Genomic DNA, 72089 nt, shown 5'->3' on the forward strand with positions numbered 1-72089 from the left:
ATTGTTGATCCTAATCATCTAATTAATGCCTAGCGAGAAACGTGGGCGTTACAGGGAGGGTAGTTAAAATGGTAGCAGTAGTGGTGATGACAGTGATCAAGGGAGTAACACTGACGATAATGATTTTTTTTGTGGACAAGGACAGTGTATTACATGATGTGCATGTGAACATGAAAGACTTTTAAATGGATATCAACAAGGATATTGAATGATTTGGAGTCTCGTAGATGAAGATACACATGAAGAATAAATTAATGTCATTAACATTGAGGTTCTATTGTCTGGGTCATCCTCAGATGAAGGGATGGGTGGTCAATCGAAAATGTCAATTAGAGCAGTATAAATGCACATGAGAATGATGAAGCTCTTGTTAGTGGTCCACTCTATGATTTTCAAACATTTAGTTATGCAAAGGAGATTGTGGAAATGTTTAACTTATATGTCATAAACACTAGAAGGGAGTTGGACCTTGAAAAATGACAAGAATACGATGCAATTTATGTGTAAGGGAATAATACCAAATCTAGGAAATCTTGGGCCAGAAGAAGAAAAGTGCCATTGGGTCGTATATTATAGTTAATGGAAAAAATGCTAATTTGATGGTTAAACTTCACAACAAAGAGCCTCGATATCTTCAAACTAGAATAATCAAAGCACGTACTTATAAATTCCTCTCAAGTTAGATTGTTGATCAGGTTGAAAGTAACCCTCAAATTACAGTTAGGGATTTTCAAGAACAACTACAACAAAGGTATAAGGTTGGAATGTCTAATATGAAAGCATTTAGGGTAAGATCCGAGGATTTAAATCTTGTGTGATGAGATTATGCTACTCAATATAGTTTGCTGATAGATTACATTCTCGAGCTTCAAACTTGTAACTGTAACACCTGTTTTCCAGAATGGGTCAGTAGAAGACTTAAACGGGTTAAAGATAAGGTTTTTGGAGAAAACCTTATGCCACTACTTGGTGCATGGAAGACCACGATGTGGCATAACACGAATAGATCGCGTGTTCTGATGGACACCACGCCGTGGCAAGTAGGATGCCACGACGTGGTGGCTGCTGCAGCCCAAGCCCATGAGTTTTAGGGCTTCTCTCATATTTAAAGCCTTTAAAGCCAAGTTTAGGGCATCCTCTTCAGCCTCCATTCCTCCTTTTCAAAACCCTAGCCTCTTTTAACATCTCGATTTCCAGGTATTCTACATTTTGACCCTTGGTATGAGTATTATTCGTAAATTTGGTCCCGCATTGCATTTTCGTAATTATTGGGAATTTCTTGAGTACGTTGGGCGTACGTGGTCTGGATCCAAAACCCTATTATTTAGGGTTTGTGCACTATTTAAACACCTTTATAGCCTCATTAATCTTTCCTTCATCAGCCTCCAGACCCATTTTGACCCCTTTGCAAACCCTAATCCATTTGAGAGCAATCTTGACCTTGTTTGTGCATTTTGGTGTTCTTGAAGGAGGAAGAAGGAAGAGGAAACCATCTTAGAAGAGTGGAGCACTTTAGGGTTTGCAAATCCTAATCCAAGTATTCTACATTTTGACCCTTGGTATGAGTATTATTCGTAAATTTGGTCCCGCATTGCATTTTCGTAATTATTGGGAATTTCTTGAGTACATTGGGCGTACGTGGTCTGGATCCAAAACCCTATTACTTAGGGTTTGTGCACTATTTAAACACCTTTATAGCCTCATTAATCTTTCCTTCATCAGCCTCCAGACCCATTTTGACCCCTTTGCAAACCCTAATCCATTTGAGAGCAATCTTGACCTTGTTTGTGCATTTTGGTGTTCTTAAAGGAGGAAGAAGGAAGAGGAAACCATCTTAGAAGAGTGGAGCACTTTAGATCCAGAGTCAAATCATCATTTGACACCATTTGAAGGTAAAAAGCTCTAAACTTGGTGAAGCTATGCTTAGATCTTGTTTAGCCATGGATTTGTGTTCATTTTGGTCCCATAAGATTGGTATTATGAGTACGGGTTACTCTAATTCATATAAGTTGTCCTTTCAGACGGTCTGGAGTGTTTAGAAGCATAAAAAATGTAATCTTGGACCTTAGTTTCCTTCCATGCATGAACTAGGATATCTTAATGAGTTAAGAAGTTAGGGTTTTTGGTATTGAGCACTTAATAGCCATGCAAGACCATAAATTTGGAAACTTTATGGTAAAGGACATCATTTGGGGGCTAGATCTGCATTTGGATGAAAGTGATGGGTTTTATACAAAAGAACATCCTATGTGCTCATGCAAACCCTAAAGCTTGGATCTAGGTTTCTCTATTGTACATGCAATTCATCCAAGACTTGGGAACTCTAGATCTAGTATACAACAATCAATATTATCATAATAAAGAGTTTAGATCTTACCTTTGATTGTTATGTAGCAATAACAATCTATTCCTTCTTGTAAATTGACTTCTGAAAGCTTAGAGTCACAAATGTCACTCCTCTAATGGCTCACAAACACCAAGAGCAAGAGGATGAAGAAGGAGAAGAGGAGAGGCACCCAAAAACGTCTAGAAACCCTAAGGAAACTCTTAGCCACGTTTTTGGTGCCCTAGGGGTCCTTAAATAGTGAGGCTATTAGGGTTATCTAACAAGGAAACCCTAATTTGACTGCTTAGGCCCTAAGCAGCCCATGGGCTCCCTCCTTAGAAGCCTTGGACGATTTCTAATGGGTTTCCCCATAGAATTCGTCTACTCCTCTAATATGGAGTCCATTAGCCCAATATTCAACTATCACACAATTGATAGTTCTAGTCCCCCAAGTTTAATTAATCTCTTTTAGCCACAAAATTAATTTTTAATTAATTATTGACTAATATTAATTAAACAATATGATTTCTCCTTTAATATATTATTCTCATAATATATTAACAAATCATAATTAATCCTCTCTCCATAATTCATCCTATCAAGTTGTTTTGGTGAAGGCAACCCAAAAGGATCATGCACCATCGGGTCAAGTACATACCAAAATAGTTATGGACTTAGACACTAATCCAACAGTCTCCCACTTTGATAAGTCTAATAACTATTCTGCATATGACTTCATATCCTGATCCGCAATCGTAGCTTTCAAAAGTCGCTGTCAACTCTAATCTTATCAAATAGCGTGTCCTTTAGATAAGGGATCATATATTCCTCCATTCTTGATATCGTATAGACTGAGACATGGATTTAAATCATTCTCTCTGTCTATATATTGTTTCCCGACTTCCGATTTATGACGACTGTCAACAGACTACAGTTGAACACATCAACTTAGTCCCGACTTGGCCAAGCGCTTAGGGTGTCATCACTAAATCATCGAGGGGCCCACATATATCGCTTTTATCCTACTTTGGGTAAAAGGAGCGGATAAACTTCGACTCAATGCTCGCTTGTACTCACTCACCGAATTACACACAACAATACGTTTTATAACACCAAGTTATTGGTGCGTTTACGTATTATCAATGTGCAACCGACTCGCAAGATACAACTCACGCATCTCGGTTTCAAGAATACAAGATATTATCGTCTCACCAATCACTCGTGATAAAATCCATGAAGCAATCCAAGTGAGCGTGGGTTTATTCCAATACTCTAATCTTATAGCAGCACTCATGAACCATGCAGCAAACTTTTGCTATGTCTAAAACACTTTAGACAATCTATAGTCAGATTCATGACAGTCTTCTTTCATTCCTACTTCCAAAGAATGAGCGACTGTGGAGGGTTTGAATAATCTTATTATTCGGGAAGTCAAAACATGCAAAGTGAAACACAAGAATAATACTAATCCTATATGGCCTCAAACCTTTGAGTATAAATAAAACATTTTATTTAATCACCATATTGATTACTCATCATTTGTTGTTTCAGTTAATCAACTTCTAACTTGAATTATAACTACAATTGTCCCATGCTCTTAGCATGCACACTATGTTTACCTATGGTCCTTACCTTGTGAAATAGTATAATTGAATAACATTTTCAATCACACTCATTTCACAATTCCTAATCCATTAGTGTAAGAATACAAAATTCTCGCCACTACTAGAATATGTTTGATTCTAACATTTTATGCAACAGTCCTTTCGTAATGTCACGTCACAAAAGTCACCAAGACTCGGCCAATGAAATTACAAAATACTCTATTGGAGATTTTTACAAGACAATTCCATAGTCATGAAGTCTCATATTCAAAGTACATTCCTTTGAACATCATTCTTGCATAAAAGTTTCTAATCTAGACATTTAATCTCGATATCCAACTCCCAATATGGAAACATTTCCATATTTGTCATATGACAACTCATTCTAAATAAAATCTTATCTATAATAATGTCAATATGGTCCATCCATGACTATACTTTCAACTGTCCACAAGCGACCAATCATTGGCGAACCTTAGATTGTCCTTGGCAGTTGTTTAATTATTTTAGTCAAAACCGATTCTATTTTCTTTTTCCCTCTAAATGCCCTAGGCATTTGGAAAATTTTAGAACGGTCGAATATTACAGCATATGCAATCAATCCTATACCCGAAGCGTATGGGATACAATTCATAGCGAAAACATGATACTTTACCAGTTTCTTACTATAATATTGTCATAATATTTCTATTTGCCATGTTCTCAAAATTCGAACTATAAAGAGGGATGTCGTAATCATAATCGAACTTTGAGAATGCAAATAATAAATATACCCTTGACTAAATTCAATTAAAATTTCTCGATCTAAGCTTTTAGATTGGAAACTAAGTATAACATTCTCTCCTTTAATTATAGCAAAAACAACTTTTTTACCCCTGCAACTTTGCAAAGTGAAACTTTTGTTTTTCTATAATTAATATTGCCAACTTGCAATACTTAAATAATAATCATGCTCCCACTAACATGATGATTATATCCATTCCAACATAACATTTATGTTCCCACTAGCTTTGACACGTATTCAGAAACCAGCTAAACTTCTAGAAAACAATACTTATAGACTTCCAAAGTTCATTGTTTCTAATACGATATGCTTCTAAGCTTCTCAAAATCACACACCTTTCCTTAGACAGCTCACATGTATGTCTAAACTAATTCATAACTTATTTTACTAAGTCCCAAATGTTCAGACTAATTGCCAAATCTCACAATTCGAACTATGAAAAGGGATGTCGTAATCATAATCGAATTTGAGAATGCAATTTACATAATAGCTATCTCCTTAAAATCTCTCTTAGTGAAAGCGTTTCCTCACAATCATTTTCATGAAGGAGAGAAACCTTATGACACTTAGATTTTATGGTGTATGCGTTCCTATCCATGTAAATTTGCCATAACCATAATCGAAAGATAATGTTTGCGACAAATTCAAACTCTTATGGACAGAACTTGTTCATTCTTATTTTCTTGCCATCAAGGGTCCCACCATTGCTTCCAAGTTATCTAGCAGCTCACCTATGCCAGTCAATGTACTTTCATTGAATAAGGTGCTTGCCTTATGCAGTCTATTGAGAACTCGTAGAACTCATATGCATAATCACTCAACAGGATTGGCACAGAAATAGAATTTTTTCAACACGATAGGTTACAAACCTCAAGTCGTGTGCTAGTGTTTAATAGGTTTATTCTTGATTTGTTCTTGAATCTTTTCAAGATCTTCAGACTCCCACTGACCTCTTGACAAATTAGATTCTCTTGTCAAGAAACATTCCTTGACAAAACAAAATATTCAAGAGTTAGTGCGAAATTCTATCAAGACTAACACTTAATTTAATTTGTTCTAGTTGGTCTTTGTCTTCTTCAAGACATCACAACTTACAAATTCCAAATGTGTATGAATAAGAAAACTTTCTCTATTCCACAATTGATAAGTGTTACAAACCTACTTAAGATGTGTCACTCAAGTCACAATCTTGGAGTATGACTCTAAGACTTGATTTTGGAACGAAGTACGATACATCTTTTTGACTTAACCATTTCAACAATTCTCCATCCCTATTCTTAGCCAAACTAGTGCACTAAGGTGTCCTTAGAGGATCAATTGTGATATGGTTCTTAATTATTAAGACGATCATAAAATCTGATACAAAAGTACTCTCCCTTCTTCTTAGATTGAAGAAACTTTTATTTTTCTGCCTTCATTGATTCTTGTTATTCGTTTTGCCATTCATTGAAACTTTTCAATGATTCAGAATTACACTTAATCTTGTAAGTATAACCACATTTACCAGACTTTTGGTAAATTATGACGAATAGTCTCATTGTTATTTGTGGTGGACTTGACTAGTGCACAACATTGTGTTCTAGTCCTGTAGTCCTTTCACTTGACTCATATACTTGTGTGATCAAGGAATTAGTCTTATTTGCTAAGTACCAAGATTTCCATACATCACATGATTCAATTCATATGATTCCAAGCTTCTGTCCAACTGAAACTTGGGCGATGAGAATCTTTCCTTACTTAGAGAAATTTGACACTTCCATAAATATCATAACTAAGAATCACATCCATTTATTATAGAAATACGCAAACATCAATTTTCCACAATGATTTCATTGCAAGGATATAAATAAATAAATAAGTCAAATCAAAATTTATTTTATTCATAAAATCCGCGGGAAATATGTCCTTTCAATGCAAAATCAAATGAAAAACTATGTAATCAAATATTCCTAACAAATCTATCATAACTTTCCAAGCTCAAAATTTGATCTTCGAATCCATGCGATCGTAATCCATTTCTTTGTGATCAGACTCATCTTGCTCTTCCATCAAGCTTCCTCTCTTTTCTCTGATCCTGCAAAACATTCAAATGTAATCTTATCACATTATGTATTAAGAATCAATGAATAGGAACTTAATGGAGTTAGATAGTGGATTTTACCTGAAGTAGAGCCATACTTCTTGACCCTCCCATCTCTTAGATTCTTCAGATTCTCTGGGCAGCTTCGTATCCAACGCCCCTTCTCTTGGCAGCAGAAACTGGTAGCTTCTCCTGGAGCGACCACGGAAGCATGGTTGGTTGAGTTACCAGACAAATATGCTCCATTACTTTGCCAAATCATTTCTGATTCAGCAGCAATAAGCATGTAAGTTAGGTCAATGAGGGTCGCGTCAAGATCCATCATATAATACTCTCTTTTGAACTTATTATATGATTCAGGGAGTGACTTAAGAACCCAGTCTACAGCCAACTCCTTTGGGAAAGTCGCACCCAACATTATCAACCTATCGATGTGTGATTTCATCCCTAGGACGTGAGCACACACGGATTTTCCATCTTCATGTTTCATCGCCAACAGGGCTTGAGTGATTTTGAACCTTTCAATTCTTCGGTCTTGTGGGTTTGGGAGAACAACAGGAGGAGGTGGAGGAAGTGAAACCAAGCTAGTCCACAATGCAAGGATCAATCTTTCACCTTCATTGTGAAACAAACTTTCACTTTGAGCAGGAAAACCTTTTCCTTGGGATTCGGGAAGACCACGGTTAGATTCAGACATCTACAAAATGGGAGAAAAATCAAGTTAGTTGATTGATTGAGTCCTTAATAAATCACCCAAAAAAGATATTAAGGCTAGGACCCAACACAATACTCTACAACTTGGGAGAGGGATGCCGTAACCCAAATTGCAGAACATTTGAAGGTAAGTGAATGACGATTCACTAATTTTCCACCATAAAAAACGAAAAAGAGATTAGGTTTTAAATGTATTGAAAAACTCCTAGATCCTTTGAGATTCATTGAACTCTTCAATGGCATGTTTAAATCTCGATATGCCCCTCGATTTGTGACTGGGATGCCGAGGATCACAAAACAGGGTGTGAATAACCATGCAAATATACATGGTGCCCCCAATGTTACAGTCACCTATTCGATGTGCCAGTTAACCACACACGCTCCACCGAACTATGACAAACATTGAGTCACCCTTTGCTACCTTTGCTTAGAACCATTTAGTGTGCCGGTTAACCACACACGCTCCACTAACGTCTTCACAAGGGTACAAAGTGTAATTTCATGGAATTGCATCAAATTCACTTTTGCCTAAAGTAACTAAGATTAGGAATTTTGTAAAAACATTTAGTTACTTTATACTTCATTATACTTTTAATGGAAAAGGGTTTGCCCTATCCTACACGTTCGGCTAACGACCCTCCACCAATCAAGGAAGCGGTGGGTGAGAGTGGACACCCATTAAACGACCATTTTATAGGCCATAACCTTATACCCCCCTTATAGATCGGCTTCGTGAATGAGGCCTACTAACGGTAAGACTAGCAGTTTAAGTCATACATATATAATATTAGACCTTTAATGTCATATATAGTATAAGGGTGTATTTTACACTTTTAAAATACTAGGTGGTCTAACTTAATAAATTACACTTTTAATTTAATTAAATGTAAACCATATCACTATGGATTTATTAACTCTCTTTTAATTATACACTTAATTAATTTAATAAAACCATAAGGGTGTAATTTGAACTTTTTCAAAAATTAGGGTTTTAGAATTTAAAATTTCAAAAATTAAACTTTTAATCAAACAATTTTAAATTCCAAAACTTGAGGGCAAGTTTTGAAACCTTTCAAAATTATTAGGGTTTAGAATTCAAAATTTTTTAAAATTAAACTTTTAATCATAAAAATTTTAAATTCCAAAACTTGAGGGCAAGTTTTGAAACCTTTCAAAACTATTAGATCAAAATACAAATAAAGCAATTAAACAATTAATTGGTGATTATCTAATTATGACCTAATTCAATTTCATGCAAGATAATGATCAAATAATCCAAAAAAAATTAACATTTATCATATAAGGAAGTAAATATTCAATTAATTTGAAATTATCTTTTATTTTGGCAAGGATAATCATCCAATATCAATAAAATTCGTAATTTATCAATAAAAAACGATTTGGCAATTATCCCACAACAAAATAGACATGAAATCCCGAGAATCCCTCTTTCTGACAGCATGACTCGCCGAGTTCCCATAGGGACTCGCCGAGTTCATCCTACTCGACGAGTTCACTTTGGGACTCGACGAGTTTTTCAGTCAGAGGAGCAAAAAAATCGATTTTCTAAGCATGAATGAAACACAAAGCATCAATACAATAGAAACCAATCAAGGCTCTGATACCACTGATGGGTATCATACAAAAGAACATCCTATGTGCTCATGCAAACCCTAAAGCTTGGATCTAGGTTTCTCTATTGTACATGCAATTCATCCAAGACTTGGGAACTCTAGATCTAGTATACAACAATCAATATTATCATAATAAAGAGTTTAGATCTTACCTTTGATTGTTATGTAGCAATAACAATCTATTCTTTCTTGTAAATTGACTTCTGAAAGCTTAGAGTCACAAATGCCACTCCTCTAATGGCTCACAAACTCCAAGAGCAAGAGGATGAAGAAGGAGAAGAGGAGAGGCATCCAAAAAGGTCTAGAAACCCTAAGGAAACTCTTAGCCACGTTTTGGTGCCCTAGGGGTCCTTAAATACTGAGGCTATTATGGTTATCTAACAAGGAAACCCTAATTTGACTGCTTAGGCCCTAAGCAGCCCATGGGCTCCCTCCTTAGAAGCCTTGGACGATTTCTAATGGGTTTCCCCATAGAATTCGTCTACTCCTCTAATATAGAGTCCATTAGCCCAATATTCAACTATCACACAATTGATAGTTCTAGTCCCCTAAGTTTAATTAATCTCTTTTAGCCACAAAATTAATTCTTAATTAATTATTGACTAATATTAATTAAACAATATGATTTCTCCTTTAATATATTATTCTCATAATATATTAGAAAATCATAATTAATTCTCTCTCTCCATAATTCATCCTATCAAGTTGCTTTGGTGAAGGCAACCCAAAAGGACCATGCACCATCGGGTCAAGTACATACCAAAATAATTATGGACTTAGACACTAATCCAACAGAAAGGACGTAATGAATTAAGAACTTGAAAAGGGAAATGGCTTTTGGCCGAGTATGCTGAGCATACTCCCTTGTAAGCTCGATCTAGTCCTTGAGTACGCTAAGCGTACATGCTGAGTATGCTGGTCGTACTCAGCTGAGTCAACTCGGTTGAGTTTTTGATTTTCGACTTTGACCAGGTTTTGATCAAGTTTGACCTAGGGGTATTTTGGTTTATAGTTAAGTTTGGTCATTTTCCAATGAATGGGTGACCAGTAGAGCTGATATTTGGAGCAATGTCATGTTCAACTATCTTTTCAGACTGAGAGGTGAGTTTTCCTCACTATACTTGTGAGTCGAAGAAACCAATGCCAAACCACTGGATTATATATCCTGGTATATAGAATGTTTCTATGCAATAGTGATATGTAGATATCCATGTGAGTCTGTGGAGTAGTCATATGATTATCAGTTTATTTGATATATGATATCAATTACGTATATGTCCACATTGTATGGTTGGGTTGAGGAGATGTTGCTTTGTGTGGAAGCCAACAAACCTGGGAGTAAGCCATACATAAGTTGTGGGCCTTTAGGGCAAGCCAAACTTATGTTGTGGCCTCGGGAGTAAGCCAGACATGAGTTGTGGGTCGAAAGGAAAGCCAAACTTATGTTGTGAACTCGGGGGTAATCCATTCTGTTAGTTGTGGACCCAATATGCATGATATTAATTGTTTGTGTGGTGGTACTTTGGGGGACTCACTAAGCTTTGTCTTACAGTTTCAGTTTTATATTTCAGGTACTTTAGATGACAGTGGGAAAGCAAAGGTATGATCGTGCACATCCTCTTGGTTTTGATGATACTAATTTGGGACACTCTGATATATGATTCTACTTTTTTAGAATATTTTTTGTAAACATTTGGTTTTGATTTGAGTTTTTATCTGAAATAATGTTTTCTTTTGATTTAAAAATGAAAATTTTTTCTTTGATTTTTGGAATGTTACACCTCTCCTTTTATCCTTTGAGATCTTGATGGTGTTTTGGTCACTTGAAGGTTGAAGAAAGGCTTTGTTGAGCTAAGGAGCAGCTAGCAAGCTCATCTCCATCTCTTGGTGCATCTTCTAGACTCTTGTAAGCCTCTAAGTTCTCACCTTTTTGGTTCACTTTTTGTAGATCTAGGTTTTGAGCGCATTGCCTTCATGTTATGTTGTTATGAATGGTTGATTTTGATAAAGTTGGCTACTTTATCACTCCTTGGGGTCCCTTGGTCATAATATGATTCAGATCTAGTCTTTAATGATGATTGGTGCCATACATGGAGCTTTGACTCCATTTCTTACCCATTTTTTTTACCTAGTCTTGAGAGAGACATGCATTGGACATGCATGTTCATAAAGTAAGGGTTTTTATGGTTTATTTGAGGGCAAGGAAGCCTTCTGTAAGGTGGGAGCAAATGACTTAACTGATTAAGTCATTAATGAGAAAAATGGCTTCTAGTAGTAACCACGACGTGACCAAAAGGTCACCACGTCATGGTGGGGTTCAGCCTCACGATTGTTTTGTCTAGACATGCCCACGACGTGGCCAAGAGGTCACCACGTCGTGGTGAAGGTTGATTGGGTTGACCGTTTACTTTTGTTGGTTGTTGACTTTTAACCAGTTTGACATTAGGTCAAACTTGAAGGATTTGGGTTGTTGTCTGAGGGTTTGTTCTATGTTTGGTGTTAGTCGGTTTGCGAATCTGATCAGTACAAGGAGCGACAGAGTGTTATTGTGCTTCTTCGGTTCTTTGGTTCAGGTGAGTCTTCTCAATATACCACATGTGACATTGTATATCCTTTGTATGTTAGGATAGTGGTACTGTTAGAGTACGGTATGCTAGTTGACTAGGATAACTCCTTGTTATCATTTGTAAAGTAGGACACTTGGTGTCATGGTATGCTAGACTGATAGAGTCTTGCATGAGGATTATGTGATACTGCTAGGTGTCATGATTGGTTAGGGTAATGATAGTATTGATTGTTTGTTGAATGATTATCTTGGAGGTTGTATGTAGTTAAGTTGGATAGCCTGAGAACTTTTGGTCTAATGCATATTGCATGGTTCTTGTTTGATTTATTGCTTTTGGGTGGATCACTTGTTCGACTGTCTATCTAATCCCTGACTACATATGACTTTATGTATTGTGTGAAAGACCAGTATTTGGCCCCTGTTAATTGTACGGAAGACTAGGATGTAGCCCCTGAAAATGGAGTTTGGGTTGGGTCTGTAATGTATGGTTGGGTGGTGCCCGTTATGTGAGTTTGGTTTGGCCCGTTGACTATGATATATATATGTGGATAGGAGATCTGGTTGCTTGGCGTTAGAGTTGATGATTTTATGTAGATGCATTATATCTATGGTGGAATATGTTGTATACTGAGGAACTCACTAAGCTTTATGCTTACATTTGTGTACTAAATATATTTGTAGGTTGTTCGTGAAAAGAGCTCGGCGGGACTGTACACACACATCGAAGATATCTGTTTCCACGGTTTTGTAAATTCAACTCTGATAATGTATGGTTTCAATCAAACAAATGTTACTTCGTGGTTTTCTAGATAAGGGTTTTAATTGGTTAATCTATTTTATAAATGAAAAATCTCTCTGTAATTTTTGGGACGTTACAGTAACCCAGGGTGTGAAACTAGAACATTCAGATGCATTTTATTCATTATTGCTTTAAAGTTAGGTTCGCAACTAGAAAAAGGACTTTCTTGGTCTTGATGGTGCTTTCATGAAGGGCCATACTCAACATAAATTCTAACAGTGGTGGTAAGTAGATTTGGTCTTTCACTTTCTTATTGTTATGCTTTAGTTTATTGGACTTTCATGTGTAATTTCCTTACATGGGAATTGGAAGGTAATAATGGCACATATCCCTTGGCGTGTGTTGTTGAAGCAAAAAAATATTTGGTCTTTGACTTGGTTTTTAGGGGTGTTCATTTGGATGAATTGGTTCGATTTGATCCAATCAAATGAATCCAAATTGATTTTGGTTTTCAAAACATTGATCCAAATAGTCCAAAATAAATTCAAATCTAATTTGATCAAATTTAATTACAATTTGGTTGGATCGGTTTTTATAATTCAATTTTCAAAAATCAGAACATTTTAAAATGACATAATTATAATATTATCAAATTTTACAGAAGAAAGAAAAACAAATTATGTAGTTGTAATTTAAAATTTATAAACAACTACTAAGAAGGTATATTATAGTTTAATATTTTTTGGATAAAAACTTTTGAGAATATATATATATATATATATATATATATATATATATATATATATATATATATATATATATATATTGTATGAGGTGAAACTTTTTGAACCTATTTGAAAAAATATATTTCAAAATTAATAAGTAATTATAGATATATTAAAAATAAATAAATAATAAATTGATATTCGGTTTTTGTGGACTATTCGGTTTTTATTTTATATTCAAACCAATCTGATATCCAAAATAATAATTTGGTTTTGTTGAAAACCAATCCAAATATTCAAATATCCGAACCAAATACTTCAATCCAAAATGTCCAATTTAACAATTCGGTTTTAACCAAATAGTAAACAACCATATTAGTTTTTAACTTGTCTTGGTGACGATTTAGGTTTACACAGTAATTCGAATTTCACTGTTATAACAGATAGACAAAAGGTAACAAACATCTATATGCAATTTACATATATAAATTCATATTTACTTTATTGATAGAATTAGTGACAAACGTCTATATGTTAATGGTAGTGGTAGAGTGTTCTATCTAAAAATACAAGCTTGTTTCCCTGTGCAAAAAAATCGATATTATCTTCGTCGCATTCGTGAGAACATGAAGTTGTGTTGGAAGGGTAAACCATTGAAAGATGAAAATACCCCCGGTGTGCAAGGCAGTGGGGATTTAACTCTGAAATCAAGAAACCCCAAACAAAAAGTTAAATCAGGGACTAAACAAGCAAGCAATCCCAAACAACAGGGACCATTCGTGTAATTTGTCCTAAAATCTATTTGGTCAACCCCACCCCCTTTTTCCGTTCTATTGCGATGATAGTCCCCTACCCTCCCCTTTCTTCTTCCTGTTTTGCAATTTTTGCTTGTTGGAATTGATTGAAGTGAAAAACGTACAACCAAACAAATACATCAATTTGAAAAAGAAAGAAAAAACGCAGCACCAATGCTGGGTCTTTGTACAAACAGGAGATGAATTCAATGCCTCATGTTCTGCATGTCCGAATTATCGTTTCTTAAATTGAATGCAGTATACTACTTTCTTACATTAAGTCTTAAGTTTCTTGTTCTTCATAACCATAATCTCAAACTGAATGTTGTTGGAAAGTGTTTCGATTGAGTTTTTATATAATTTTTGCTGATTCTTGTTAGAAACTGCGATCCATTCTGATTCTACTCAACTAGATATTCATTTGAATAGTATGATATGTTGTAGTGGTTGATTGTAATAATGTTGGTTCGCTTCAACTGTTCAACATTGGATCTTAGGGACATGAGCAGCCTTTAAGAGGTTGTGGGTCCCATGCGAATCGTACTACTAAATAATGAGAAAGACATTATGTCTTTTACCTCTTTTATTTTATGCTGTAGTTTACAAAGTCGTAAGATACTTGCTGCAACTATACGACATGTTCGTTGATACCTTTTTTATTTTAGGTTACATTTATTATGCTTGTATAGTGTTGTATTCATTTGTGGGTTAATGAATTATACAGTACTTTATAAATGGTAGATATTAGAGTGTTTTTTGGGCTTTATTTGACCCTTTATTGTTGTTACTGCTTTTTAGGGGAAAAAAATGTAGCCTTGTGCCTTGAAAATTACCCATTTATGTGAAAATGTATTCTTTACTGATAACAAATCAAACACGTGAAATTAAATAATTACCCAAAAAGATACACTGGCTCATTGGTTTAAAAGTTCCAAATAAACATGCTCGTTTATTTACCACTTCCAAGATTGCATTATTTAAAAAAAAAAAAACAATTATTTTTTTGTTATAGTTTTGTCATCATAATCAATATTGTTGATTACTTATGAATTCAAACAAAATGTTTGTAAGTCAAACCAACCCGACCGAAGTCATTTGACATGTTCTTAGTTACCACCTAAATTCCATAATATAAAGAATTAAATCAATTGTTTTAAGAATAATTTTGTAATCATAATCACTATAATTATTTATTTATGAAACCTCATTGTCGATAATCCTTTTTGTTTTGCGCTGTCTTCAAGCAGTAACAAGTTCGTCTTTGTATTTACTTGGTTTCAAGGGGTGAGCATGTTAACCAATTTAACCGAACCATTACTAAAAGATATGGTGCGGTTTTTAATTTTGATTAACCGAATACATATGATTCGGTTATGGTTTTCATCTAAAACCGAACCACTATTAACCGAACCAAACCAATAATATTAATAAATATTTTTGATATAATATAATATAAAATACTCATCCATTCTATATTTATTGTCCACTTGTGACTTTTGAAATTTTTAATCTTCAACTTTGACAGTAAATATTTTTGCTATTGATATATAATACTTTACGCAAAATATATGAATGTATTATGTTTTAAATGTTTTTTCATTGTTATAATTTAATCAAGTAATTTATAACACAAATAAAAATATTTAAGGTCAAAGTTGAAGAATAAAGACTTCAAAAGTCAAAAATAGACAATAAATATGGGACGTAGTGAGTATATTATATGTAATTATATTAAGAATTGAAAATTTAAATGGAAATTATCTAGAATTAGATATGATAAGTAATCTTTTATCAATACAATTATATATACGCTATCATTCACTTTTTATAACAATGGACTTTATGTTTTTCATTTTTTATAAAAAACTATTTTTATTTTTATGTCATCTTGGACCATTATGGTTAACGGATATTAACCATTAACCAACTAAAACCGTTAACCAAAACTAATATTAACCGCTACCCAATGGTTATCGAAATACATTAACCAATTGTAATGGTTATGGTTCAGTTTTGACCAATAACCGAACCAAACCGCCCCATACACACCCCTATTGGTTTCTGAGAAACTGGTGATGCATCTAATCCATTTTCTATAAACTTTACATTCCTTTCCATTCGGACGTGATGACTTGTCATGAAAATGAGCAACTTTTAGTGGCCTAATTGCTAGAGAAAATATATTTTTTTAACAAATTAGTAAAAAATGAGATAGTTGATTGTTATACTAGTTAATCAACTCTTAACAGAATTGATGCAAATCTCCCATAATGTTGTAATTGCTACATAACATTTACCCATACTCTAATGTGCGATGCAGTACTATTGCGTTACTTTTAACATTAAATAATATAACACACAAAAAAATTGCAATACAGATATATCATAATACATATTACATAATGCTATGTCGCTATCCATAAACTCATCTTACTCAAATTTCATGTAAAACTACATAAACAAATAAATAAAAACGAACCTTGAGTTATTTGAGAAAGCTTTCCTTCTGAACCTCGGGTTTCCAACCTACATCATGCAAAAGTCAAAATACCACTTCTCTTTCTCTTAATAAATTTATTAAAATTAAAATAAGAGTTCATACCTCACATTTTACAAACTAAGCTGTCCATTAATCTATACATCAATACCAAAACTAGCCTCACCATCATATTGTAAAAGATATGTTTGGGATTAAAGCATGTAGTTTTCTTCAGTTGGTAGTTGCTTAGCAAGTGAAACAAGAAAACGTGTTAGGTGTCTTTTAGCTTTCAATAATCCTACATCTTTTTCTCCTTCATTATTATCCTCTGATGATGATGTAGAATTAACACGATCTTGCATAGAGCAGAAACTTCTAACAAGTTTACGTAACTCCTGAAACGCAAGACTATTCCAAATGAGAACAAAGTTTTATTTTAGATTAAGTTACAAATTTGGTCCCTATGCTTTACACAAAATTGCAAGTTCAATCCAAATTCTGAATCCTCCTTAATTATTGTTCCGGATACAGTCCATGTACGCAACCAAATTCCAACCAATTCCAACCTAGGGGCAATCTGAAAACGGGGACTGAAGTTTGATTTTTCGGAAAACCATAGGGACCAAATTTGTAATTTAGTCTTGAATTTATGGAATCGACTAACTTACTTGACGATCAAAGTCAACACTATTCAGAGAGTAAATCTCATTAGTGATATCCACGTCTTTGTTAACCAATCCATCAAACCACCTGGATGCTATATCATGGTAATCACAAGACTCCTGATATGAAATGTAAACAGATCAATAATTATATTTAAACTTCAAATCTCTTTTTAGTTTTTAACTAATTAATTTATCTTATTGTATATTCTATAATAATATTTAATATACCTCCTCTTCTTCCTCACCGGTGATTTCTTCTTCCTCTTCATTGGCGTCTCCAATACCTAATTTATCTGAACCAGATAACTCCTGAAACTTTTGAACATCACTGTCTTTCATTGCTTTGATCAATCCTTCCATTAATTCAGGCTCCACATCACGCAATAATCTTCCTATAAATAAATAATAACTAGTTAAAACTTAAAACAGAACTGAAGTCAAAAAAATGAATACTACATATTCAGACCTATCGTGTGTATGTTTCCCTAAATTAGGAAAAGAAAAAAAAAATAGGAAAAAAGTGTCATGCAATTCATACCAATATAACTGAACTGCCTTCTCTTCCCCTCCCGAACATCACGACCTAATCTCTGTAGTAAATTAGAACATGTCTTTAATTCTTTGTCATCATATAAACCATATGATCAAACTTATAGTAATAGATCTATTAATACGTCTCACCTTCACCAACATGAGAGCATCAAACACTTCTTTTTCAAGTGAAACCACTCTACACAGTAGACAAAAAAACAAGCTTTACAAAGTTCATGTATAAGGCTAATTAAACAAGCATTCTTTATCAGAAATCTCATTTGCAAAGTGCATGTTTAAGGCTAATTTAAAAACTAAATCGATCTCAATATAAGAATTCAATGAGAAACTCAATTAGGACTTTTAATGAGGCAGTAGTATATGAGTGAAGTTGGTAGACTTTTAGTATTCTTGTGCATTTGCATTCGGCTACACACAGACTGCTTCACTATTTTACTTGAAACTGAGAATTGTTTGGTTTTTACCTGAGGATGCGTTTAATTTGAGAATCGTTTAAGTCGGCAAGCTCCATACCCCAGCGAAAAGAGCGACGAGCCTGTCGTTTCTTCTCGTTCCGGCTCTTCCGTTCTGCATCTGAAGAATTCGATTCGTTGTCGCTCTGACTAAGTTCGGGCGGTAACGGGGCGTCTGCCGGACGTAGACCGCGGGATCGAGACAAATGAAGATTTTTCCGGTGGATAAGAATTGAAGGACTTGTTCCCGTAAAGAACCGACGGTGTGTGAATCCCCCGGTGGAAGAAGTCAACACTTTTGAGTCGAAAAGAGAGTTTATGCAGCGCCGGAAAGGCAACTTGGACGCCGGCGAGACGATTAGCGGCCTGACAAACTGAGCCATTGGTCAGCTCGTTGTGAGTTGGTTCTAACTCCTAAACCCCGTAACCTAATCAACTACTATTGAGGCCCAATAATAATTATACTATAAGGTCCATAAGGATATAAGCAATAGGTTGAGGGCCCTATTATTTTGTGGCAAAAGTAAACCGCTAATATTGATCTAAAATAATAATAACCAGGGGTGAACCCATGCTCCCCGTGGGCCGAAAAAATAATAATTATTGTTCATATAAATTTTCAATATAATACATGTATATTAAAAAGAAACATTTATTTACAACCTTTGCTAGATATAAGGAAAGTATGGTCATCTACTCAAATTTTAGAGGATATGCTATATGGATATTTGCTTCATTCAAACGAAGTACAACACAACATGTGATATGACCCTAAAAACCAACAGAAGACATCATCATCATCATTACGGCCAAGAAGACATCATTACGGCCAGGTAAATGCAAGAAATAGAAACCTAGTTGCATCAATTTTTTTATTATAGCATCATACATTCCTTTCTCCGACTACAACATTGTGCTTCGAAAAATCTAACCAAATATAGTAATGACATCGAACTACAAAGCAATTTACAATGATGTTATTGAGTATATTTTTCAATGTATATTGTCATGATAAGGAAAAAATGAAAGTACAATGCTACAATTAGGAAGATTCCACAAATATTTCAAACTTCTTAACAATTTGTTGGGTATTGAGGTACGGCATGTATGACATTGTTGCTATACTCAAGAACCCGTCAACCATCGAACCTCCCATAATCAAAAACTTTTCTTAAAAAAGCAGAAAATTTCAATGTCAACCTACTATTATTGACCAATTAAATATCACATGTGTATTGTATAATACTTTTATTCAACATTCTACCTTTTGAACAATTGTATTGACATTACACTTTTGTTTCAAACCCACAAGAATCGTATTGGCCTGCAAACAAAAAGATAAAGCAATAAAGAATAATAAAATTAGTTATTCTAACGTCTCAAAAATACCGAGTAAAATTTTTTATCTTAATTAAGTTAAAGTCATTCATTTATTGTTCTAAACTACGATCAAAGTCAAAATATTCTCAAAACATCAGAGTAATTTGTAAACATTCAGTGCGGAATAAAACTTCAGGAGATGCAGAGCGATCAAGTCGGGTAATTCTTTTTGAAAATGGAAGTACCTGAAACCATAAACATAAACTGTAAGCACAAAGATTAGTGAGTTCTCAAAAGTACCACAGACAACACAAATATATATATATATATATATATATATATATATATATATATATATATATATATATATATATATATATATATACGTAACACCCGTGTTCCAGTATGGTTTCGCTTTTATTCTCTAGGGCTAAAGATGGAGTTTTTGGGAAAAACTCTATGCCACGACGTGTCATTGAATAATTGGCACAAACATTTTACTGAGCCACCACGGTGTGGCCAAGAGTTGCCACAGTATGGCAGCTGTTCTAGCACAAGTCCATCATTCTTTTAGGGTTCCCTTCGTATTTAAACCTCTCTAAACCAATTTTAGGGTTCATTATCAGCCTCTAAGCCCTCTTTCACCTTAGAAAACCCTAGCCTCTAGCCCTTGTTTGATTCTTTAGCTTTATGGAGCTTTCTTAGCTTGGAGAATAAGAGAAGAAAGATAAGAAGGTGCTCTATCATTGGATCTTGCAAGGAAGCAACACCACCAACATCTCTCTTTGTTTCTAGACCTTTGTAAGCATCAAAGGCTCAAACTTTATGGTTTAAAGTGGCTAGATCTAAGATATTATCCCATGTTCCTCATGTTTGAGCAAGTTTGGAGGGAAGGAACTCATAAAGTTGGCAAGTTTATAACTCTCCTGAGTCCCAAGAGTAGTATATGTTATGGATCTAGTCTTTGATGAAAGATCTTATCATTTGCCTAAGTTTTGGCCTTGCGGGTTCATATTTTGACCCAAGATGGATCTTATACATGTATTGGACTTGCATGTCTATAAAGCTTCCACTGTAACACCGGGTTCATGGTATGATTTTATTTAAGTTTTTTATCTTATTTTTGCCACGAACTCGGCGAGTCTGCGTCCCGACTCGCCGAGTAGCAGCAGGGTGGACACGGGATTTGAGCGGTGAACTCGGCGAGTTGATGTATGGACTCGGCGAGTCCACCTGTCTGGATGAAACTCTATTTTCAGACATTTCACCCTATTTTACCCATTCTAAAACACCCATTTCGTCCCATTCTCTTCCAGAAGAACTGTAGAGCGAAACCCTAGCCCATTTTGATCCTTGTGAGTGATTTTGGTTTGGTGAAGGAAGTTTGAAGCTTAAGAGAAGAAGGAGGAAGTTGGAGGGTGCAAGGAAGTGTGGTAGATCCGAAATCTACCCTGGGAGAAGCTCCTAACCAGGTAAGAAAGCTCCTTCTTGATCTTTAGTATAATAGATTTCCTTTTTGTCCCTTATATGGATTGCAAGACCTTAAACCTCCCAAACTCCGTGTGTTTATGCCCTAGGAGCTTAGATTTATGGTTTGGAACCATTGCATGTCTCAGAATTGGCCAGAATGGGTGAAGAGTCGAAGGGTACTCGGCGAGTGCCAAAGTGCACTCGGCGAGTTCCATGAAGATGGCCTTAGACTCGGCGAGTTGGATAAACAACTCGGCGAGTCCTATGAAGATTGTCTGGTACTCGGCGAGTCGTTCTTCAAACTCGGCGAGTCCCTTGAATAAAGCCTTGAACTCGACGAGTTGTTCTTCCAACTCGGCGAGTCATATGATCAGTCATTAGGATAAGAAGGGTTTAAGTGTAGGAGGTCCAACCCTCCGTAGTCGCACGTGGAATTAGCAATTTAACGTGTAGCTATAGTCCCAGAATCTCCAAACCTCCAGGATTGATGTTCGGATGGAAGATTGGAGCGATTTGGGAGATCTGTTCGTCGGACTCGGCGAGCTCCCCCTGGACTCGGCGAGTCCAGTCGCGGGTTTGTTAGTTGTCCCCGTCTAGCAAGTCAGGCTGACTCAGTGAGTGGGAACAGGGGCCCGATGAGTCAGAGTCGGGCTAGACATAGAAGGACTCGGCGAGTCGCCAGATGGACTCGGCGAGTCCAGTCAATTAGAAGGTTGACTTGGACCAAGGAGTTGACTTTGACCTGTCATTTGACCTTAGGGGTATTTATGAGTACCTAATCCATGTTTACGAATTTATAGTCGGAGGGATTACCAGTGCGGCAGCCAGGCGTAGTCTGAGCAGGTTTTCGGCAGCTACTCTCGAGGTGAGTTTCCTTCCAGTAGGGACGGGTCTAAGGCACCAAGGCCGGCCCGTATAGACGATATGTTAGTATCGGAGTGTGGGCGGAGCCCGTATCTCATAGCTGAGTTTGATTGTGATATATGCCAGTATGATAGATTTGCTTATACTTGTTGTCTGTGTGATACTTGTATGTTATGGTTTAGTAGCGGAGTGTGGGCGAGGCCCGTATCTCCATGGATAGCAGAGTGTGGGCGAGGCCCGTATCTCCTAGCTAGTAGAGTGTGGGCGAGGCCCGTATCCCTATGGGTGTGGGCGAGGCCCGTATCTCTTAGCTGTACATTATATGATTGCATGGTATGTGGCATTATGGGGGAACTCACTAAGCTTCGTGCTTACGTTTTATAGTTTTGTTTTCAGGTATCTCTTCAGCTAGGGAAAAGGAGCTGGCGCGGTAGCGGCATATCACACACACTCTCATGTTTTCCGCACTATGGATTTCCTGGGATGTACTCTGAATATTTTACTATGATGTTACCGGTTCTCAGACATAAATTAATATTATGAATGTTTTGTAACGATGTTTTTATGAATTAACCTAATTTAAAAATGAAATTTTTAGCTGGTATTTTTGGGATGTTACAAGTTGGTATCAGAGCCCTGGTTTGAGGGATTCGGACACACCTTCGGGGGTGTCTGGACTCAAATCGAGGGATTAAAAGATTTTTATAAGAAATGATTTTCTAAAGACTAAGTAAAAGGGGTTTCTAAAAAGAAAAAGGTGTGTGATGTGCGCGACCGGCCGAGCTCAAGTAAGTTTTCCCCAAAGTACCCATACAAGTTTACGTTATGATTATCAATTTCAGTTTCAGTAGAACAGCATGCTAGAATAGGACTAAGGATCTAGGAATGATGCCTTATGTGCCTGCTTTATGTGTTTCGGCTTTTTGAGAATTGCATGCTAGTACAGATCAGTCAGTATGATAGCCAGAGTAGTATATACTTGATTATGTGTACTCAATGCCCGAATGCTGCTTGCTTTGTGCTATTAGGAGTTCTAGTCGTCTTTCACTAACTAGTGAACGAATATGCTAAGTTACATATTGCAAGGATTAAATAATTTCAGAAGGTTGGGTCTAGCTCTATTTCGCAGCTCTTGTTTGAGTCCAACCGTTGTAGGGTAGGACCTCTCATTCGAAGAATTATCTAGTCTGAGTAATATATAATAGTATTCGCGAGCTAGTTAGGGAAAGAAAGCAGGGACTTCTTGTGCAGCTGATGGCAGAGAGTGGGATGGCGATTACTTAGGGCAAGCCTAGGGCGAGAGTAGCACGAGAACCGCAGTATTAGTAGAAAGGACTTGGTTGAGTTGAGGCAATTCTTGAGGAAAGTACGGATAGACGTGGAAGGTAGTATGGGCCCGTACTACTGAAAGCGGAGGATCCGTACTCGATTCAAAAAGGGCCGAGACGAGACCGGGGACTTGTGATATGAATGTGAGCCTCGTTAGTGGAATATAGTATGATGGTGGTTATGCTATGTTTTGCAGTATGGTGACCACACGACAGGGAGCGGGAGGCTCAGAATCAGGATCGGGTTCGGGTTCAGGGTTCGAACCAGTTGATGAGGGTCTACGCGAGTTCATTCCGTCAGAGATTACCAGGGGCATCCTTGAGTCGACTCCCATCATCTTCGGGTCGATCAAGGAGGGTATTGTAGAGTTGATGGAGGATCGTCTCAGGGCGTTCAAGAGTGATATGGCGGCTAGCCAGTCAGGACCACGCACACTGTCCTTTAAGGACTTCAGGGGCAGTGGTGCATCAGATTTCCATGGGGCGAAGGACCCCATTGCTGCCAGACGATGGATAGCAGACCTTGAGTCTGCACAGCTGATCAGCTTCTGTCCCGAGGGGTCGAAGGTACGATTTGCAGCAGGGTGTCTACGTGACAGAGCTAGAGATTGGTGGGAGTCGGTTTGTGACTCTTTGGGAGCCGCGGCCATTGAGGCTATGACATGACCAGACTTTGTGACACGATTCAGGGCGGAGTTCGCGCCTGCGGTGGAGCTCCAGCAGTTGGCACGGGAGTTCTTGGATATGAGGCAGACGACAGAGACAGTGGCAGAGATCACTGCCAAGTTCCGGGAGAGGGCGTTACTGGTGCCCCAGTATGCAGGTGATGAGGATATGAGGAGGACCCGCTACCATGACATGCTGCGAGCCGACATTCGGGAGCATGTCAGTTTTTCAGCTTGCCCTACCCTGGATTCTATGATTGCTAGGGAGAGGGAGAGGGAGATAGATCTGGAGCATATCCGGAAGAGGAAGGCAGAGGAGGGACAGACGATAGGGGCTTCGGGAAAGAAGCCCAAGGGATCAGATGGTAGGCCGAAAGGCCATTCAGGACCGGGCCGCTGTAGGAAGTGCGGCAGGTCGCACGAGGGAGCGTGTAGATTAGGATCGACAGGCTGCTACAGGTGCGGCAAGACGGGACACTTCAGCAGGGATTGTACTGCCCCTGCTCCGGTTATTCAGACATCTGAGTTGCTGTGTTTCCACTGCAACCAGAGGGGCCACAAGAGGGCCAACTGCCCCCAGTTGACAGCAGCAGCGCCAGTACAGGCGCCAGCTCCAGCGACCCTGCGGATTACTGATGGCCGGCAGGGCAAGGCAGATGCTCCGGTGGTGAGGAGCCGGGCATTTCAGCTGACAGCCGAGGAGGCACGCGCTGCACCCGATGTGGTGACGGGTATGATTCTTTCCCTCGGACCTATTTATATGAGATTTATGATATTGATATGTGCTCTGTGTATATACGTTTAGGATCGTTCCATGTGAACGGTATTCCAGTCCAGGTGTTGTTTGATTCGGGGGCTACCCGATCCTTTGTTTCTCTTGCACTTAGCAAGAAGTTTCCTAAGTCCTCGGGCATGTTGGATTGCCCTTTAGAGGTCGAGATTGCGGACGACCGGTCGGTGCGAGCATCAGAGGTCTTCCGAGATTGTGTGTTAAGGTTATTCGAAGAGCGGTATTTGGTTGACCTAGTTCCCATTCCATTGCGGGGAAACAAGGTCATTATTGGTATGGATTGGCTGAGTCCCAATGGGGCAGTGATAGATTGCGCGCAACAGTTAGTACGAGTCAGAGCCCCAAGTGGGGGAGAGTTAGTAATTCAGGGTGAGAGATCACAGCGAGGGCCAGCCTTCTGTTCGGCAGCGAGGGCAAGGCGTTACCTTCAACAGGGTTGCGCAGGATATGTCGCATATGTCATGGACACCCGGGAGGCGGGTAAGGCGACGGTGGGCGATGTGCTCGTAGTACGAGAGTTCGCGGATGTATTCCCCGAGGAGCTGCCTGGGATACCTCCAGAGCGACAGGTGGAGTTCAGGATCGACCTAGTCCCTGGTGCGGCTCCGATAGCCAAGGCACCGTATCGGTTGGCTCCTGCTGAGATGCAAGAGTTGTCTACACAGCTTCAGGAGCTGTTAGACAAGGGTTTCATTAGACCGAGCAGTTCACCCTGGGGAGCCCCGATTCTGTTTGTGAAGAAGAAGGACGGGTCGCATCGGATGTGTATCGATTATAGGGAGCTGAATAAAGTAACGGTGAAGAACCGCTACCCACTCCCGAGGATTGACGACCTCTTTGACCAGCTTCAGGGAGCATCTTGGTTCTCCAAGATAGATTTGCGTTCAGGGTATCACCAGGTGAGGGTCAGAGAGGAGGATGTGCAGAAGACGGCATTTCGGACACGTTATGGCCACTATGAGTTCGTGGTGATGCCTTTCGGGCTCACCAATGCTCCTGCCGCGTTCATGGACCTCATGAACCGCGTGTGTAGACCGATGTTAGACCGGTCGGTGATAGTATTTATCGATGATATCTTGGTTTACTCCAAGACGCGAGAGCAGCATGAGGAGCATTTGCGGGAGGTTTTGGAGACCTTGAGAAGGGAGAACTTGTATGCTAAGTTCTCCAAGTGTGAGTTCTGGTTGCGCGAGGTGCAGTTTCTTGGGCACCTTGTCAACCAGAACGGGATTTTGGTGGATCCGGCCAAGGTGGAGGCCGTGATGAGATGGGAGGTTCCGAAATCTCCATCTGAGATTCGGAGTTTCCTGGGATTAGCCGGCTACTATCGGAGATTCATCCAGGATTTCTCCAAGATAGCATTACCCCTGACCAGGTTAACGAGGAAGGTTGTGGTCTTTCGTTGGGGGCCTGAGCAGCAGGCAGCATTCGAGACACTGAGACAAAGATTATGCGAGGCGCCAATCTTAGCCTTGCCAGAGGGCATGGAGGATTTTGTTGTATACTGCGATGCGTCCATCTCAGGTTTGGGCGCGGTATTGATGCAGAGAGGGCATGTCATCGCCTACACGTCAAGGCAGCTGAAGCCTCACGAGGCGAACTACCCGACGCATGATTTGGAGTTGGGGGCTGTTGTGTTCGCCCTCAAGATTTGGTGTCATTACCTCTATGGGGTTCGCTGTATGATTTACACGGACCACAAGAGTTTGAGGTACCTCATGGACCAGCCAAATCTGAATATGAGGCAGCGTCGGTGGCTTGATGTGGTAAAGGATTATGATTGTGAAATCCTTTATCACCCGGGGAAGGCCAACGTGGTGGCCGATGCGCTTAGCCGCAAGGCGGCGCCGATCAGGGATATTTGCATGCGGATGACAGTGGTGACTCCGCTTTTGGAGCGAATCTGGGAGGCTCAGCAGGAGGCTATGAAGGAGGAACATCGGAAGAGTGAGCGGATTGTGGGACAGGTTTCCTCCTTCGACTATGACAGCAGAGGATTATTGACATTACACCGCAGGGTGTGGGTTCCATATCTCGGAGGCGTGCGCCAGGTTCTGATGGAGGAGGCGCACAAATCCCGATTCTCCATTCATCCAGGGGCAACGAAGATGTATAGGGATCTTCGTCTGGACTATTGGTGGCCCTGCATGAAGCGGGATGTAGCATGGTACGTTGAGCGGTGTCTGACCTGCAGGAAGGTCAAGGCCGAACACCAGAGACCGCACGGCAAGATGCAGCCGTTGGATATCCTGCTATGGAAATGGGAAGACATCACGATGGATTTCATCACCAAGCTTCCCAGGACCGCGCGGGGAGTGGATTCGATATGGGTCATCGTCGATCGATTGACCAAGAGCGCCCACTTTATCCCGATTCAGGAGAGCATCTCGGCCGAGAAATTGGCCGATATCTACATCAGAGAGGTGGTGGCACGGCACAGAGTGCCAATTTCAGTGATTTCGGATAGGGATGTGCGGTTCACTTCCAGGTTCTGGAAGAAGTTTCATGACGAGCTGGGTACTCGTCTGCATTTTAGTACAGCCTTTCACCCGCAGACGGATGACCAGAGCGAGCGGACCATCCAGACTCTGGAGGACATGCTGCGGGCGTGTGTTTTAGACTTCGGTGGTAGCTGGGATACCTATCTTCCTTTAGCTGAGTTTTCATATAACAACAGCTATCACGCGAGTATTGACCGCTCTCCCTTCGAGATGTTGTACGGGAGGAAGTGCAGGACCCCGATATGTTGGGGCGAGGTTGGACAGAGAGTCATGGGGAGCACCGAAGTAGTGCTCAAGACGACAGAGAAGATTCAGCAGGTCCGGAGCAGGCTTCAGACTGCTCAGAGTCGGCAGAAGAGTTATGCCGATAGGCGCCGATCAGACCTGGAGTTCCAGGTCGGGGATATGGTTCTCCTGAAAGTGTCACCGTGGAAGGGCGTCATCCGATTCAGGAAACGGGGCAAGTTAGGTCCCAAGTATATTGGACCGTTTAGGGTTGCAGCCCGGGTGGGCAAGGTGGCATATCAGCTGGACCTGCCAGCTGAACTCAGTCAGATCCACAACACTTTCCACGTCTCCCAGCTGCGGAAGTGCCTGGTGGACGATTCAGTAGTGGTACCTTTGGAGGACATCCAGGTTGATGACAGCCTGAATTATATCGAGCTGCCTGTGGCTATCCTAGACCGAAAGTCGAAGGAACTGAGGAACAAAAGGGTGGAGCTGGTGAAGGTGCAATGGCAGCATCGGAAGGGCTCGGAATGGACTTGGGAGCCCGCGGATGAGATGATGGAGCATTATCCGGAGCTGTTCTGAAAGGGAGCGGCAGACTTCGAGGACGAAGTCTAAAATAAGTGGGGGAGATTTGTAACACCGGGTTCATGGTATGATTTTATTTAAGTTTTTATCTTATTTTTGCCACGAACTCGGCGAGTCTGCGTACCGACTCGCCGAGTAGCAGCAGGGTGGACACGGGATTTGAGCGGTGAACTCGGCGAGTCGATGCATGGACTCGACGAGTCCACCTGTCTGGATGAAACTCTATTTTCAGACATTTCACCCTATTTTACCCATTCTAAAACACCCATTTCGTCCCATTCTCTTCCAGAAGAACTGTAGAGCGAAACCCTAGCCCATTTTGATCCTTGTGAGTGATTTTGGTTTGGTGAAGGAAGTTTGAAGCTTAAGAGAAGAAGGAGGAAGTTGGAGGGTGCAAGGAAGTGTGGTAGATCCGAAATCTACCCTGGGAGAAGCTCCTAACCAGGTAAGAAAGCTCCTTCTTGATCTTTAGTATAATAGATTCCCTTTTTGTCCCTTATGTGGATTGCAAGACCTTAAACCTCCCAAACTCCGTGTGTTTATGCCCTAGGAGCTTAGATTTATGGTTTGGAACCATTGCATGTCTCAGAATTGGCCAGAATGGGTGAAGAGTCGAAGGGTACTCGGCGAGTGCCAAAGTGCACTCGGCGAGTTCCATGAAGATGGCCTTAGACTCGGCGAGTTGGATAAACAACTCGGCGAGTCCTATGAAGATTGTCTGGTACTCGGCGAGTCGTTCTTCAAACTCGGCGAGTCCCTTGAATAAAGCCTTGAACTCGACGAGTTGTTCTTCCAACTCGGCGAGTCATATGATCAGTCATTAGGATAAGAAGGGTTTAAGTGTAGGAGGTCCAACCCTCCGTAGTCGCACGTGGAATTAGCAATTTAACGTGTAGCTATAGTCCCAGAATCTCCAAACCTCCAGGATTGATGTTCGGATGGAAGATTGGAGCGATTTGGGAGATCTGTTCGTCGGACTCGGCGAGCTCCCCCTGGACTCGGCGAGTCCAGTCGCGGGTTTGTTAGTTGTCCCCGTCTAGCAAGTCAGGCTGACTCAGTGAGTGGGAACAGGGGCCCGATGAGTCAGAGTCGGGCTAGACATAGAAGGACTCGGCGAGTCGCCAGATGGACTCGGCGAGTCCAGTCAATTAGAAGGTTGACTTGGACCAAGGAGTTGACTTTGACCTGTCATTTGACCTTAGGGGTATTTATGAGTACCTAATCCATGTTTACGAATTTATAGTCGGAGGGATTACCGGTGCGGCAGCCAGGCGTAGTCTGAGCAGGTTTTCGGCAGCTACTCTCGAGGTGAGTTTCCTTCCAGTAGGGACGGGTCTAAGGCACCAAGGCCGGCCCGTATAGACGATATGTTAGTATCGGAGTGTGGGCGGAGCCCGTATCTCATAGCTGAGTTTGATTGTGATATATGCCAGTATGATAGATTTGCTTATACTTGTTGTCTGTGTGATACTTGTATGTTATGGTTTAGTAGCGGAGTGTGGGCGAGGCCCGTATCTCCATGGATAGCAGAGTGTGGGCGAGGCCCGTATCTCCTAGCTAGTAGAGTGTGGGCGAGGCCCGTATCCCTATGGGTGTGGGCGAGGCCCGTATCTCTTAGCTGTACATTATATGATTGCATGGTATGTGGCATTATGGGGGAACTCACTAAGCTTCGTGCTTACGTTTTATAGTTTTGTTTTCAGGTATCTCTTCAGCTAGGGAAAAGGAGCTGGCGCGGTAGCGGCATATCACACACACTCTCATGTTTTCCGCACTATGGATTTCCTGGGATGTACTCTGAATATTTTACTATGATGTTACCGGTTCTCAGACATAAATTAATATTATGAATGTTTTGTAACGATGTTTTTATGAATTAACCTAATTTAAAAATGAAATTTTTAGCTGGTATTTTTGGGATGTTACATCCACCTTTATGATAAATATGGTATTTGAAACCCTTCTGGAGTAGTTGGGTTAAGGATTTTTTCGGATTAAGGGCTTAATGATTAAGACATCATGGGTTTTGGCTTTATTTGGACCTAGGGGTTGAGATCTTGATTTGTTTGGGTGTCTTAATGGATAAAGTTGGAAACTTTATCCATTTAGACAATAGTATGGACTAGATCTGAACTTTGGAGGCCTTATGATCGAGGGAGGCAGCTTAATCCATTAAGCTGCTAAAGACTCGATGCACACGTCGTGACACCAGGTCGTTTCGGCGTGGCGATAAGGAATATCATGATGGACTATTGCTGGAGGGCCACAACGTGGGCATAGGTGGCCATGACGTGGCGGTTGACTAAAGTCAACATTGGTCTTTGACTTTGACCGTTTACTTTTGACCTAGGTTGACTTTTGACCAAGATGGTTGATTTCAGGTTGTAGTCTAAGGTTGGACCTTGTATGTTGTGATAGGAGTGTGGTTGTGGCGGTTGTGTGGCTTTGAGTTGAGTATTAGTCGACTTTGTGATTCAGGTGAGTCTCCTCACTGTACTCGGGGGTCGAAGGCACCAATGCCGACCCATTGGCTTATGTTATATAGGAAGACCAGGGGGTGTCCCTTGGTATTTATATGAAAGACCTGGAGGTGGCTCCCGGCAAATTGTATGCACGACCAGAGACTGGACCCTGACAGATATATGTAGTATGCTCGTTGTCTCTGTGATACTTGCATAGAACATCAGGAGGTGGCTTTTGGCACTTGTCTATAAGACCCATGGTTTTGGCCCCCGGCCTGGCAATGAAAGACCATGATACGGCTCATGGCATAGTGGTAAAACTATGGTTGGCACATAGCAATCTCTATTGTATGTATGGTATGTGGTATTTTGGGGAACTCACTAAGCTTTGTGCTTACAGTTTCATATTTATGGTTTCAGGTACTTCCAGTTCGAAAGGGAAGGACCCGACGTGACTGCACAACATCCCCCACAATTTTCCGCATTGGCAATTAATGGTATTACTCTTATGTTTAAATAATATATTCACTTTGATCAGTTTTGGAACAACTCGTTTGTATGATTTATTGTTTTAAAAATGAAAATTTTACTATGAATTTTTTGGGACATTACAAGTTGACATCAAAGCCTTGGTTTAAGGGATTCAGGTACACTCTCGGGTGTGACTGAATTCAAACTGAGGAATTGGTAATCTTTTGAAAGAAAACAAATTTCTAAAATATCTTTATAAAGAAATAGGGAGTGTGATGTGTGCAATCAACCGAGCTCAAGTAAGTGATTCCCAGAATACCCATATATGTTGATATGTTATATGATATGAATGCTTTCATTCTAGGATAAAGCTAAGGATACTTTCAGGAATTGCATAATAGATTGCCCTGTTACATGATGCCTTGTAGCCTAAGAGGAATGGAATGTTATGGTGGATTTGGAGTATGTATTGGAATAACAGGAAACACGTCGATGTTTTCAAGGGAGTCCATGGAATGGAATAATATTGATTCAAATTGACGCTGGATGTTATGTGTGACGGTGGATGTTGAAGACGATCGATAGATCTTTTTTGAGTTAATATGAAGGCCTTACCTGATGCGCAACACCAAAGCATCTCAAATTGACCTTTTCCACTTCACCCTTATGATTGCAAGTACCTCCTTCCTTGAGATACTACTAACGTTGGTTACCTGTCGCCTTCATCTTCCGACTCAGAAGAAGGTCACCGGGTGACGAAGACGCCGACAATGACATTACTGGAAACCCAGAATTCCAGTTCTAGCAGACACGACGGCTACTCGAGAGGAAACTACCCAAGCCATCAGATCAATAGTAGTTGATGTGAGGTCGGTGAGATCAACGAGATGCAAATGTGAGGTCGGAAAGAAACCATCATCCCTTTCCCCCTATTTGTTTGCGATGATCTCCAAATTCTAGGGTTTTTTAGTTTAGATAATAGAGAACAACGGAAGAGATGATGTATGTAGAAGGTTGAGAGAGAGAAAAAGAGAGGCGGTGGGAGACAGTGATGTGCACATGAATATAATATGTGTTCAAGACATGCACCCCGTTTAGAACAGGAACCAAAACCGCCAATGTAAGAAACTATTATGGCCAAAGTCTTAAGTCCCAAAGTTTACTATTTACTTAACATTCCACAATTAATATGTATATATAATTGTATAGCATATTATATCTACTAATGATTTATGAACAACGATGATTTGGAGTCGGCTTTAATACCAAATGGTTTGGAGCCAATCTCCACCGCTACTATGTACCAATCACTTTAATAAAGATATGTAACACTTGTCGCCATCTCCTGCTTCATTGTATCCTCTACTATTATTTTCTCTCTCTTTCTCTATTCAACATCACATAAACGCTAATCGATCAAGGTTGTGTCTTCTTCCCTATTTGCCTTTGTCGTGTGGAGTTGAAGGATATATGCCTGAAATTTCCTTTGTTAGCCCTCCACCTGCTCCACTGCTTTACTCTCTCGCATGTTGGTTAGTCACTATAATCGCCAAAGACCGGTTGATGGAGTTATCCAAAGTACTAAGGTATTACTAATCTCCCCGCCCCCTTCTAAGTTAGTTTTTTTGTTTAAATCTTAATTTTTTCATTTACTGGTGAAAACTCCATTTGAAGATGATGTTATTGATTGCACGAGGGCTTGGATTGTTGGGAAAAGCTTTGTTCCTCTGGTAAATTTTGCTTTCTTTTGTTTTTTTGTTATTTTTTCTCTATATTATAAGACAAAAACTATAAATTGAATTATGAGATTGTGTCCTGTTTTAGGGATTTTGACTTCTACAAAATTGATGGAATGTAGTTCTTGTGCATTTTACACGTGTTTCAGAGGTAAGGGGTTGTTTGGCAGCATTTCTATTTTTAAGATCTAAATTTTTAGGAGGTCTAAATTTCTAAGAGGATCTAAATATTTAACATGTTGTTTGGTTGAAACATCTGAATTACCATTGTCGACTGTTGAGATGAAGGAATAAAGAGGTAGTCGGACCAGTTGTAACATCCAATTTTTGTCTTACATTATAAACGGTCAGTGACGTAAATAGACATACTTGATATAGGACTATTTAGGATAAACAATCTTGACAAAAGTCATAGTAATCGTAAAAGCGAGAGCGTGCATATAGTGAATGTCCAAATTTGACTTCATATAAGGAAAACATGATTTTTAGAAGTTTCAGCGCAACAGTATGCGACACAGAAACCATAATGGAGATCGGTTGATTGTTAGGACAAACAATCTAAACGAGAATTGAAGATCTCGTCAATACCTATCCGTCAATATAAAGACAATCGAGAACAAATATCGTATGAGAGAGTTATAATTTTTATACGGACTTTAAGAGTCTAAGCCTATATAAATATAACTTTAAAAACAAAAGTGAGAGTTAGCCAATGGAGTCTAAATGAAAGTTGTAGATATCGTCGATAGATACGCGTGGATATAAAGAACGTCGAAAACGGAGCTCATATGAAGAAGTTGCGGAATTTACAAAATCTACGTTTTACGCGGTGCGCGCTTCTAGAAGGTGGCAACGCGGACCACAGAGAGCTTGACACGTGTAAGCATTTCAGAGGAGAGACGTCAACAGAAGTGCGCAAGGCACATCTCAAAATTTGCCTATAAATAGCAGCCTACGCCCTCTTCTTTCTCTCACAATTCTCTAAACTCTCTCTAAATCGATTCTCATCTCGAGTTCTGTTTTTCCCTAAATTATTAGAAATAGTTAGTGGAGCCCTACGTTTTCAAAGGGTCCAACAGTTTTGGGTGCTTGGGTCGGAGTCCTACCCGCGACTTTTCCAGTTTTCGCTAGAAACTCTCTATTGGTTAGGTTACACTTACTACGCTTTAAGTGTAACTTATATTTATATTCATAGTTGTTGTTATGAATGTATAAACAAGATTTATCGGTAATTCCAGTTATAATGCTGATTGATTTACTTAAGAGATAGGTGTTTAGAATGATAATGTTGGCTTGGTTGTTGGATTTTAGAAATGCTATATGCCAAAATGGTCTTGCCTCTCAGTTTTCCTGTCTGGTTGATCCTTATTTGATAGAATTCTCGGTATTTATTGGGATTAATGAAATATCTAGCTTTCATTACCAGATTGTCATAAGATTAATAAGTAATAGTATTATAGGTTAATACACGTTTGGCACGTTGCTCGCCAGTGGGATCGCCCAGAAAGTTGTTAATCTTCTGAGAAACTGTCCATGTGAGTTTTTTCACTATATTATGTGCTCCAATATATATCTTCTGTATGTTAGGATACAGTTGCCATGTAGTATGCCATTAGGATAGTTCTGTTAGTTGTTTGTAGTGTTGGATTGCTGTCTGTTATGTTATATATATTGATATTTTATGTGGGGAGTTAAGGGCGGCCCAACCTCGGGCTGAAGGCCAATAGACTCGGGTGGACCAGCTTTATGCTGAAGGCCAAGTAGCGGACCAACTTTATGTTGAAGGCAAAAAGGGTGGACCAACTTTGTGCTGAAGGCTAAGAGCGGACCAACTTTATGCTGAAAGCCATTATGTGTATGCAGTGTATATGTATTGTGGTATATGGTATTTTGGGGAACTCACTAAGCTTCGTGCTTACCCAGTTGATTATAAATGTTTTTCAGGTACTTCATTGACTCATAAAAAGGGCAAGGTTCGACTGTATACACGCACATTCGCAACATGTTTCCGCATAATGTAACTATACTCTGATATATTTGAATTGAAAATTTTGGGTTGAAAATGGGGACGTTACATGTGGTTACAAGAATAGCTTAGGAAACAACCCCATGGAAAGCAGGAAGGTAGTAATCGAGGCTCAAATAAGCCACCATTCAAGAGTAAAGAAGGTAGGCGGAGATGAAACATGGTTGTTGGATGTTATAGAGACGACATACACGAGACGGTGAATGAGAGGCGAGACAAGCTAGACTTCCCTCAGACCATCATCGTCGCCGCCAAATTCGGTTTTGGGGAAATCGATATAACCTTCATTACCATTGTCGAGTATGCATTCAACCCAAGCCTTAGGTTTCGATTTTGGGGAAATCAATCTAACCTTCATTACTAGTTGCATTGGTATTTGATGGAGCCGATGATGAAGCGTAAAGATGGTAAACAATCGCATTGATGTGGATCTTGACCGTTGAGATGGTGCATCACATCATCAAGGTTGATGATGATGGGTTTTAGGGTAAGATTGAGGTGGAGAAGATGCTGAATCAAGAAGCGAGTGAAATTGGATTTTTTTTTTATTTTTTAATTAAAGAAGTATGAAAATAAATAAAAAAAAATTAAAAAACTATTTTAGGACATATTGATAATCAGGTTGGGTATCAATCCAAAATCACACAAAAATATCAATTATAGGAAAAAAAAAACCACCTGACACGCAAATAACCAGATTATATATTTTGTTATACTGTTGGTATCTTAGTTATTTTAAACTTTAATTAATAATGAGCTTATTCTTTTTGTCTTTAACGGTACCTCCTCACTATAATAAGAAAATAATATTTCCCGCCAAATTTCTTTCCCAGAGCAATATTTACAAGTTTCAGAAAGTTGTTATTTTAAATGCTTGTACATCATGCAGCAGAGTTGTATATTACTTCGGATTTTAGAATTTGAGTTCAACCAAATAAGGTGAGTTGACCATCAACCACAATCGCCGGCCGGCAGTTTTGGAAGCCGGCCTCTCTCTCTAGAATACATTGTATCGGGAGCGTCAATCTAATCGTTGGTTGATCAATTTTCCAGCTCGTCATCAATCGTATTCTTCATTTGATTTTTTTTTATTGTTACACTTCTACTTGTTGCTTAATTGGATACTCAATCCTTATTCTTCTCGTTGAAGTTTATTGGATCATGACCTAGTACTGACTGGTAGTAGCAATCATTACTGTAAGTCGTCTCTATTCCTGTCAGGTTTATGTATACGTGTGTTGATTGATTAACTTTTGCACCATTAATCGTTTGATTAGTGTGGAGTAGGTGAAATTTGTAGAATAAACTGCTTTCAGTAATATAGTTTAGATTACAGAGATTACTGCTTCTTTTCTATGTGAGGAACACTAGCAGTTGCCCTTTCGTTAGTTCAGTGTATTTGAATTTTGAACATAAAGAAATCGGTAGAATTCAGGTTTTACAAATTGATACTCACCTGGTTGAGTTGAGGTCGAACTGATTTTGATCTCAATTCGACTTGGATTTGCAATAACTTTTCATCAACATATCTCTGTGTAGTAATTTTTTCACAGGATTATATGTGATCGTCAATTTATCTCAAAGTCTAAGTTAATGCCAATTTTGAAAGTAAAATTTTAGTCCTTCTGATAAATACATAATCATGGCTGGAAACTATAGGTTTTCAATGGACCAAGATGATATAGCGAGATCCTTAATCACCACAATTGGGAGTTTCATTCAAGACAGGTTGCTTGATCAAAGACAAAGGGCCCTACAGAAGGAACAATGTGGTGAAAGATTAGCAGCAGAAGATGAGAGCAGTAACAAAGACACAGCAGTTAGGTATTCTGATCAAGCAGTTTTGGCAAATTTGGATTGGGGTATGGATACCCTTGAGGAAGCCATTAATACATCCAACACTGAGACAAAAATGGCAAGACTTGATCATGCAGAAAAGATGTTACAAGTTTGTGCTATGTTAAATTCCAGTGATAAAACCGCTGGTGTCCCTAATTTCTATCTCTCTGCTTGGGCTCATCTTAACCTTTCTTACTTATGGAAGTTGAGAAACAATGTCACAAATGCTGTTCTTCATGTTCTTGAGATGTTTTCTGTTGACCCCTTCTTTTCAAGGATTGATTTTGCTCCTGAGATCTGGAAAACACTGTTTCTCCCTCACATGAGTTCTATTGTTGGTTGGTACTCAGAGGAAAGGCATAGGATTATGATGAACATGATTCCAGATTCAGGTGATTTATCATTCACTGCTGATTTTGATCAGTATTTTAATGAATCCTTGGTTTTGTCTATGAGGCCAGATCAAGCAGAGAAATTGCAAAAGTTGGAAAAACATTATGGGCAATCTTTGGATGAGAATACCAGGAATTACGCGAATTACTTCAAAGATTGCATGAATCATGATCCTGAAACTAGTAAGAAAGCAATTCCTATGATGCCAATTGCAGAGGCTCCTATGACTCCTTTGCATGAAGTGAGTCGCAAAATTCCAGATTATGTGAGATTTGGTCCCATATTGCCTAAAAGTGCAGGGTTCTCACCAGTTCTAAAACCTAATAAGAATTCTAGAGAAGCTTCCAGGTTAGTTTCTTATCTTTTTTCTTTCTCTTCTTATTCAACTTTCACATATAAATAAAACTTATGCATTTCTGTAATCTGAATTGGAACAGTGCCACTCACATCGACTCTGAGAACCTAGAGGATTCTGCTGCATGGGATATTCAAGTAAGTGGCTGTTTCTTTTTGACTTAATGGGCTTAATGGGTTAAGCCTTAAGCTCGACAACTATACATGGTTGTTTCTCTTGTATTTAATCTGGACATAATGACTTAACTCTTTGCCCTTCCTTTTCCTCCTGACTACCCTCACGTTAAAAGATTAAAGTTAAAATTGATGATTATTGTAAAATGTTTTTTGGAGTGCAAGGGTAAAATGATCATTTAGTCTCATTCAGACGGTTTATTCGGTCCAGAAAAGAACATACCTTATGTACGCAGCATGTTATTCATACAGAATTCATTACCCAATCAGCCACTTTACCCATGTAGGACTGAATTAATGGGGGAAAAAAAGAAATAGCCCCTAAGAAGATAGCCACTCAAAATTGATCAGTTTATTGAATATCCATAAGTTATATATATTATTGTTTTACATACAGGAGGGAATACCAGAGGAAAACAATGAATCTGAGTATGAACAGGATGAAGATGGAATTCAAAGCATAGAATCACTTCCAAGTGTTGAAATGAACAATAATTATAAAACTGGACCTAATGGACACACATTAAAGGAAAAGAATCGACCATTTTCACCTCAGATGTTCTCTCCTGTAATCTCAAGTAAAACATCCCCAAAAGTTTCATCTCCAAAACAAGATGGAAATAATAAGGTCACATCTACCTCAACCCTACGTTCCAATCGATCAATGGATTATAAAGTCGCCACTTCTTTGCCTACTTCACCATTAGTGCACCATGATCTCAGTATTAGCTCAGCAGACTCAGATAATGAATCTAGAGTATGTCTCAAAGTTATGACTTACAAAAAAAAACCTTTTCTAAATTGATGGCTTATTAGCTATTACTAATTGTTGCTTTAATGCTTAGGAACATAAGAAAAGTGTTAGGACAAAAGTTGGACATGGACGAAATTCTAGTATTGCAAATATGAAGACTCAGACATCAGATAAAAGGTAACTAACTATGAGTCATTTTTGTATTGTTGTTTTTGTCCTAATTTTTATTTTAATAATTTCAGCTTCCATGGAGAATATGATAATGGAAGCCCAAACTTTGGTTCTCCTCAATCTTCTACACAATCAAGGCCACCAAAAGATTTTGTATGTCCCATAACTAGCCATATTTTCAGTGATCCAGTAACCCTAGAAACAGGTCAAACATACGAAAGAAAAGCCATTGAAGAATGGATGAAGAGAGGAAACACAACATGTCCAATCACAAGACAACCTCTCTCAGCCAATTCACTCCCAAAAACAAATTATGTCTTGAAAAGACTCATCACCTCATGGAAAGAACAACATCCAGATCTTGCACAAGAATTATCATACCCTGCAACACCACAAAGTTCCCATGGGAGCCCTTCTTTAAGACAAATGTCACAAATCCAATCAAGAACATCAAATCCATATGATTCCAACAATTTCAAACCAAATAGATTCATGCAAGCTACAATCGCCACGTCACCAACAAGTGTGATATCTCAAGCTGCTGTGGAATCAATCATCAGTGGCTTAAAACCATTCATTACATGCCTTTGCACCTCAGAAGATTTGAAAGAATGTGAAACAGCAGTTTTGACTATTTCCAAGATGTGGAAGGAGTCAAATGCTGATTCAGGTGTCCATGCTTGTTTATCAACTTCAACAACAGTGAATGGATTCATTGATGTTCTATCAGCTTCTTTAAGCAGGGAAGTTTTAAGAACAACAGTTTACATTCTATCTGAGTTACTAGTAGCTGATGAAAGACTCAGGGAGATTCTAACAAATGTTGATCTTGAATGTTTAGCTGCTTTACTACAAAACGGTTTATCCGAGGCTGCTGTTCTTATATACCTTCTGAAACCCTCGTTTTCTCAGCTCTCAGAGTTTAACTTAGTTCCATATATTATTCAAAACATATGTAAAAAAGATGAAGAATCCAAGGATTCTGAACTGGTGATGAATCCAAAGGATGCTGCTGTAGAGTTAGTGGCTCAGGTTTTAATCGAAGGAGATGAGACTAGTAGAAATTCTAATGCTTTGAGTGTTATATCTGTGAATGCAGTGCCTTCATTGGTTATGTGTTTAGAGAGAGTGGATACACGACAATCTGTTATGTATATCTTGCTGTGTTGCATCCATGCAGATAGAAGTTGCAGGAATTTAATAGCAACAAGAATTGACTTGTGCTATGTTCTTGAACTATTTCATGCTGGAAATGAATATGTCAGAGGCCTGTGTATAGAATTTCTCTGGGAGTTAGTTCAGTTAAACAGGTACGTTTCATCTTTTGTAGTACTTTGTCATGAATCATTTTTTTCATATTACGATTAGGACATTACCTAATCTTGTTAGGGCTTTTTCAGGAGAACATTATGCAATCAGATTTTGCAAATAATAAAGGATGAAGGAGCATGTAGCACAATGCATACTCTTCTAGTCTATCTTCAAAATGCTCCAATGGAGCAACAGCCTGTCATTGCATCCCTTCTTCTTCAGCTTGATCTCCTGGTTAGCCATTAACATCTTTATCATTTCAAGTTATCCATCAACAAAGGCTTGCAACTTGAGTCATGTTTAACAAAATCTTTCTTTTATTTGTAGGTTGAGCCTAGAAAAATGAGCATTTATCGAGAGGAAGCGATTCAAACACTTATTGAATCCCTCCCAAAAAAAGATTTCCCAAATTCACAACTTGCAGCTCTTGATGCCTTGTCATCTCTTTCAGGCCACCTTAGTGCTTCAGGGAAGTCTCTTACTGAAGCCTGGTTACTCAAGCTTGCAGGATTTGATCAACCTTATGAAGATTCTGTGAAGAAAGAAAATCTCAAAGTTAACGAACATGAACCAATTGAGAATATGGTTTGTTCTTTTTTTTTTTTTTTTTTTTTCATCTTACAGTTACAAAATCTATTCGATAAAAAAACTCATGTTTTATTTTAGGACAAGGAAGAGGAGATAGCTGCAAATTGTTGGGAGAAAAGGATAGCTTTTGTACTTTGCAACCATGAAAAGGGTCTTATATTTAATGCTTTAGAAGAATGTCTGAAGAGCAACTCCATAGACATGACAAAGAAGTGCCTTTCCATAGCCACTTGGCTCATATACATGCTTTACAATCTGCCCGACACAGGTGTTAGAGATGCTGCCCGGAAGGCTTTGCTTGACCAATTCATATACATACTACAATCCTCTAAGAATCTTGAAGAGAAGATTTTGGCAACCGTTGCCCTGAGAAGCTTCATTAGTGATCCAGGTGAAATCAACCATAGCTCCACAATTAGACCTTGTTCTATATTAGACATGACATGACAAAACAATTGTACTGATAATTTGTTTGTTCAGGTGCACTTGTTGAACTTGGTGGCTACGCTAAAGGCTTGTACAAAACCTTGAAAAAGCTCAAGAGGAGCTCTGTGGTTGTCAGTGACATAATGAAAACATTAATGAATTTGCCATCTGTCAATGCAGTGAGTACAAACCTTCAATATGTGTACATTTTAACATAATCTTTCCTGACTCTTTGAATTCTAGGCAGATATGTGGAGTTATTCAGAAGGATTTGAGCTGGATACATCAATGAATGGAGAGGTTCCATCTTTGGTTAACATAAAAGGTCGACTAATAAGCAGCCATTCTGATGGAACCATTAAGGTGTGTAGAAATAGCAATGTACTTTCATCTTCATAAATTTTTGAGTGATTGGTATTAATTTTTTTTTTTATATATATATTTAGGTTTGGGATAGTGGTAAAAAGGCGTTAAGGTTGATTCAGGAGGTTCGTGATCATGCAAAAGCTGTCACATGCCTGTATGTTTCACCTTCAAGTGATAAAATCTATAGTGGTTCCTTGGATAAAACAATACGGGTATGCCTATCATTTCATTTTATTTTGCTTTTCTAAACAAAACTTACTTTCACCATTTTTAACAAATTATATTTTTTCACCAGGTATGGGTAATCAAACAAGAAGGAATCCATTGTATTCAGGTCCATGATGTTAAAGAGACTGTCTGTGGGTTGGTAGCTGATGCAGATTTTGCATATTTTTTCTCTCAAAGTGCTGGAGTCAAGGTTAAATCTCTAAACTCAAAAGACCTTTAAGCCCATTTGTTACACAAAACATGACATGACAGAATAGCCCTAGAAAGCTTGTCCAGTCTTGAATAACAAAGTCAAAGTGCTGACTAAATTACATCATGTGTAGGTTTATGGATGGTCTGGAGTTATCAAGAACCTCAACATCAAACAAACTGTTAGAAGCCTTGCCTTGAATGGCAATAAACTGTATTGTGGTTGCAGTGGTTTCAACATACAGGTAATAACATATAATTTCAAACCTAGATTCTCTTTCCCCACAAATAAAACATTTCAAAACTCTGTATCACATATAATTTGTTATCAGGAAGTAGATTTGCGAAAAAACACATCAACAACATTTTACGCAGGAGCAAGAAAATTATTGGGTAAACAATCAATCCATTCGCTATATATTCAAGACAATCTTCTGTTTGTGGGTGGAACATCAATAGATGGAATTGCAGGAAAGGTAGTAAAAAACTATAAAATAAAAACTACTAATTTCATTAACATTATAAAGCTCTTAATCACCAAACTGTTGGCAATATGGTAGGTATTCTCTCTATCAAACAGAGGTGTAATAGGATCATTATCAACGGGATTTGACATTCAGTTGTTGGCTGTGAATAATGATTTCATATTTGGAGCTACAAAAAGTGGGACTATTGAGGTGTGGTTGAAGGAAAGGCTAACTAAAGTTGCTTCCATTAAAAATTCCAAAATCACATCCATGGCATCAGATGCTGATGGAGAAATGCTCTTTGCTGGCTCTTCTGATGGCAGAATTCAGGTATGTTAATGAATAAATGGTTTGCATATATGCATATGGGATTTGTGTGAATCCAAAATGACAATTTTTTGTATGTTGATTTTCAGACTTGGGGTTTAGATTGATATATGTGACAAGAAAGAAGATATAAAGTGGTGATGAACAAATTGAATCCACAAGCTCACTACTAGCATGATGAAAATTTCCATGTGGTGCTTTTCACCTCCATATGAATCCTGTTAATACATCAGAGACTTTGCATCCCTTGTTCAAATAGTTAGTTCTCTTGCATTTGTTGTTTATTGATATAGTGACATCATTGCACATTCTTTCTAGGCACATGTATAGTCCAACTTTGATAAAATTATAATCACCCCTAATCAAGACTATATTGCATCATGCAACTTAGACTGTTTATGGACAACTGTTTAAACCGTTCGCATGTGCACCTCTAATTTTGTGAAATTGCATTACATTTTGACCAATTTTGGTTATTTCCTATCATCACTTTTTGGTTAATTTGCATCAAATTTATCATTTTTGGTTATTTCCTAGTCTTCATTATTGGGAAAGCTTCGATAACGAATATCGGTATTTTCTCAAAATGTAATGATTTTTTTAATTAAGATGTTCAACATTTTGAATTGTTTATTTATGTTGGTGACTATTAAAAAACAAAAGATGGTTACGGCTTCCAATTCAACATCAAATTTACCAGCTACTTTTTAAATAGATTAATGGTGACGCAAAACAAGAAAAGTTAATAGTTTGGTATGTTATATTTGGATTTTAATTTGTAGAATTAAACGAGAAAATGACCAAAAATTTGTTCACAATAGCCTTTTGACTACTTTTATTATCAAACTGAAATAAACTAAATCTATACTCCGTATTTTGTTTCTATCTCGTCATACAACATTTGATGATATGTAACTTAATCATCGGTCATGTTTTGCCACCAAAAACAATTGTTATTATATAAAAAATGATTAAATTATTATGTAAATAGCTATGATCATTACGGATGTAATATTTAATATTGTAGATTAAAATTAAAAATAAGTTAATCAAAACATATTAAAACTTTAAACGTTAAAAGACATAAAATAAAACATCTATACCTATATATATCTATATATCTATAACAATCACGGTACAAATACTTGCACCAAATTTATTTGAAACTTCTACTATATATAATTCAAGAGTTTTATAATTTATGTCATTATAACTTAATAGTTTTTTTTAAACTTATGGTTATTAATCGACACTTATCATATTTATTGGTTAATATATATATATATATATATATATATATATATATATATATACACACACACACACACACACAGAGAGAGAGAGAGAGAGAGAGAGAGAGAGAGAGAGAGAGAGAGAGAGAGAGAGAGAGAGAGAGAGAGAGAGAGGTTTGGAATAAGATGAAGAAAAAAGATTACTTAAGAAATTACAAAGCTCTATTTTGGGGTGTATCACGAGTTCAAATTTCAGATTTCGAGTCACCGATGACAAATATGATTTTATTTCCATTCTCCACCACTATTCTTGTTGCGTCTTTATCTATGGAAGATATCTTTAAAATCCAAATCAATTTTTTTTGGAAGTATGTTTACAAAACATGTGTATTGTATCATATGACCTTTGTTTTTGTTTATTATAATTTTTTTTGTGATTCGTTTTTTTAACTTTTGAACCAACCATTTAAGTGTGTTGAATATTCGAGTTATTTTTTTTGGAAAAATATTATCTATTGTACCATATAGCCTTTGTTTTTGTTTATTATTATTATTTTTTGTGTATCTTTTTTTAACTTTTGAACCGATAACTAAGTGTGTTTGAATTTTCAATTATTTATTTATTTATTATTATTATTATTTTTTTGTAAAAGTATTCTCATAAGTTGGTGACTTCTTAAAATAGTTTGATCAACTATACAATGAATTCAACAATGATTCTTGATTGAATGATATCACATTGTGGGTCATTGTAAAATTTTTGGAGGATCTCATGTAATGTATACCATAAAATATGATTTGAGCATTGATATGACTTGAATGGATGTAGATGCGTCCAAGTAAGTGTAAAACCCGAAACCAAAATGGAGCCTCCCGTGGTATGGACCTTTATTGATAGTCGGTTTGAACAGTTGTGCTCGACTCGGTATTAGTTAGGGTTTTATCCGATCGTTTGTCAAAGTATAATGTTGTTGATAGGATTTCAGTTGTCGTTTTATTGTTTATAAATTTTCAACTTCAATATTAACATTAATCTATTTTATCACATGGTTTGGTATATTGGTAATATTTTACATCAACCTTTTGATTTCGTAAAAAAAAATATAGTTATTTCATGGTTAATGCTGAGTTTTTTTCAAAAATGGGTTGAATATAGAAAGACTTTGTAAAAATAGGTTGATTTTATTTTCATTCGCAAAAATAAGTTCTTTTTATTTGTGGCCACACGTAAAAACCAACGTAAATATATAATTTTATATTTTGAACCCCATAAAAACCAACGTAAATATATAATTTTACATTTTGAAGGGTTCAAAATATAAAATTATATATTTACGTTGGTTTTTAGGTGGGGCCACAAATAAAAAGAACCCATTTTTACAAATGAAAACAAAATACCATTTTTAAAAAGGGAGCCCGAATTTTCAATCTCTGAAAAAAAGAAACTCAAGCCTTCGCTGCGCCTTGCCCACTCCCGCCTCCGGTCATCTTCCCGTCGTGTTTCCGATAACCTCCTTCTACCGCCACTCACTGCCGCCGCTACCTGTTAAAGGATTTTGAATCTTGAGGTATATTTACAACTTCCTGTTTTCGAAATACATAATTCTTCGTTACTCGTTAACAATTATTTATTTATTTATTGTTATATTTTAATCGGCTGAACTTATGTAGGGTTTCTTGAATGTCGATTAATTTGTTCATTGTTAATTGGTAGTAGTTAGTAGTGATAATATTTTTTTAGGATTTGTTATAGTTCAATTTGTTGAATTAATCCGGGAAATTTTATCTATTACAATTTACAATGATTCATATGTGAACCCTTAAGGTAGGTTATAATAAGGTTATCCATGCTTTCTTAAGAACAATAATATCTCTCAACCTTGCTATTGATATTTCGTAACCATTTTTTCCTTGTGACAGTTGCAGTATCTCTCAAGTCAACCATGGTTTACACAGCTATCGATACATTCTATCTAACAGATAAACAACTTAAGAACACACCTTCAAGAAAAGACGGAATAGATGAAGCCACTGAAATGACACTTAGAAGATATGGCTGTGATCTTATACAAGAGAGTGGTAATTTACTCAATGTGTATCCTCTTTCCAAACTCTACATTTAATTTTTTGTTTTTATTCATGCAAAATCCATGAGAGTGTGATTTTACACAAATATTGATTAGATCATAGAAGTTCTTAACCATATAACATAACATGCAGACCACAACAAGTAATGGGCACAGGTCAAGTTCTTTTTCATCGGTTCTATTGCAAGCAATCGTTTTCTAGTTTCAACGTGAAGGTTTGTCTCTTTTACTCATTTCCATCCATAATATATAAAGCTATATATATGCCTTGTTTGCTGCTAACATGCACTTCTTATTCTTTCTTGTTGACAGAGAGTCGCTGCTAGTTGCATTTGGCTTGCCTCAAAACTAGAGGAAAATATCAGGACGCTGAGGAGAATCGTCTATATTTTTCACATAATGGAATGTAGAAGGGAGAATCTACCTTTAGAGCATTTGGATACATCTTCAAAGGTATTTAATATTTGATATTATGTCAAGAACGTGCTTTAGTTGAAAACCCGGTTTATATCCTAAATCATGCTTTATGTTTATGTTGTACAGAAATATTTGGAATTAGAGGCGGATTTGAAAAGATGCGAACTACAAGTACTGAAGGAAATGGGTTACATCTGCCATGTTGAACTTCCTCATAAACTCATGGTAGCTTACCTTGAAGTTCTCGAAGCACCTCATCAGATGATACAAGAAGCGTGGAATATTGCAAACGATAGGTATGAAATTTGGATCCCATTAACTATGACAACTACGATATTTTTAGATTCTTTTTACTACTAAATTCACTTTTTGTTTTTTTCTTTTCAACAGTTTGCGTACAGCTTTATGTGTGCATTTGAAGAGTTACGTTGTGGCATGTGGTGTTATTTACACTGCAGCTCGCAGATGCTATGTTCCTCTTCCTGAAAACCCTCCATGGTGGGAGCTATTTGATGCCAACAAAAAGGAGGTAGATGAAGTTTGCAGAGTTCTAAATCACATATATAGTCTACCCAAAGCGTGCTATATACCTGTATGCAAAGAAGATGGTTCATTTACAATGTGTAGATCATTGGATTCACGATCCCAACCTCTTGCAAAGGTCCACCTCTCTCTTTTTTTTTTTTTTGGTTTTTTACCTTTCTTTCATTGTTGTGTGCGTATCATGATTTTAGGTTTTCTGTGTTTTGTGTTTTATATAGGAAGGTACATCAAGTGGTGATCCACTGATGCTTGATGATGCAAATACAAGGAAGGTTGAAGCAGAAGCTGTTTTAAAGAGCAAAGAACATGTAACAGATGAAAAGGAAAGGAAAAGGGAAAGTCACAACAGTAAAAAGGACCGATTTCGGAAGGGAAAGGGAGCAAGATGGTTGTCAAGAGGGATAGACAAAAAGTAAAGACTGAAACATTATTACTAGCTTCACTACATATACAATGAACATCCTTCCTAGAAAACATTAATACTTGAACCATCATTTTCCAATATACCACTTGAGTAGCATTTTGTTAATTATCGCTTGTACAAAACCATACTATTAGTTTTCTTAGCTTTAATTTTCAAATCAACATTCCCACATTCCACTTCATCTACATTCTTCGGTTCTTTAACTTTATATGGATGACGATATATAATGTATGCTGATAATCTATTTTATAAAATCCTTATTATATATATATATATATATATATATATATATATATATATATATATATATTATCTTACTACTTTATAATGTATATATAATAGAAATCTAAAAGTTTTTAAGACTAAAGTCTTAAAAACAAAACAAGGAGCTTGATTTTAATCCATTAGATTTTATTTGAATGGTTTTATTTGAATGGTTGTGATTAAAAAATTGGTGGGGATCCATACGAAGTAAACTTGACCAATCACAACATACTTACGGTACTATATATACAGTGTAGCTATATCTTTTAAACCCGAATGACATAAACTTTGACTCTGCGAATTTAGCTTTCACATATTCCACCCCAACTCAGATGGCCCTTATATTTTATCTTCTCTCGCTGCACCACCGTGTATAATCACCGGACCATCGTCTTTCTCTCTTCCTTTATCTCTGTATCTCTATAAAACATACCACCACTTCTTACTCTTTGGTTGGTCGTCACATTCACACATAGGAAAAAGAAAGGTTTAGTTCGATTTCTTTATACTCTTAACTTAAACATAGATCAGAAAAAAAGATATTTGCTTTTCAGTTTGATTTAATATTGGACCTGATGGAATCGTTCTTGAAAGAGGAAGTATGACATATGTTTTTGTTGAATTTACTTTCTTTGCTTCTTGATAAATCTGATGTTTGATGTTTCTGGTTTAGGGAATCTTGTTTAGCCTACATGATTTCATCCAAGAATTTTAAAATTTTTGAATCTGTTTATGTTGAAAATTTCTCTTTTTATTTTATTTAGGTATTGTCATATGGTTTTCTTCATATTAAAAAATTTGATTTTTGGAAGCAAGAAAATTATTAGCTTCTTAACAATTCCATTTTATCTTGATCTTCGAATACTACCATATAATGGCCACAAACATACCTCCAGCAGACCTGTTTAATACAGATCTGTTTTTGATGTTTGCGCAGGAATAGTAAAATTTTATTTGGCTAGGAATGATTTGTTGAATCAAAGTCAAAAGAAGCTCCAACTTTTAAGGATACATTCAGTAACCATGATCAGTCTAACTGAAGTTTAAAAAAAGTGTTTCATAAACTCTGCCGAAGAAACATTGTTTCTTTTTATGTTTTTGCAGCATATTTTTTTTATCAAGTTTGAAGTTACTTTTTATTTGTTTTGTACCCTGTTGAAAACTTGTCTTCTCAACTTGAATTATTGTATCTAGCGACTCTTGTACTTCAGTTTTATGGCCATGCTCTTAAATCACTTGATTTTAGATTTGATTTACCCTCCCTCACTCTCTCTACTTCATAAATGGGATGTCAAATTTAACCAGGTACTTTTACTTCAATGTTTTGGGTTTATTATTGTTCTTGATTTGGGTTTATTTTTTGTCGTCCAGTTCAGACACAATCAACATTATCAACATTAACTGACATTATGTAGATTTTAATAATCATTTCTTTTGAAATGTATGCAAATGGGACAAAAAAAGCTTATGCATATTGAAATGTATCAAGTTTTTATGTAAATTATTAACAATCTAGGTGTTCTCTATTTTTTAACCTTTCAGATCTAATCTGCAAACCAAAACTCCATATTTTATTGTAATATTGTTTGAGGAACTCTTCAAAGTTTCGATAATTATTTTCTGTTTTGCAGCTGCTTAAACGTTGATATAAACCATTTTATAAGTTTCACTCCTTTTTTCTCTATATCTATCCCGAACTCCTAGAAATTGTACACATAGTGTAAGATTATTTGAGCAACAAGAAAATCTCCATTTTTAATACGTGAAATGTCCATTTAATTGACATGGATCACTAATAATCTTCACACTGTCATAGATCAATTTAACGGATAGATGGAAGTAAGTGATTCTCCTAGAATGAAAGTCTAAAAAGGATACGAAGAGGCCAAATGGATTCATTGTTATCTCCTTTGCATTTTGCAGGCCCAACTAAGTTGCCATGGACCAATTATAATAATGATGTGGAATAGATAGAAAAAGCTTAAGTTTTACACGTGTTTATGTATGTATATGTATCTATGTATGCAGGGGGTATGTATATGTATGTGTAGATGTGCAGTTGAATAGATTGATAAATTGTTTAGGAAAAATATTGACAATTGTGGCCAAAGTAGATGTGCAGATGTGTGTCTTTAATTTTTTAATGTGAATAAAAAGAAAATACTAAATTATTGTTTTGGTTGGAAATTGCTATGGTTCAAAATCATTAATCGTGCTATTCATTGCTTTTTGATTTATGAGTTTTATTTAAATCGTATGATTGCTGTAGTTTTTTTTTTTTTTTTTTTTTTTTTTTTTTTTTTTTTTCAAGATTGTATTTCGGACAAAATCTTTAAGTAGAAACTTAGCCTTGAAAAACCAGACCAAATATTGTGATTTATAATTCAATTTTTACCCCAAATGGATTAATATTTTTAAGATACAGTTAATAATAATGAAAAATAAAAGAGAAAACATCTATATTTTTATATGATAACCAAAAGTTGGATTTAAGTTCAATCTTAAAATACGAGACAAACAACTTATGGATTTTTAAATACTCTTGGTAAAAAGCAAAGAGATCATCGTATCTCATGATCGGTGGCGACTTAAAGAAACGAAGATACCATATTTTTAGTAGTTAAAAAGAATAGATTAGGCAAGAGAATATAAAAAACTGTGTCCATCAATATTACTATACAATTAACTCTTAGGTTTCTTAAATTTTATATTTTTACTGTTAAGGTTTATTAAACTTTAGATAATATTTTTGTCTTTTTAATATCGTTATTTAAATTTCTAATCATTTAATAAATTAAATATTCTTTTATATATATATATATATATATATATATATATATATATATATATATATATTATTTTATAATAATTACGTTGATTTTAATGAAATTGGTAATACCACTTTTAAGTGATAATTGGACTATAATTAAATTCATATTTTGTTGTTTATTATTATTTAAATAATAAAGTTTTTACTTACATTTTAATTTAATATTAGGAAGTCATTTTATACTTATAAGTTCTACATTAAAAACAACAAGCTTATATATGTTTGTGACCGCAACGATTTTAAAACGTAATTATTGAGTATACTCAATGATATATAATTTTTTTTAACAATCAATGTTATATAATCCTTATATTTTGAAAAAAACACGTGACAACATATCTTGCATTAAACTATATAATAATGTTTTGAAGCCGCAAAATATTTTATATAAATAATAAATAAAATACAAACTATGGAAAACTCTAATGACGGTTAATGTGAAATTCTTGATAATTATAATAGACTCTTGATAAAGGTCATGATCTTTGTTAAAGTATTAAATATATTTTTAAATTTTTGATAACAACGCATATTTATATTTATAAGAGAATTTTATTCATATAATATTTTTTGTAAGTTTTCTTTAACACAAACAATAAAAAGTGATTTCATGATAAAAAGTCACGAGCTGTATTAAAATACTAAAAATTTCATAGTTCATTTCAAAAAGTATTATTATTTTTGATTTATTTGGTTATTTTTTTAGCCATTACATTTTCTATTTACCATTAAAAAAACATATTTTTAGTTAGAAACTATTTAATGTCACGAATTTATTCATCAGAAGAAAATCTAATCGCTGTTTGAAAATTATTCATCGCCGCCGCACGTGCGGCTAGCAGTATATATATATATATATATATATATATATATATATATATATATATATATATACACACACACACACACACTTAGGAACAATAAACTCTATGGCCTTCAGAATTTAGCCACAAGATTTTTGGAGATTGTCTATTTTACTCCCTCGCCTGCTTTGAATAACCATATTTGCTCCCTCCACAACCTAAGTAACCCAATTACACTACCGCGCTTATATTCTCCACCGCCTTTGTGGAATTTGAGGGCTTTTGTTCAACTTTGATCGTTCACTTCCTCTTGCTTCCAATCAGGTTTTTACGTCCTCATCTCTCGATTCGTCTTCTCTGATTCTACCTTATCCTCTGTGAGAAACATCCGCATTTTCTTCCTTCTCTCTAAACCTCCCCAATTCCTTAGTCGAGCCAAACTAATGTTCCCTCAGACTGACTGGTTTCAAGCCGAAGCTAAACTTCAAAGTTATCGGCGCATAACTTCTTTCGTGAAAATTGTCATTCCCCGGTTCCGTCCCTACTCTTCGCCGCATTTTCTTCCTTCTTCCCTCTAAACCTCCTCAATTACTTAGCCAAGCCAAACTACTATTCCCTCAGCTGACTGACTGGTTTCAAGCCGAAGCTAAACTTCAAAGTTATCGATGCGTAACTTGTAACATCCCAAAAATCATGAAAAAAATTTCATTTTTAAAACCACCTCAAAATCCATAAATTACATAAAAAACATAGTTTCCAAAAATCAAAATCATAAATCAGAGTATCCCAAAATCATAAGTTAAATAAAAATCCAAGAAGATATGCATAATCACACATTCGTCTTGCCTCTGTCCTCTGATGTATTTGAATCCATAAAATGAAACTGTAAACCAAAGCTTAGTGAGTTCCCCTAAAGTACCCAACATACAAATATATAACAACATGCATACTGCGCCCACAGTCATCAGACTGGATTACCCCTTGAGCCCACAACATAAGTCTGAAAATGCCCTCCCGACCCTCAACTTATATTTGGATTACTCCTGAGCCCACAACATAAGTCTGAAATGCCCTCCCGGCCCTCAGCTTATTTCTGGATTGCTCCCGGGTTTGTTGGCTCCCCCACAGAGCAATATTGCCTCAACTCAACCGCACTATGTCGAGATATGTAACAAATAAACATATAGCCAACAAGCAGATAATCATATAACCAACAACAGATAATCCGATAGATCTACAGATCACTACAACATAGCAACATCCTATATACCAGGATACATCATACAACCTAATGGGCCGGCCTGGGTACCTTCTGTAACGCTCGCAGATGCGGGCTAGTCAATTTAGAGATAATAAGCGTTAAAAACGACTTTTTGATATAAGATTATATAGAATAAATAATCTTAACCAAAGTATAGTATATGTCACAAGGATTCCGTACATATAAAGAACGCTGTAATCCGTCTTATAACGAAGAAGTTATGACCCGTCGAAGTTTTGCAACAAAACCGACACGATGCCGCGTATCGTAAAAAGTGATTTTTTGATAAACTACTTTTTAGCCTTATAGATCTAAACTAAAGTCGTAGTATACGTTAAACCCATAACGTACATAAAAAGAACGTCCAAATCTGACTTCGTTTGAGGAAGTTATGATTTTTCTAAGATTTAGCGTAGCAGTACACAGCCCGGAAATCGACTTTTAGATCGATCGATTTTTAGCCGACACAACCTAAATGAGAATTGAAGATCACATTAATAGGAGCTCAACGATATAAAGACAGTCGAAAACGGACGTTGGATGACAAAGTTATGAATTTTTAACGGACTTTAACTGTCTAAGCCTGTTAAAATATAACATTAATTAGCCGACAAAGTCTAAACGAAAGTTGTAGATCACGTCGCTACCTACGCGTGGATATAAAGAACGACAAAAACGGAGCTCGTATGCGAAAGTTACAGAATTTAGAAGATAACTAATGTTTAGGATTAACCATCAAGTAACACGTGGCGAGATCTTAGCCCCACCTTCTTCCCCACAGCTTCGCATGCGATGCTGACATGTGGCTTGAGTACGCCCTGCGTAGCTCTATGTACGCCCAGCGTACACAAGAGCTGGCAGCCTATAAATAGGTGGCGTTTCTCCTCATTTTCCCACACCAATTCATTCTAATTCTCTCCCAAACACCCCCAAACCATCATGGCTTTTCCCTAGCACCTCCTAGGTGTTAGTAGCGAGTCCCGGAGCGCCAGAAGGCTCCGAGAATAAGAGCTTCCGACTCAGAAGTTCTGCCCGCGCAGGACCCGGTTCCTCGCTAAACTCCCTTGTAAGTGAGTTATGCTTACCCTACTTTAAGTATAACTTATGTTTAAGTTCATTATCGTTATTATGAACCTATAAACAAGATTTATCAGTGATTCCAAGTCTTTATACTGGTTGATCTACTTACGGGGATGATGTCTAGGCTGTGATTTAGTGAGGTGTTTAAAGTGGCTTTCCAAACAGTATACTTCGTATACCAAACGGACCCAACATCCGATATGATCCTACCTGGTTGTTCCTTACTTGATAGATCTTGAAGTAGACTTTGAGTTAATGATGAATCTAAACTAATAATTAGTCGCAATAAATATTAGACTAAAAACTTAGCGATAATAATGCTAGGTTTCGTCAAAGGAAAAGACGATTGTTAGAAGCGAACCGCTGCCCGAATTTCGAGTCATCACTTTAACAAGTGAGTGCATAGTGTGACATCCCCAAATTCAAGGTCATTTTAAAAATTTTATTTATGCTTATTTGAAAATCAGAGTATTAACTTTTAAAGAATAATGTTGCGGAATTTGTTCCCAGAAATACATGATAAATACATTATCAAAGCATTCCCGATGAAATGTATTTTATTCATTTTAAAACATTGGGCTGTCATCGTCAATACAGAAACGTAAGCATAAACAGACCTTACATTCATTTACACTAGTGATTTACATCTCCTTTAATCTCTCAGTGCAATGTGTCTTCGTATCGATACCTGTGATATAATTAAACTGAGTGGGTCAGGTTGGGAAACCTGGTGAGCACATAGGGTTTTCAACCCATAATAATATAATTATAATGTTTAATCATCAAACAATCAACCCAATTACCCATCCCCATCATCTTCTTTATTCTTAGGGATCTATCCTAAGAATCATCTGTCCTTCATTCATTCATTCATTCCTAAGGATCTTCCTAAGGAATAGGCACGAAGTCCATCGCTGCCAGGGTTTATTTAACAAACACTAAGTCCATAGCTGCCAGGGTTCTTAAATTACAACTGGTGAACACGTAGTTCAAAACATCTGGTAAACACGTAGTTCAAAAATACATGGTGAACACTCAGTTAAAAAATACTTAATGAACACCTAGTTCAAAAACACCTAGTGAACCCTTAGTTCAAAAATACCTAATGAACACCTAGTTCAAAAACACCTACAGATTACGAGCCTGCTAACATTCCACTGGACTGTCTAGAATAATCTGTGGTCGTTGTCTATACTCTGCTAGATGACTAGATCATCTTAAACATCGAGACCTCTCATCAATTATTATTTCATCACACATCATCTAATTCATCTACCCATGTTTTACCCAACATATTTATAGATATAAAATACATATACCGTTTAAATAAATTAAAACATGTATAAAATTGTTCATCCAACATAGATAGCAAGTATACAGATAATGTGCACACATAGCACATAATTTATATTAAATACTTCATATCTTTGTGTAAGATGAAAGTAACTATGCACTCACATTAGTAGCGTGAGTTGATAGAATCTGACTAGAAACGGTCAGCGGTTCGTGATCGTCGGACTTGGGAAGGGAAACGTCTTCAACAAACGAGAGAAAGAAAGAAAGTTTAGGTGTAAGAAGAGCAAGGGTCGAACTTGCTATTTATAGGCTGTCCAAAACATGTCCACATCGTGGAGCATGGCTGAATCGCTTCGTAGGCTTGCCATCTGCGTTCTAGCTTCGAAAGGTGTCCAGATGACATTTCCACTTCGTGGACTTAATTTCCACGTCGTGGGCTCTTTGCACATGTTTCTCTAACCTCGATTAGTGTCCTTGACTAATTCCACATCGTGGACCTTATTTCCACGTCCTAGAATTGAGGCTGATTAGGGTTTCTGCCACGTGTCATGCCCTTAGACTGCTACATCTTCGGAAGGTCATAACTTTTGCATATGAACTCTGTTTTCGACGTTATTTATATCCACGCGTAGGTGGAAACGTACTCTACAACTTTATTTTAGATTACTAAGGCTAAAAAGTACTTTATCATAAACTCACTTTTTACGATTCCTGGTGTCGTGCCGGTTTTGTCGCGAAACTTCGACAGGTCATAACTTCTTCGTTATAACTCGGATTTCAGCGTTCTTTATATGTACGGAAACCTTGTGACATATACTAAAACTTATTTAAGATTATTTATTTCTAAATAATCCTCTATCAAAAAGTCATTTTTGACGCTTATCGTCTTTAAATTGACTAGCCCGAATCTGCGGGCGTTACAATTATCTCCCCTTTAGGATGATTACGTCCCAGAATCATCAACAAAGTAAGGCTTGTATAATGACTCCATGCGTTATCTTTTCATCCTAGGTAATAACCGTAAGTTCTATGTTCCTTCGAATGAGTATCTAACTCTTGGACTTCTTGACTGTAGGCGATGTTCAATCTTGCACCCGCTCCTCGTACGATGTTGGACTTTCAATTGTAACCTTCGAGTTACAATATCGATTCTTATTGGATACTCCTACTTCTTCTTAAACAGACTAATCTTAAGAGAATTTCTTTACTTCGATTATCATAACAGACCGATGGGTCATGTTCTAATGAATTCTCGTCGTATGATGCAATGCTTAGACTCAGGTCTTTTAGAGTCAAATTCCATAATGGAATATACCTTCCTTCATATTCTAATGTGATATAATCACATTTTAGCATGTAGCATTTCTAGCTATAGGCTTCTTACTTAAACAATGGTCGCGATACTTCTATTTATCGCTTCGATTATCTTTCACTTTAATCTTCTGGCTTAAGTTGGATGTTACATCGATCTTGGTTCTCTGAACCACGTAACATACTTGTCTTAGTCGGAATCGATTTGATATGACCACTAGGGTCGAAATATACCGAAACAATGGTAATGACATACATGAACAAAACGGAACCAATTACTAGCTTCCTGGTAACCTTGTGACTTTCCCTGATCCAAGTCCGAGTCCTGTGCTTCCGGTAGCATAGGCCTCTACTACCTTTCACACCAGCTCATACTCGTCCCAAGTATTGTCTCGCAGTCCCCAAGTTCTTATTTCCTGAAATCACAAAACAGTTTAACACATACGAATGTGTCCAAATAATCTTAAAAATTTCCCTAGACTCTACTAGGACTTCTTCCATGCATATATTCAACATAATTGTGCTTCAACTCGGTTGGTGATGGAAACGCCAGACGATTGGACAACTTCAGGAATTACACCAAAAGTTCTATCATCCCGCCAATCAAATGTGTATATTCGGATGTACCGTACTCCTCTATACGTACTGTTATTTTATCAGATGTTTTCTAAAAGCAAGACGTTTAAATCCTCCTTATCACTATGAGTCTTCACCATGACGTTTAAATCCCCCTTATCCGTCCGAAACGTTACATGCTAGTTTTAATATCGTAGTCGTACACTTAGAATCCTGAACACATAAGGTTTCCAGATCCGGTCGGCAACAGACCATAGATCCGAAAAAATAATAACATATACAACAAACATATAGCATTAGCACATAAAAACATTTTAGGCATTTTTCCTAAAATAAAATGGTGCTCGTGTCTAAAATATGATAGACACTCATCTCACGATCATCACTTAGCATTTTAAGTTTAAGTCTAGAAATAAATCCTTATTCCTAGTCCGCTTAAACTAATGCTCTGATACCAACTGTGACATCCCCAAATTCAAGGTCATTTTAAAAATTTTATTTATGCTTATATGAAAATCAGAGTATTCACTTTTAAAGAATAAGGTTGCGGAATTTGTTCCCAGAAATACATGATAAATACATTATCAAAGCATTCCCGATGAAATGTATTTTATTCATTTTAAAACATTGGGATGTCATCGTCAACACAGAAACATAAGCATAAACATACCTTACATTCATTTACACTAGTGATTTACATCTCCTTTAATCTCTCAGTGCAATATGTCTTCGTATCGATACTTGTGATACAATTAAACTGAGTGGGTCAGGTTGGGAAACCTGGTGAGCACATAGGGTTTTCAACCCACAATAATATAATTATTATGTTTAATCATCAAACAATCAACCCAATTACCCATCCCCATTATCTTCTTTATTCTTAGAGATCTATACTAAGAATCATATGTCCTTCATTCATTCATTCCTAAGGATCTTACTAAGGAATAGGCACGAAGTCCATCGCTGCCAGGGTTTATTTAACAGGCACTAAGTCCATAGCTGCCAGGGTTCTTAAATTACAACTGGTGAACACATAGTTCAAAACATCTCGTAAACACGTAGTTCAAAAATACCTGGTGAACACTCAGTTCAAAAATACTTAGTGAACACTCAGTTCAAAAATACTTAATGAACACCTAGTGAACACTTAGTTCAAAAATACCTAATGAACACCTAGTTCAAAAACACCTACAGGTTACGAGCCTGCTAATATTCCACTGGACTGTTTAGAATAGTCTGTGGTCGTTGTCTATACTCTGCTAGATGACTAGATCATCTTAAACATCGAGACCTCTCATCAATTATTGTTTCATCACACATCATCTAATTCATCTATCCATGTTTTACCCAACATATTTGTAGATATAAAATACATATACAGTTTAAATAAATTAAAACATGTATAAAATTGTTCATCCAGCATAGATAGCAAGTATACAGATAATGTGGACACATAGCACATAATTTATATTAAATACTTCATATCTATGTGTAAGATGAAAGTAACTATGCACTCACATTAGTAGCGTGAGTTGATAGAATCTGACTAGAAACGATCATCGGTTCGTGATCGTCGGGCTTGGGAAGGGAAACGTCTTCAGCAAACGAGAGAGAGAAAGAAAGTTTAGGTGTAAGAAGAGCAAGGGTCGAACTTGCTATTTATAGGCTGTCCAAAACATGTCCACGTCGTGGAGCATGGCTGAATCACTTCGTAGGCTTGCCATCTGCGTTCTAGCTTCGAAAGGTGTCAGGATGACATTTCCACATCGTGGACTTTATTTCCACGTCGTGGGCTCTTAACACATCACTCCTGTAGACTTAGCACGTGTTTTTCTAGCCTTGATTAGAGTCCTTGACTAATTCCACGTCGTGGAACTTATTTCCACGTCCTGGAATTGAGGCTGATTAGGGTTTCTGCCACGTGTCATGCCCTTAGACTGCTACATCTTTGCAGGTCACAACTTTTGCATACGAACTCTGTTTTTGACGTTCTTTATATCCACGCGTAGGTGGAAACATACTCTACAACTTTCTTTTAGATCAATAAGGCTAAAAAGTACTTTATCATAAACTCACGTTTTATGATTCCTGGTGTCGTGCCGGTTTTGTCGGGAAACTTCGACAAGTCATAACTTCTTCGTTATAACTCGGATTTCAGCGTTCTTTATATGTACGGAAACCTTGCGAAATATACTAAAACTTAGTTAAGATTATTTATTCTAAATAATCCTCTATCAAAAAGTCATTTTTGACGCTTATCGTCTTTAAATTGACTAGCCCGAACTGCAGGCGTTACACATAGTTACTTTCATCTTACACATAGTATGAAGTATTTAATATAAATACATGATATATGTGCTTATTATCTGTGTTTCTGATATCTATGCTAGATGAACGATTTATACATGTTTTTACGTGATTTAAATTGTATACGTATTTTTATACCTATAAATATATTAGGTAAAGATGGGTAGATGAACGATGAGAGATGAAAGGTGATATTAATGAACATTGGCAGCTATGGACTTAGTGCCCTATAGATGAACATTGTCAGCTGCGGCACAACCTGTAGGTGTTTTCGAACTACGTGTTCACCGTATGTACTCTAAAAATCTTGGCAGCTGCGCCTAAAGGATAATATTGGCAATTGTGCCTAATAAGTAACCTCATAATCCTGGCAGCTGTGCCTAAAGGATAATATTGGCAGCTGTGCCTAATAGATAATATCGACAACTATGAACTTAGTGCTGTTGGATAAACTTTGGCAGCGATGGACTTTGTGCCTATTCCGTAGGACAATCCTTAGGAATGAATGAATGAAGAATAGATGATTCTTAGGGTAGATCCTTAAAAATAAAGAAGATAATGGGGATGAGAACTTGGGTTAATTGTTTGATGATTAAACATAATAATTGTATTATTGTGGGTTGAAAACCCTATGTACTCACCAGGTTTCCCAACCGGACCCACTCAGTTTATTTGTATCACAGGTGTCGATACGAAGATACATTACGCTGAGAGATTAAAGAAGTAAATCATTAGTATAAATGAATGTAAGGTTTGTTTATGCTTATGTTTCTGTATTGACGATAACATCCAAATGTTTTAATATAAACAAAAATACATTTCTTCGGAAATGATTTGATAATATCTTTATCATGTTTTCTGAGAACAAATTCCGCAATATTATTCTTTACAATGGATACTCTGATTTTTAAATAAGCATAAATAAAATTTTTAAATAGACTGTGAATTTGGGGATGTCACACCTTCGACCCACAAGTATAGTGAGAAAAACTCACATAATGCAGCAAAACACCGTATAAACCACAAAAGCGGCTAAAGTTGAATTCTAACTCTCTTAAAATACCTACAACCATATTAATAACATGTAACTTGAGTTAACAATAGTGTCAACTTAATTCTTTAGCTAGGTTGACCTATTATTTATCGCCATGAGATCGTCTTAATCTGATATCTTTAGACCAATAATTTACAATTTGCCTAAAATAATAGTCTAATCCAGATAAGTGAATAATTGATAATAAATCTTTAATTTATATATATATATATATATATATATATATATATATATATATATATATATATATATATATATATATAGAGGTTTAGGTTTTATGTAAAATTCGTAACTTTTTATATAATTTCGTTGATTTTTTTTTTGAAAAAAAACAAAAAAAAACCGACTTTTTTTTTTCAGCGAATCTATAAAAAAAGCGCAACTTTTTTTTATATATAAAGTCAAAAAAAAAATTTGTGATCTCTAAGTATATTTTTATGTATTTTTATAATTTTTAGAGTTTTTTTTTGTTTTCCATACAACCCTTCCTATATGTATAGTTCTTCCAATTAAACGACCCAATAACTACTTAATGATATGACATAGTACGCTTATATTCTTCATTTATTTCTAAAATATCATTGCATGCCAAAATCCATATATCTGGATGAGTCTATCAATTTAACTAGACAATACTAATTTATTTATCATAATATTTGTAAAACTAATTTATACTTAATAAATTTGTGTTTTAATAATAAATTTAACAATAAATCAAGGTTAATTAAACTTAACACCCAAACAACCCACAATTAAAATTAAGCTGCACATATTGTTTGTCCTCCCTCATGGATATCCGCGACATAAAAAATTCTCAATTAAAATTGTAAAAAATAGGAAAAAATATTAGCAATGACATAATTAATTATAATACATAGTTATAAACTAACGACATGATACCTGTTGAATTCAATAAGGTTGGATAGCAAAGAGAAATACTCCTCTAACATAGACTATATTTTCAACCGACCGTTGAAACCATTATTTAATAGATAGAGGAGACATAAACAAACCGCATCCACGTCTGATAACTTATTAAGTGACTTTTCAAACACCTTAATCACATTGTCCAAGACGTTACTCGCGACCATAGAAAAGACATAGGAACGGAAGGCGGCGTCGGAAGCAGAAGCAGGAAAATAGTCACCAAACTGGAAGCCCGTGACAAGACAAAGTTCTTTCTTCCCAAAAAATAGCTCATAACCCCCAATCTTAAAAAACATTTCCTCTACTTCGCTTCGGAGGTCTGTGATAACTTCGTGGCAAAAGACGTAACGTAGAAGCGAAGCAAAGGAACCCCATCTACGTTAGGAATGTCTAACCACCTCCCAAAACATGAATTCTGAAACATACGCTCGTATTTCGGTATGTATTTGATTGCCTCATGAATTTGCCCATCGATTTTGGGTTTACAAGACAGTGTAATGGATGTATAAAAATCCATGTCGTGTTACACTAATAAAAAAGGTGTTAACACTTCATTCCAGAACGAAAACTAACCAATATTCTGGACCACTTCCGGACACGTTCCGAAATAGTTCATCGTGTTCCAGAGTTATTCCGGACCAATTCCTTGCGTTTCAGATCCTATTGAAATGCATTTTTAAGTGCTGGAGCACTACATTTAGATCTAAAGTAACAATACCGAAGCATATAAACTAGTTTTGGGTTGGTCCTATTGTGACATCCTCTAATTTTCAGAACCAGTTAAAACTTTTCTTTACGCTTTAAAAATCATTTATTTATATTTGTGGAAAATCCCAGTACAAAAGATCATTTTGATTACAAATGTTTGTTTCCAAAATCTTAAAACCCTAAGGATGTCATAATTAATACAGATACATAAGTTACAGCGTAAAGACCTGATGGTCCTGAATACGATTGCAGGCTGTCTCTTAATCATTCAACATCCTAGTCAAGTTCCATTGGCTTAAGTCTTGATACATGTGATGCATATGATCTGAGTGGGTCAGGTTGGGGAAACCATGTGAGACCATAGGGATTTCAATCCCATGATATTAAGATGATAATATTCCATAATTATCGGACATGCAAACCAACCGTTACCATAAAATAACCATTCATATATATATATATATATATATATATATATATATATATATATATATATATATATATATTCATTCCTACTAACCCTCAAAGATCCTAGACTATCCATTTCTATCTATCATCACAGATCCTAGACTATCCATTAATCGATCCTCACATATCCTTAATAATGATTATCAGAGAGAATTTTATCTTGCTTGATGAATCGTTGACTACACAACTAGGGGATTCCTTGTCACTGTAAGTCATAAAGGCTTATGGACCATCGAAGTATTTGATGAATATGGTTTTCCAATTCATCTACGTCTATGAGTAATGAGCTCACACTAGCAACGTAATTCACAAGACCATCTAGAATGATCAAGTATTGTCACCTACTATGTGGGGTGACCAGACATACCGCTAACAGTTGCCTGGTCAGGACCCACCATTTCTGGTCAACCTGTACGGAGCTACCGTATATCAACACCTGATAGTGTCATGGAACAGAATTTTACTCTCCGTTCCTAGGTTACACACATTCTCCTAATGATACTACCTAATATCAAACTTAATTGAGCTAGGTATCTTCCATAAGTCTAATTTTATCCCTATACTAGATCACAACGTAACATTCTAAAAACTCTGACCCAAAAATTTCATTTTTGAATTAAGTAAAAACAGTATTCCAAAACATTGTTCATACAACCCAATAAAATAGATATGTCAACATCATAAAAATCAGAGTATGTCCCATAAACAGAATCCATATGGTGTGTGCGATGCAGTCAACTCGAGCTCTTCCCCTTGGAACCGGAAGTACCTGAAACATAAACTAAAAACAGTAAGCACAAAGCTTAGTGACTTCCCTAAGATACCACATACCATACATATCATATAACAGGCCCCACCTAATGAGATACGGGCCCCATCCACACTCGCATAACGGGCCCCGCCCACACTCACATAACGGGCCCAACCAAAATGAGATACGGGCCCGCCCAAACTCGCATAACGGGCCCCGCCCAATAAACATACATATACAAGCACATATAAGTATCACACAGACAACAAGTATATCAACATAACCAATCAAGGGTCGGCTTTGGTGCCTTAGACCCGCTAAACCCAATGAGGAAACTCACCTCGAATGCTGAGTCTCACTGAAATAAACCCCTAGCTGCTACCCTGACGACTCCCCGGGCTAACAGTACACAATAACACCCAATTAACACTTGGGTTCCATTCCATATTTAATGATCCATTCTTGGGGTAAAATGACCATTTTACCCCTGACCTAATATGATCCAAAACCAAGGCCTAAAACCAATTGTTCTTCCAAGGCCCATTTATGGCCTAATTTTCCAAATTGGGCCCAAACCCCTAATATGGGCCTTACCCCTAGGCCCAATAAACTTCCCTAGTCCAAAGGCTCGATTTTAGATGGCCCAATAAGGCCCAAAACAGCAATTTCCAAAGAAGTAGCCCAACTGAGGCCCAAAAGACGCAAAGCCCAAACATTGAGTACGCGGGGCATACTCAATTGTATGCTAAGCGTACACATTGCATGGCTTGTACACTACGCGTACGAACTTGTACGCCCAACGTACGCAGCCATTAAGCTATTTTTCCATTAAGCTCTTAAATACTTAAGTCCAAGGGTCCCAATCACAGATCTGAGTCATATGCAACCTCTTAAACCATAAAGCCGTAAACTTGGTAGCCTTGCATGCCCCAAATGAATCCAAACCCGAAATACAACACTCTACTTCCATAAAATGAACTCAAACTCATGCATGGATGGTTCAAAGCTTCAAAGATGGCAACTTTATAACTCTAGGACCAAAAGAACACCAAGAGTAGCAACTCCAAGCTTCAGAAATGACAATTATCCACAAGATCTCATCTATGGGACCAAAAGGGTCCAAAAACTCAACAAAGGAGATCTAAGCAATAACACAACAAGTTCTGAGCTTTATACCTCAAATGAGTACCAAAAGATGATGATAACCAGGATCTTCAAGCTCAAGCTCCAACAACACTTCTTCACCAACTTCTTCTTCTTCCTTCCAAGGAACCAAAGTGCCAAAAATACACTCCACAAGGTCAAGAACACACCAAGATGCTATAGGGTTCGGTATTAGGGTTTCTGGACAATAGAGGCTGATAAGGAGGCTAACACTTGGAACTTAATGACATTATATAGGGCTTGAACCCTAGAAATTAGGGTTTTGAGTATGACCACGTACGCTGCACGTACCACCTTGTACGCTGTGCGTACGTGCATGCCTCTGTGTTCCTTGTGATCCATCTACACCCCACGTACACCAGGCTTACGCCTAGCGTACGACCCATCTAATCCCACTCATCAAGGCCCAGTCCACTAAGCCTAACACAACTTACTTGATTTAGACGATTAAATCAATAATTAAATAAATAATACCTTAGAAGCATCAGGTGTTACAATTCTCCCCCACTTGGATCAAACTTCGTCCTCGAAGTCCGATGTCCCGAACAACTCTGGATAGTGCTCCCTCATCTCCTCCTCAGGCTCCCAAGTCCACTCTGACCCCTTGCGGTGCAGCCACTGCACCTGCACCAGCTCTATAACCTTGTTCCTCAAGGTTTTCGTCTTCCGATCTAAAATTGCCAGCGGTCTCTCAATATAATTCAGGCGGTCATCCACCTGAATATCCTCCAAAGGTACAACTGCAGAATCATCCACTAAACACTTACGTAGCTGAGAGACATGAAACGTGCTATGAATCTGACTGAGCTCCGCTGGAAGATCTAGACGATAGGCAACCCGGCTTACCCGAGCCAAAACCCTAAAGGGACCAATATACCTGGGACCGAGCTTGCCCCGCTTCCTGAATCGGATGACACCTTTCCAAGGTGACACCTTCAGGAGAACCATATCTCCCACCTGAAATTCCAATTCCGATCGGCGCCTGTTAGCATAAATCTTCTACCGACTCTGAGCTGTCTGAAGCATGCTCCGACCCTGCTGAATCAGCTCAGTGGTCTTGAGTACCACCTCGGTACTCCCCATGACTCGCTGACCAACCTCACCCCAACAAATCAGGGTCCTGCATTTCCTCCCGTAGAGCATCTCAAAAGGAGGTCGATCAATGCTAGCGTGGTAACTGTTGTTATATGAAAACTCCGCTAACGGAATATACATATCCCAACTCCCACCAAAATCCAACACGCACGCACGCAACATATCCTCAAGAGTCTGAATAGTCCACTCACTCCGACCATCGGTCTGCGAATGAAATGTTGTACTGAAATGGAGACGAGTGCCCATCTCGTTATGAAACCACTTCCAAAATCTGGTAGTAAATCGAACATCCCTGTCTGAAACCACTGATACCGGCACCCCATGAGGTGCCACCACCTCCCTGACATATATATCGGCCAACTTCTCTGCAGATATACTCTCCTGGATCGGAATGAAATGCGTGCTCTTGGTCAAACGATCCATGATGACCCAGATAGAATCCACTCCACACGCAGTCCTAGGAAGCTTCGTGATAAAATCCGTAATGATGTCTTCCCATTTCCATACGGGAATCTCCAACGGTTGCATCTTGCCGTGAGGACGCTGATGCTCGGCCTTGACTTTCCTGCAAGTCAGGCATCGCTCAACATACCATGCCACATCCCTCTTCATGCATGGCCACCAATAATTAGGACGAAAATCCCTATACATCTTCGTCGCCCCGAGATGAATGGAGAACCTCGACTTGTGAGCCTCCTCCATTAGAACTTGGCGCACACCGCCCCAATATGGAACCCAGACTCTCCGATGCAGAGTCAACAAATTGCGGCTATCATAATCGAAGGAAGCCACCTGACCCACAATACGCTCGCTTTTCCGGTGCTCTTCCTTCATATCCTCAACTTGCGCCTCACGAATCCGCTCCAACAATGGAGTAATCACGGTCATCCTCAAACATAGGTCTCTGATCGGAGCCGTGACCGCCATTCAGCTAAGAGCATCGACCACCACATTAGCCTTCCCCGGGTGGTAAAGGATCTCGCAATCATAATGCTTCACCACATCCAACCATCAACGCTGCCTCATATTTAGATTCGGCCGGTCCATCAAATACCTCAGGCTTTTGTGGTCCGTGTAAATGGTACACCAGACCCCATAGAGGTAATGCCGCCAAATCTTAAGGGCGATGGAGGGCATACACGTTGGAGACGATGTAGGGCAGACGAATCCAAAGAACCTGGAACGCAAGAAACCTAAGGAAGTTTTATTTCTAACGCATCTCAAGGCCCAACCACCCCACAAACACCAAACACCGAAGACTCAGAGTGCTTAGGCATGCAACTTTATTTTTTTTCTTTTTAATCGGCCAGTGTACCATAGGGCCAAGTAGCCTCCCCCTACTTAAAAATACTCAGTGTATTTGAATAGTTCTTCTATTATAATACTCAGTGTATTAAAATCAAATACTTAGCATATTCACAAGGCTCAGAATAGCCATATAATCTGAACACTTAGTGTATTTAAAAGGCTTGTAACAAGCCATAAAACCTAAATACTCAGTGTATTTACAAGGCTCCGAACATGACATAAACAATTAAATACTTAACGTATTTACAAATTAAAACACTTAGTGTGCTTATACAGCTCAGAGCCGTACTTGAAGTAGCCACAAAGCCAAAAAGGCCCAACAAAGGGAAATAATGACTAAAAGCAAAAACACACAAACACGTAAACATCGTTCCATTCACAAAAGATAAGGTTATTACAAACAAGGATTGAGAGGCCACTACCATCAAAACTATCCAAACACAAGACAACGGGTTACAAAAGCTTCAAGTTTTTTCACACCCCTAATGGGCAGCACAACAGTACGAAGTACCCTAAGAAACAGCAGGCTCAGCGCCACCAACGTCGTTCCTTGCCACTGCATCATCATTACCACTAGCGCCACCAACATTACCACCGCCACCACCAGCACCATCACCACCAGCACCATCACCGCTTGCACCATCATCATTACCACCGCCACCATTGCCCTCACCACCGCCACCAAATCCATCAACCAGTATGCCTTCGGAAATCTCATCAGCATCCTCCAGGGCACAAAGCTGCCGCATTCCTTCCATATCCAAATTTCCCAGACCCAGAAGAGATGCATGATCCATGGTAGCAAATGCCAGCAGAGCTTCGTGAACACTCATAGTATGGCTGGATCGGGAGCCGCTGGCGTCAGGATCATAGGAACTAGACTCCATCGCAACTTTCAGACTGTTGCGGCCAGATTCCTCCCCTGCAACAAACGCCGCATGCCTAATCAGACTCACAACGCCAGTGAAGTCAGGATGCTCGATCAACTTGTACATAATGCGAACGACCCCAACACGTAAAAGCCAATCCTGGTCGTGCTGGGCAGACTCCGCCTCTGCCCGCACATCCACAATTAGCTTATCACGGTCACCAACATCCCGCTCAAGGATTTCGTTCTGAATCATGAGCCCCTCATTGGCTTGGGTCAGGGCATCCAACTTCATCTCCAAGGTGGATCGAACCTCCTCAACAACAACTTTCTCTGACGCAAGAAATGTATACCTTTTCTCCAGACCATGAACGTCATTCTCAAGCTCGGTGATCCGGCGCTTCAGGCTAGCCTCACGAACGCTACAGCCCGAGTGGGCAACCTCCATCTCGTTGAGTAATTGAATCCGGAGAGCACCGACAACCAGATAGAACATAGCCTGAGTAGCAGCATACGACATATTATGAGATAAAGCGGGACTACCAATAGCCTCCATATCAGAAACGACACCGGGCGGGAACGCGTGATGGGCAAATTCTACAACATTAGCACGAACGGATAAGCGCGATTCATTTCATAGACTCCAATCAGGGACAAACACATGGGAATCAGGATCACCCCTAGAAGCTTCCTCATGAGGAGGGGTCTTATACAGCCCAGCACCTGCAGAACCCGTATGGGGAGAAAAACCAGAAGAAGGTTGAGGAATAGGTTGAACATGAACTATGGGCTGCTTGATCGCCCCCTGATCCCCCTCGGACTGTTGAATGTCGTCATCAGGGATCACAACAATGGCCTCCGGCGTCGAAGATATCGAGTTCAACACGCGAGTAAAGTTACACCTTGATTGAACCCGCCTCCCAATATTGAAAGCACTGGTGGAGGCCTCACCCATAGCCAAGACGGATTCCTTGGCAATTACCCGACGAGCATCGAAGATAGTACCGTCCTTGCTTTCCTCAACCATCTCTGTGTGACCAGAACAAGCACCGGAGGAAGGAGCAACGGTCGAGATCGGCTGGGGAGCCAAAGGAGACTCTCCGACAGACGCCGACAAACCTTTCGCTACCGGCGGTACGGAAGTGGCAGCAGTTAAGGCAAGCCGATAAGCCCGACGAGGCGGAGGAAGAGTCTCGCCCAGATCAGTTTCTCGATGTTCCAACTTCCCCTGATAACGCTTGCGCAAGACCTCGTCCATAGACAACGAGGATTTTGCACCTGTTCAAACAAACAACGAATCAGAAACACAAATAACAAAGCAGGCTCATTATCCCTCCCCCCCTCAGAAGGGGGGGGGGAAGAGGAAAGGAGAAAGAGAAGAACATGACTACTTACCGTCAACAATAGTAAAGAAGATGGACATTTTCCCTCGACGCCTATAAGAGGGACTCATTCCTACACCAGCAAGCAACGCCTCAGAGTATTCTGTTGGGTTTTAGTATACTACAACATCCTATGGTGCACATACAACCCTAAATACCTTGGATCTATGTTTTCTCTATTATACATGCAAATGGTTTCCAAGGCATTAAACCTATAACTAGCATGCATTTGACATAAACCATATAATATACTAGTTAGGGAAACATACCTTTTATGTGGCTTGAAGTCTTGATGTATTTGGCCTTAAGAGCTTAGCACCAATAGTATGAAATGCCTCAAATGGAATCACAACACACCTAGGACAAAGGTGGCTCTTGAGAGAGAATTCCATGCACCAAAACACCTCCATATTTCTCTAAGAAAAGAAGTGGTGATTTTGGCTATGGAGTAACCTATTTATATGTAGGATTCCAAGGGTCATGGGTATAACCCATAATCCATACCCATGGGTTTTATGATCCATGGTTCATGTGGCCCAACTCTTTATGTATCCATACATAAACTTGGTCCAACATGGATCATAAGCCCAACACATATAAATATAACTAATTATCATAATTAGTCCCCATAGATTTAATTAGTCTCTTTTGATCACTAAATTAATTCCAAATTAATTCTTGATCGATACTAATTAAAACATATGATTTCATATTAATATATTATAGCTTATAATATATTAATAAACCATAAACAACCTTCTCTCAAAAGTCCATCCTAACAAATTGTCCTGATGATATGCAACCCAAATGGACCATGCTACTCTCGGGTCAAGTACATACCAATAATAGTTATGGGCTTAGACATCTAATCCAACAGTCTCCCACTTGGATAAGTCTAAAACTATTATTGCAAGTACGACTTCATAACCCGACTAGCAATCGTAGCTCTTAAAGCCGCTGTCGAACTCTGAACAAATCAATGACGCGTCCATTAGATAAGGGATCATATATTCCTCCATTCTAGATATCATATGGACTGAGACATGGATTATAATCATTCTCTCTGTCCATTTGTTGTTTCCTGATTTTCGATTTATGATGACTGACTGATTGAACAAATCAAATCAGTCCTGGCTTGGCCAAGCACTCACATGTGTCATCGCTAAATCATCGAGGGGCCCACAGATATCGCTTTTATCCCGAAGGTAAAAGGAATGGATAAACTTCGACTCATATGGCTTGTTCTACTACTTGTTGAATCATACACAAAGGCACGTATTATAACATCGAGTTACCAAATGCGTTTTCGTGCAATCAATGTATAACCAACTCATAGTAACAACTCATATCTCTAGGTTTGAAGAATATAAGATATTATCGTCTCATGATCACTCGTGATAAAATCCATGAAGTGATTCAAATGAGCGCGGGTTGAATCCAATACTCAGAACTTATGAGCACTCATGAGTGTTGTAGCACCACTTTGTCCACCAAATTGGACCTCTACAAACCAACCCATGACAGTCTTGATTCATATCTACTTCCAACATATGACCGACTGTGGATGGTTTGAATAACTTAATCATTCAGGAAGAGCAACTTAGTTATTCTGGAAGTCAAAACATGCAAAGTGAAACACAAGAATAAATGAATCAAATATGGTATCAAACCCTATGAATATAAATAAACACTTTTATTATCACCATACTGATTACTCATTATTCATTGTTTCGGTTTTATCAACTTTATACTTGAATTAAAAACACTAGTTGTCCCATGCTCCAAGCACGTACACTATATTTTTCTTAAACAATAGCTTTTCCATACACCAAGTATGCACTCTATGTTTGTCTATGATCCTTACTTTGTGAAATAAACCAATTGAACATAATTTCAATGATTCTAATTTCACACTCCGAAATCCTTATCGAAAAATGTGAGAATTTCAAATTCCTATCATTTATCGAAATCTGTTTAGATTTTAAACTTATATGCACTGACCCTCCTGTAATGAATATGTACAAAGTCACAAAGACTTGTTAACGGTCATTATAAGGTATTCCAATGGAGATCAACTCCATGGAAACTAAGTCTCATATTCAAAGTACATTGCTTTGGACATGCTTCTTGCATTAAGTTTTCTAATCTTACACAGATAACTTCCACCTATGGAGACAACTCCATATTCTCATTTTGACTATCACTTCTGAATAAGAGATGCCTCTTTTCAGAATATGTCAATATGGTCCTTCCAAAATTAGCACTATACTTCCAACTGTCCCTGAGCAACCAATCTTTGGTAAACCTCAGATTGTCCTCGACAATTGCTTAATCATTTTAGTCATATCCAATTCTAGACCTTTTCCCTTCTTAATGCCTCTGGGCATTTGGAAAAATTTAGAAATGACAAATATTATAGCACATGCAATCGATCCAGTACCCAAAGCAAATGGTACACGATTCATGATGTCTCACATAAAGACATGATTCTAGACCAGTCTTTTGCTACAATATTTTTATTTGCCATGTTTTCAAAATTTGACTATGAAGAGGGATGTCGTAATCATAATCGAATTTTGAGAACGCAATATATAGAATTTCCTTAAGTTGAACCAATCCAACATGAAATTCATATATATATTCTTGACTAAAGATGATTAAGGTCTCAATCTAAGCCTTTAGAACTGAAATGAAGTATATCCTCTCCCTTAATTATAGCAAAACAACTTTTTCAATCCCTGCAGCCTCACGAATTGAAACTTTTGTTTTCTATAATTAACATTGCTAACTTGCAACACTAACAATAATTATCATGCTCCCACTAACATGATGATTATTAGCATAACACTTATGCTCCCACTAGCTTTGACATGTACTCAGAAATCAGCTGGACTTCTAGAAATCAATACTTTATTGACTTTCTTACCAAAGTTCAGATTTCTGATACGAGATGCTTTGATAAAACTTTATCAAAATCATACACCTTTCCTTAGATAGCATGCATGTGTGTCTAAACAATTTTAGAACTATGAAAAGGGATGCCGTAATCATAGTCTCAATTGTTTAGACCTTTTGCCATCTGCTTCAAATCTACTTGGTGGAAGTGTTTCCTCACCATCATTTTCATGAATCAGAGAGAAACCTTATGACCCTTAGATTTTATGGTGTATGTGTTCTTATCCATGTGAATCGTCAAAACCATAGTCACAAGACAAGGATAATGACAAATCCAAACTCATATGGACTGAACTTATGCAATCTTAACTTCTTGCCACCTGGCAGTACAGGGCCTGCCATTGCTTCCAAGTTGTTATGCAACCAATTGAGAACTTTCAGAACTCCTATGCAAAGCCAACTTTAACTGGAATGGGCACAGAATATGTCAACACGATAGGTTATAAACCTCAAGTCGTGTGCTAGTGAAGAACCTCAGGTTTTATTCTTGATTAGTTCTTGAAATTCTTTTTAGGATCTTTAAGACTCCCACTATCCTCTTGACATATAAGACTATCTTGCTAAATATTCAAGAGATAGTGCGGATTCTTTATCAAGACAAACACTTCACACAATTGGCCTTAGTTGGTCTTTGTTTTATCCAAAACATCACAGCTTACCAATTTCAAATGTACAAGAGTATGACACTTTTACTCTTACATTTGACAAGTGTTTTAAACCTTTCTTTAAGATATGTCACTCAAGTTATAATCTTGGAGTATGACTCTAAGAATTGTTTTGGAACGAAGTATGACTCATCTTCCTGATCTAACCATTTCAACAATTCAT

The 72089-nt window shown here is 37.6% G+C and overlaps 3 protein-coding genes and 1 long non-coding RNA gene across 9 annotated transcripts; 3 read left to right on the plus strand and 1 right to left on the minus strand.

Moving 5' to 3' along the window:
- Nucleotides 1-16318: 16318 nt before the first annotated feature.
- Nucleotides 16319-18555, minus strand: LOC145135562 (kinesin-like protein). Of its 3 annotated transcripts, none has more exons than XR_013719885.1 (7): nucleotides 18127-18555; nucleotides 17792-17840; nucleotides 17649-17700; nucleotides 17339-17502; nucleotides 17114-17227; nucleotides 16574-16840; nucleotides 16319-16492 (listed from the first exon to the last, which is right to left on the minus strand). XR_013719885.1 is itself a non-coding variant. In XM_079069821.1 (6 exons), exons 1-6 carry the CDS (start codon nucleotides 18495-18497, stop codon nucleotides 16658-16660), a joined length of 933 nt encoding a protein of 310 aa, XP_078925947.1. In that variant the 5' UTR covers nucleotides 18498-18555; the 3' UTR covers nucleotides 16319-16657. The 3 variants fall into 3 exon arrangements, 1 of the variants encoding a protein (XP_078925947.1); XR_013719884.1 differs by having other exon boundaries at nucleotides 16569-16840; XM_079069821.1 differs by having other exon boundaries at nucleotides 16319-16840.
- Nucleotides 18556-35538: 16983 nt separating this feature from the next.
- LOC145138221 (putative E3 ubiquitin-protein ligase LIN-1) lies at nucleotides 35539-42617 on the plus strand. 2 transcript variants are annotated; one of them, XM_079072337.1, is made up of 17 exons: nucleotides 35539-35760; nucleotides 36223-37143; nucleotides 37233-37287; nucleotides 37721-38080; nucleotides 38169-38254; nucleotides 38320-39558; nucleotides 39649-39793; nucleotides 39887-40144; nucleotides 40226-40538; nucleotides 40628-40752; nucleotides 40817-40936; nucleotides 41020-41151; nucleotides 41235-41357; nucleotides 41491-41601; nucleotides 41689-41832; nucleotides 41917-42153; nucleotides 42240-42617. In XM_079072337.1, the coding sequence occupies exons 2-17, from the start codon at nucleotides 36230-36232 to the stop codon at nucleotides 42255-42257; spliced, it is 4380 nt and encodes a 1459-aa protein (XP_078928463.1). In that variant the 5' UTR covers nucleotides 35539-35760; nucleotides 36223-36229; the 3' UTR covers nucleotides 42258-42617. The 2 variants fall into 2 exon arrangements, with proteins under 2 accessions (XP_078928463.1, XP_078928462.1); XM_079072336.1 differs by lacking the exon at nucleotides 35539-35760 and having other exon boundaries at nucleotides 36206-37143.
- A 2188-nt stretch (nucleotides 42618-44805) lies between these two features.
- On the plus strand, nucleotides 44806-47010 carry LOC145138688 (cyclin-L1-1-like). The gene is made up of 7 exons (XM_079072730.1): nucleotides 44806-44950; nucleotides 45303-45461; nucleotides 45603-45684; nucleotides 45782-45922; nucleotides 46013-46182; nucleotides 46277-46547; nucleotides 46648-47010. Exons 3-7 carry the CDS (start codon nucleotides 45616-45618, stop codon nucleotides 46843-46845), a joined length of 849 nt encoding a protein of 282 aa, XP_078928856.1. The 5' UTR covers nucleotides 44806-44950; nucleotides 45303-45461; nucleotides 45603-45615; the 3' UTR covers nucleotides 46846-47010.
- Nucleotides 47011-47406: 396 nt separating this feature from the next.
- On the plus strand, nucleotides 47407-49304 carry LOC145138366 (uncharacterized). Of its 3 annotated transcripts, XR_013721465.1 has the most exons (3): nucleotides 47407-48422; nucleotides 48934-48956; nucleotides 49041-49059. It is a non-coding gene; the product is annotated as an uncharacterized LOC145138366 (long non-coding RNA). The 3 variants fall into 3 exon arrangements; XR_013721464.1 differs by lacking the exon at nucleotides 48934-48956 and having other exon boundaries at nucleotides 49041-49304; XR_013721466.1 differs by lacking the exon at nucleotides 48934-48956 and having other exon boundaries at nucleotides 47407-47604; nucleotides 49041-49304.
- Nucleotides 49305-72089: the final 22785 nt, after the last annotated feature.

This window comes from Lactuca virosa, chromosome 9, assembly GCF_052849685.1.
Source record: "Lactuca virosa cultivar CGN04683 chromosome 9, Lactuca_virosa_CGN04683_v6, whole genome shotgun sequence".
NCBI classification, from domain to species: Eukaryota; Viridiplantae; Streptophyta; class Magnoliopsida; order Asterales; family Asteraceae; genus Lactuca; species Lactuca virosa.

Bases quoted from the DNA above. Each gene is read 5' to 3' on its own strand.
- LOC145135562 (XM_079069821.1), bottom strand. From the start codon at position 18,497: ATGGCTCAGTTTGTCAGGCCGCTAATCGTCTCGCCGGCGTCCAAGTTG. The intron at 17,701-17,791 runs GTGAGACGTATT...AATTTACTACAG, and splicing joins ATGCTCTCATGTTGGTGAAG to AGATTAGGTCGTGATGTTCG. The intron at 17,503-17,648 runs GTATGAATTGCA...ATTTATTTATAG, and splicing joins AAGGCAGTTCAGTTATATTG to GAAGATTATTGCGTGATGTG.
- LOC145138221 (XM_079072336.1), top strand. From the start codon at position 36,206: ATGGCTGGAAACTATAGGTTTTCAATGGACCAAGATGATATAGCGAGA. The intron at 38,255-38,319 runs GTAACTAACTAT...TAATAATTTCAG, and splicing joins ACTCAGACATCAGATAAAAG to CTTCCATGGAGAATATGATA. The intron at 40,145-40,225 runs GTTTGTTCTTTT...GTTTTATTTTAG, and splicing joins ATGAACCAATTGAGAATATG to GACAAGGAAGAGGAGATAGC.
- LOC145138688 (XM_079072730.1), top strand. From the start codon at position 45,616: ATGGGCACAGGTCAAGTTCTTTTTCATCGGTTCTATTGCAAGCAATCG. The intron at 45,685-45,781 runs GTTTGTCTCTTT...TCTTGTTGACAG, and splicing joins TTTCTAGTTTCAACGTGAAG to AGAGTCGCTGCTAGTTGCAT. The intron at 46,548-46,647 runs GTCCACCTCTCT...TGTTTTATATAG, and splicing joins GATCCCAACCTCTTGCAAAG to GAAGGTACATCAAGTGGTGA.